Genomic DNA, 72,089 nt, shown 5'->3' on the forward strand with positions numbered 1-72,089 from the left:
TACACCTTATGCCTCCACAGTTGCTTGACCCAATGAGTTCATCCAGCATCCTGTTCTCCCTTATATTGCGTATGTGAGATAAAACAGATGATGTTTTGTTCACAGCTGAACAACCTTCTCAGTTACACATGTTACTTCTGCAATTGTAGAGAACTACTAACTCCCTTACATGACAATATCAGTGTAAAAACTAAGATGTATAGAAACAGGGCATCAATCAGTTGCATAACATTAAAACGATGACAGCTGAATTTATAGATACTAACAGACAGAGACAATTAATCATTCATGCTGAAGAGTGTGGTATCAGTTGCAGCTACTGTATATCAGTAAAACATATAGCTGAGCAAGTATCTTTTTCCCAGCATGCTATCAACTAAAATAATAATCCATTGTGCTCAGGTTTCTGGTGCGACGAATGTTGCACTCTTCTCATCCTTCAAGCACAAGCTCAGATTGGACTCAAAGAACCAGGAGCTTCCATCTTCTTCTCTGCCTCCCGAAACCTTCAGAAATTCAACCATTGGCATCTCTTTTTTTTCGTATAGAATAGGCAGGCTAAGGTAGATGCTGAACTAAGATTTAAAATGCATTAGGGCCTCAGATTGCACCAAGACCTGAATTACATGCACTGATTTTAGTCTCCAACTTGAAGAAGGCATGTCACTTTACTGCTCAAGCTGTAGGTCAGGAGTGGGAAGTTCTGTTCCAATACCTGTTTAATCTCCAATCCCACCTAGGCCAAAGCACTGCCCTGATTCATCCTGAACGTGCCTTCGGATTTAAGGTGTACAGCATGGATAGTGTTGTAGTTAGGGGTAATGCTATTACAGCGCCAGCAGCCCCAGTTCAAATCCAGCACTGTCTGTAAGGAGTTTCTTTGTCCTCCCCGTGACCTGTGTGGGTTTCCACCTGGAGTTCCAGTTTCATCCCACCCACCAAAACGTACAGTTTAAAGTTAATTAGGTGTAATTGGGTAGCACAGGTTTCATGGGCCAGAAAGGCCTTCTACTGTGTAGTATCATTAAAACTTAAAACTTAAGTGATGCAGAAGCAGGAAATCTGTATGGGAAAATACTTGATAAGCAGGGAATTATTACGGTCAGAGTAGCAATGATTTCATTAAGTGCTCTCCAAAACTGAATGCTCATATGAAAAGGGATTCCCAAGCTTGGAGTGAAACAGCAAAGCATGATGTGGAAGAAAGCAAAAAATGCCAAGATACATTGACTTAATATCAGCTAAATGCTGAACTAGTCAGAGCGGGTACCTAGTGGCTGTGCAGTGATTATTGAGGGCATATGTGATGCAGAACATCCCACACCGATCCAGCAATGGGAGCCGATAAAAATAAGCGGCCAACTCAAAAGTAAAATTCTAAAGAATAGTTGTAAACACAAAGCAATTCTTTCAAAATGGATTTTCATGCCCAAGGAGGAAGCAGCGATGATACCGAACAGCTACAAAGTCAGGAAACTAATGACAGGGCTTCATTTTGGCTTAGTTCAGTTGGACAGGAAGGTTCCAACTGCAGAAACCTGGGGAACATTGTGATAGCAGGAATGGAGCCAGGTTCATCGGAAGCAGATGAAGGTCTTCTTCCCCTTTTGGCTCTCGTGCAGTACTAGAAAGGCACTTACCTGTTCCGTTCCACCAATTGCTTCGGTCCTACCATCCTCTCTTTCTTTCAGGATGCTGATAGATCAGAGAAAGCAGCCTTAAATTTAATTCCCAAAAGTAGATGGGTCAAGGTTGTGGATGGAGTTGAGATTATAAAACTACCTGGAAAAGGAATTGACCCCATGCATCACTGTTTACAGTGGCAATGAGCTGGAAGGCAGCAGCTACATGAATTCCTGTCTTTATTTCCACTGTTCATCCATAGGAGTGCAGGTTTCCCAATTCTCAGTGGCAAACAACCAGGGATTGTGATAGTACAGACCTATCACCAATGTATATAGTTACAGTATCTAGAGCAGGGGTGTCAAACTCAAATTCACGGAGGGCCAAAATTAAATACTTGGATTAAGTCGACGGCCGAACTAAATATTTATTGAAAATTTTCAACAACATCTGCATGTTTTCTCTTCTTTCAACATATGTAATGTTAAACTTTAGGATATAACTTTAGGAGGATAATGTTACAGGTCAGGAGTAGGTAGCTCAAGTTCACCCTTTGCTTGACCTGAGGGAAACCTATTTGGTCCCTGTGGAGATGTAGTCAAGCATTCACAGGCTGTGTCCATTTTGGCCTGCATCAGGACTCAGCATTTCCTGCTCACTCCTCAGGCTCTAGGCCTCTATTCACCCTCGACCCACCATCCCTCTACCTGACCAGTCCTTCACCCAACCTCTACTCACCCCTCACTCCACTCGCTCTGCCTCTACCCACCCCATCCTATACACGCCCCTCTACTGCCTCTCCCCTCAACCTGTTCCTCCCTCTACCCGTCTCTCACCCTCTAATCACCCCTCCACTACTTGCCCTGCCCCTCCCCTTTTACCTCTTCCCTATCCACCCCTCCTTCTACTCATCCCTCCCTCTAACTGCTCCTCGCACCACCATAACTTCCCCTGCCCATTACTCCTCACCTACACCCTCTGCCCACCCCTGCTTACCCACCCACTCAGGCCCAGCGCACTGCCGATCAGCCTTTGCGGACAGCCACCATCTCTCTCTTCACGTGCAGGGCCGAACCAGCCGTCCCTGGGGTCTGCGCGGGTGCAAGCGCTGAAGGCCGTGGTGACCGGGAGAAGTGCGCTCGCACTGTGGAAGGGCTGTCCGGTGCCAGTCACGCGGGGCTCGCGCTGCCCGGGGGCCGTGCGCAGCCTGCCATACCCGTTGCGCCGACAGGAAATCACAGGCGCTCGCCCATCTGCCGCACCGCTCGACAGGTGGGAGATGTGACTGGTTGTGCGGGGAGCCTTCCAACCGGCTTGCCAGCTGATGACATCGACAGACTTCTCGTGTTACAATTTCTCATGTTACAATGGGGAAGGATGTGCAATGAAGGGGGAGGATGGTGGGGGTGACATTACCAAAAAACAGCATCGGCTCTCGCTGCAGGGCGGGCCACCTCTAATACATTTTTGAAATGATCTTGCGGGCCAAATATAATTATATCGCGGGCCAAATTTGACCCGCGGGCCAGAGTTTGACATGTGTGATCTAGAGTATGTAATGACTGTGCTTACAGCGATTGGCTGAGAGCTAAGCCACGCCTACTGTCTGGGCCTTAAAGGGTTGTGTCCCTAGCTAGGTCGGATCATTCCAGACTGGTCGGCCACCTGTGAAGAGCTCCTGTCTTTTGCTAATAAAAGCCTTGGTTTGGATCAGCAAGTCTTTGGTTCTTTCGACGAGCTCTACAGGGATAAAGCCACAAAGGAAATGCTACACAGGTGTGGGCTGAGAGGAGTGTTTTCTCCGAGTTCCATAAACTAACCAGCCTTTCCTCCCCCATCTGATTCATTCATCTTTCACACTCCTATGTTCCCAATTAAGGCAAGACCCTAAACCACCTATCGGTTTTCCTAAGATAGAAAGTGCTCTGCAATAGGTAGCACCAACCCTGGTTCTGAATCTCCCCAGCCACTCCTGCATATCGCCATGCACACTCACATTCATACTCACTGACCCTCAAAAGCTTCTGCACTCCTCCAGCTAGACCATGACTTCTTCACTCAGAGAGTGGTGAGAGTGTGGAACAAGCAGCCAGTGGAGGTGGTGTATGTGTGTTCAATTACAACATTTAAGAGAAATTTGGAAAGGTATATGGATGGGAGGGGTATGGAGGGCTATGGTATGGATGCAGATTGATGCAAGAAGGAAGAATAAATAGTTTAGCACACACTGGAATGGGCTGAAGGACCTCTTTCTGTGCTGCAGTGTTCTATGGTTCTAAGTCCAATTTTGGAGTCTTAAAGGCACAGTTTCAGTAAATGGCACTGACTGTGAACCAGATTCCCACTATACTTTCTCTGGGCTACTTATCCACACCTAGCTTTGGATACAGAATCAATCACTTTTGATATGAGGCGAAATAACTGATAAGTACCAGTTGTAGGGTTGTGCTTTATTCTCAGTTATTCAATTTCACTGCATACAGTACATGGTTCTGAGTTTGTGACCATTCTGGATGTTTTCTCGGTTAGTATTTAAACCTTTTTCCTTTTCTCTCCCTGAGGCATTGACTCACACTGAGGAGTTGGATTGTGAATGGCAGTAGCTCTGCACACACACACACACACACACACACACACACACACACACACACACACACACACACACACACACACACACACACACACACACACTATTCTTGAGATATGAGCATAGCCAACAAGAATGGTTTATGGTTATGGCGGAGATTTTAACTAGCAGAAGAGATAAGGACCATTCAGAGAGCCACCCCCTGCCCCCAGCACCTCTCAGCTTTTTTCTCTTCTGTCCTCCCACCACTGTTCCCTCTAAACTGAGCCTGTGTGCAAGCACACATATGTTTTGCAACTAGCACTCAAAGGAAATTTATGTACGCACAAAAGGAAAAACAAACCGAACAAAGTAGTTCAAAGTATAAAATAAAATCTTAACTAAATACACTACTTCATCGAATGCATCCATACTTGTATTATATTGTATTATATTGAAACATCTCAATCCAGTTTTATTAGCCATGAGAGATAGGCTGTGCCAAAATTATCTTGAAACAATTTCAAGTTTACATTTGCACAAGTATTCAGTGCGCACACTCTTTTGTCACAGGAAAAAAATTTGCGCAACATCAAATTTTTGCTCACACTACTAAAAATTAGAGGGAACATTGTATCCCACCCATATCGCCCTATGACCTCTTGCTTATTGGCCTCTACTCTTCCCCCTGCTACTTCTTCCCTCTTTCCCCTACCTTTTAAAGTCAGGCACCCATCTGGTTTCTGCCCATGCCTTGATGAAGTGCTCAGTCCCAAAATGTTGGTTACATACTGTACCTTTGCTTCTTATGGACACTGCATGACCTGCATTTTTGTGTATCACACTAAACTAAAACTTCTCTGCTACACATGATACTAATCGGTCCATTCCCTGCATATTCTTGTGTCTATCTCGAAGATTTTTAAATGCTACTGTTGTCCCTGCTTCCACCACTACTCATGGTAGCTCGTAAGAGGCATCTACCATCTACACATCTCCTTTAAACTTCCTCCACCTTATCTTAATGCATGTCCTATATTTTGTGACCTTTTTACCATGGGCAAAAGATTCTGGGGTGCCTACCCTATCGATACTTTTCAACTTCAATCAGGTTATCCAACTCTTCAGAGAAAACTACCCAAGTTTGTCCACCCTCTAACCCAGGCAACATCCAGGTAAATCTTTTCTGTAACCTTTCCAAAGCCTCCAATCTTTCCTGTAATGGGGAGAACAGGATGACAGACAATACTCTATTTCCAGAAGTAAAACATGAAAGTCTGCAGATGCTGTGATTGAAGTAAAAACACAATACTGGAGAAACTCAACAGGTCAAATAGTATCCTTTATAAAGCAAAGATAAAGATGCATAACCAAAGTTTTGGGCTTTTACTCCACTTGCAGTTTTCTATAGCTGCAAAATAAGTTTGTCACTCTTATGTTCATTGAAGACAAACTTTCCTTTCCACCCTTCCTACTTGCATGGCCACTTTCAAGGACCTATGGACCTTTACATCAATTTGTTCAAGAATTCTGCAATTAACTGTATACATCCCCTTAAATTTGTGCTCCCAAAGTGCAATACCTCACCCTTACATAGATTAAACTCCATCTGTCATTTCAAGTCAAGTCAAGTCAAGTAACCTTTAATGATCATTCATACCATGTTAACACAGTAAAGACAACATAGCATTTCTCCAGGACCAGGGAGCATATTTACATAAATATAAGTTAGAAGTTAAACACATTAAAATATTAAGATGTGTGCTGTAAATGTCCATGGTATCCTATCCACATATGTTTTGGGAATTCAGGAGTCTGATGACTGGGGGAGAAAATAATTGCCCGATCTGGACGTAGGGGTTTGAGTGCTACAGTAACCTTTTACCAGACGGCAGAAGGAAGAACAGTTTACTAACAGGTGTGTGGAGTCCTTCACAATGTTTATTGCCTTTTGCTTGGATCAAGTGTTATAAATGTCCTTCATGGTAGGAAGTGAGCCCCCAATTATCTTTTCAGCTGACGTCACTATCCTCTGCAGGGTCTTGCAGAAAGGGGTGATACAGCTTCCAAGCCAGGCAGTGAGACAGTTGCACATTCTGTAGAATGTAGTGAGGATGGAGGGTGGAAGATGAACATTCTTCAGCCTTTGTAGGAAGTAAAGATGCTGATAAGCTTTCTTGGCTAAGGAGTTGGTGTTATGGGACCAGGTGAGTTTCTCCGCCAAGTGTACACCAAGGAAATTGATACTCTTAAAGACCTCAATGGAGGAGCCGTCAATGGTCAGTGGATCCTGGTCCCCTGGGCCCTCCTGAAGTCAACAACAATCCTTTTCATTTTATTAACCTTCAGATACAGGTTGTTGGCTCTGCACCAGTCCATTAGTGACTGCACCTCATCCATGTACACTGCCTCTTCATTCTTACTGATCAGGCCCACCACTGTTGTGTCATCAGCGAACTTGATGACATGGTTCGAGCTGGGTTCAGCTGCACAGTCGTGGGTCAGCAGAATGAACAGCAGTGGATTCAGCACCCTGAACTCAGTGTGATGGTCTAGGAGATGATGTTACCGATCTAGGCTGCCTGAAGTTTCCCCGACAGGAAGTCGAGAATTCAATTGCAGAGGGAGGTGTTTAGACCCAGCAGGCTCAACATCCTTATCAAATACTGAGGTATGATGGTGTTGAATGCCACAATGAAATCGATAAACAGCATTCGAACACACAAGTCCTTGTTTTCCAGGTGGGTGTGGGCTAGATAGAGGGCAGTGGTAATGGCATCATCCATAGAGCAGTTGAATCTGTAGGCGAACTGAAGGGGGTCCAGTGACAAGGACAGCAGGAGCTTGATGTGCCCCATGATGAGCTTCTCAAAGCACTTCTCTCTCTAAATCTATAACTAATCTGGGAAGAGGATTCTATCAGTAACATTTCAACTACTTGGCTCTGAGACATGTGGAATTTGGAGGTAAGAGGCATTAGTCATGGATGGTTCGTTCATTTGTCCTGACATGGAGCCTATCAATTGGCGTTTCTTAAATGGAGAACTTTAAAAAAATGATTTTGTGGTAGGCCATGAAAATTCCCGACCAATTGCAGCTGCATCCTCACCAGGACCATTGGAAATGCTCTCCTTTTCCCTGCTCCTGTTCCTATGCCTGAATAGTTGCTGTCCAATCCCCCCCCTCCCCCCACCCTCATCCCTAGCCCGAATTATGGAGCAATACAGTGACAGTGCCCACAGCTCACTGGCTGTATTTAAAAGGATAAACAGAAGTTAAAACAGCTGGGCTGTGAGGACATTTCACCAACCACATAAATTTGGGCACCCATTATGGCTATTAATCAATGTAGAACATTAAGCAAACACAGCTTGGTCTGTGTGACTCAACACCATGCTCTGGTGATTTATTCATCAGACCATTAAATAATTAGGATACCGATTCAAACAAAATAACATTGAATATTTCCCGATTTAAAGCTTTAGATGTCAAATTATGGGACTCCGAAAGAAAACTGGAGAATGTTGGAAGTTCATTTTAATTCAGCTCCTTACTCCAGGCTCCAGAAAATGAGTAAAATCACAACATGCTGGAGAACCTCAGCAGGTCAAAAAGCCCAATACTTTTGCTATAAATAGGATACTGTTTGACCTGCTGAGTTTCCCCAGCATTGTGTGATTTTACTTCAATCATGGTAGATTTTTGTGTTTTCCTTCCAGAAGATGAGTGTTTCAGACCCCACCATGGCTGGTGCAGTCAGGAATGAAGCCAAACAGTGAACTGCTGTTCTCTGCACGTTTCACATTTCTTGAAGAGGCATGATGGACAGTGGAGAATATGCCAACTCACAGAGCATTCATATTCCCCACTAGATTTAAATATAGCGGCACTGCCATAACAGCAGCTCCAACAGCGCCGCCACTGGTGTGGACTTTTGCAGAGAGGGGAATGGAGATATAACACTCCTCCATGAGGTTAAACTGCCTAGTCTGGCTACTTTCAGCTCTGAACAGGCTTTAAACAGCCTGTTAAAGGAAACAAAGATGGTCTATTTTAAAATTCTGTGACCATGGGGTCTGGGCCCAAGATGGGCGACAAGGGATTGCAGACTCCAAAGAAGCAGAGGACGAGCGCAGGGCACCAGAAACTGCGAAGACCAAACCCCTGATTGAGAAGCAGAGGAGACGACCCATGGGACAGTGACCACAGCGGTGGACCAGCGAGGGGCTCTGAGGCTGAAGAACACAAGCAGCAGGCTGTTGGTGACGTGAGGCAAGGAAGACACATAGGCTGCGGACCACTGGTGTCTACAGTCAATGGACAAAGATGCTAGGTATTGGAACCAAGATACGAGAGGATGCAACAAGTCTCAGATCAAATTAGGAAATGAGGTAGCAAAATTTTGGATGAGTTGCAATTACAGAAGGGAAAGGTAGAAGGTAAGTAGTCCACCAGGAGATTTTGAGAATACTCAAGTAGAGGTTACAGGGCCATGGACTAAAGCAGGTTCTAGTCATGTTCAGGAGTTGCATGGATAAAACAGGTTAAAAATCTCAGTTTAGACTATTGCATTCAGTTCTGGACGCCCTCTTTCATGAAAACTGTGGAAGTTTAGAGAGGGTGCAGAGGAGATTTACCATCATGCTATCTGGATTGCAGAACACATCATATGAGGAAAGGTTGAGTGATACCTCACTGACAAAAGGCAAAGGAGGAAAAACCCAACACCCAACCCCAACCAACCAATTTTCCCCTGCAGCCGCTGCAACCGTGTCTGCCTGTCCCGCCACAAACGAGCCTGCAGCTGACGTGGACTTTTACCCTCTCCATAAATCTTCGTCCGCGAAGCCAAGCCAAAGAATGGAGCATGAGAGGCAATCAAATAGAGGGGCATAGATTGAGGGGATGACCAGCACTTGTTTCTCAGGGTGGCAATAGCAAATACCAGAAGACATCCATTTAAGGTGAGCAGAGGAAAGTTGAGGGAGATGTGAAAGGGAGGTTTTTACACATGTATTTCATGGTGGTGGCTGAGGCTGGTAGAATGAAAGGGTTGTCAGTGTGATGGAGCGAAAACATAGTGTGATCATGGAGTATGTTTATAGAATCGGCACTACCTTGTGGGCTGAAGGGCCTGTACTCAGTTGCTGATTTCTTTGTTCCATGTTCTATTGGGAAAGCAACATGATCCCAGTCTCCATTTTAACGACCCTTCAATTTTTTCTTTTTGTCCACTGAGGAGATTAATATTGCCCCTTAACATTTTGAACGTGATTTGTTTGAGAAAAATAATCAAATAGAACTTGATATACTGACTTAAACTTTACAATGTTACCCATAGAAATTTGAGCATGTTGACTAATCCTGAGGAATAAACTGCTATCTTTAAAAGCCCATTTACCAACCTGCATGAGCAATTCAAGCTCTTTTTCATGAATATATGTTAAGTGGAAGCCCCTTTCACCTGTCAAACTTCACTGGAGTTTTTCACATTCATAATCTAAATACACAGATGCCATTTAAATACAAAGTTACAATATCCAGATGGCTAGCAGACTTCCTTTCAGATTATTTTTAAACTTCAGGGGATTTTTACCTCTAAAATAGTGAGGAAATTTCACTGAAATAAACATTTTTTAGATTAACAAACAGACCATTGTCCAGTTCAGGAATGGACCATTTTTCCAATATATAATCCACTTCCTCTTAATGATGCAATGCTAGAATGTATAATTTTCAAATTGTAGATGATTGACAGAAAGCCGAGTCTGTTATATGCAAAAGCAGACAGGAACGACTAGGCTCAAGTTTACCATTTGGTTTAACCCTTTCCATGCCCAGAAGGGGCTACAACAGTGACTTCAGTGCAGACTGAAAGTTAACTGCAACAGTCAAGTCGATAGGACATTTAAACCTCTATCCCAACATAGGGAAACACTAAAAGGGATAAAATTCTGATTCCCCCAATGGAGCAGCTCCTTGAGGGTGCCTACACCCTCATGACAGATTGAGACACCAACTCTCCACATGCTTCCAAAGGCTAACAGGGATGGGCAATCAACACTAGCTTTTTAACAACCCACATCATATACTATAACAATAAAGGAAATAGCACTCTGGTTTTGAATCCCTCCAAATACCTGGCCCATTACTGGTTATCAAAGTTTCAAGAAGTTCAAATACTCAAAGTTCAGATTTATTGTCAGAGTACATACATGACATCACATAGAACCCTGAGATTCTTTTTTGTGTTGGTCAGGAAACATTTCTGCTTATCTGTAAAAAAGTACTCAAAAAAGGATGTGCATACAAAAGAGAGAAAATGTAAACAAAGAAACAAATGTAAACAAACTGACTGTGCAAGACAGAAAATAAATATTCATAATCAAGACAGAAAATAAATATTCATAATAAATAATATACAAAATAAAACTCTGTAAATGAGTCATAGATTGATTTTGTTTAGGAGCTTGATGGTGGAGGGAAACAGCTATTTCTGAACCTGGTGGTGCAAATCTTGTAGTAACTAGAATTATACATTCTAGTTATACCTTTGCTATAAATAGGATACTGTTTGACCTGCTGAGTTTCCCCTGATGGTAGCGGTGAGAACAGAGCATGTGTTGGTGGTGTTGATCCTTAATCATCGCTGCTACTCGCCAACGGCTGCATTCCATGTAGATTTTCTCATTGGTGAGAAGAGTTTTGCCTGTGATGTACTGGGTTGTGTCCATGATCTTTTACAGGCTTTCTCATTAGAGGTTCATTTCCAACTTCTCTACACAGCCACTTCGCAGATACTATCGTAGTATCTTCTGCTATATACTAATTTTTACCCCCTTGCTAACCAAAATGAGCTCCCAAGTATTGGTGCCCCTGTACCAGGCTGTGATGCAGCCGATCCACACATTTTCCACTATACATCTGTAAAAGTGCGCCAAGATTTTCGATCTCCTTCCAATCCTCTGTAAACTCCTGAGGATGTAGAGGTGCTGACATGTTTTCTTCACTATTACATTAATATGTTGGGTCCAGGAAAGGTCCTCTGAGATAATGACTCCCAGGCAATGTTCCCTCTAAGCTTTAGTAGTCAGTATGTGCAAAATCTTATGTTGTTCTTTTTTTTTGCCTGTGATAAAAGCATGCGTGCACTGAATACTTGTGCAAATGTGAACTGAAGTTGCTTCAAGATAATTTTGGCACAGCCTATCTCTCATGGCTAATAAAACTGTTTTGGCATGTTTTAATGTAATACGAGTGTGATTGCATCCTATGAATTAATGTATTTAGTTAAGATTCTATACATTATTTTAGGTGACTGGTCTTTTGTGCTCACATCCATTGCCTTTGTGCGTGTGCACATGCAATCAGCTTAGAGGGAACAGCATGCCCAGGAAGTTGAATTTGCCTACCCTCACTCCCTCTGATCTCCCAATGATCACAGGATCTTACACCTCTGAGATTCCCGTTTGAAAATCTTCAATCAGCTCCTTGGTTTTGCTGTTGTTAGTGTACCATTCAGCCAAATTTTCAATCTCCCTCCTTATTGTTGACTTATCACACCTTTCTCTATAATCCTCCCGTTGTATCATCAACAGATTTGTAGATAGCCACTCAGTCTTATGTATAAAGCACGTAGAGCAGGAGGTTAAGAACGCAGTCCTGTGGTTAGAAAGGAGGGATTTGGAGCTCGAGAGAAAGGAAGAGAAACCAGAAAAAAGCCTATAAATGACTGAATTATAAGGAGGGATTCAAACATATTGGGTCATTAAGACATGAGATATAATTGTACAAGTATTTAAGAGAGAAGAGCTAAATCTTAACACTGAATTAAATTTTAAAATCTACTTGCAAGGGAAATAGATTGAAAGCAGTGAGAATCAAATTCAGACTGATGTGAGGCTCTGCAGACACAAACTTGCAGTGGAGGCATAAAACTCAGATTTGGGGAATGGCAACCTTGGCCACAAATGGATCAGCTACATCCAATGACAATCTGTCTTGTGATCTTGCAATTATTTTACTGACACAATTCTTATCAGTGAGAAATGGCAGCTCTTAGCATTGTCTTTCTGAGATGTGCTAATTGATTTACTGGACTCTAACTTAGGAGTTTGCAGATAAAGCTATCTGGTATCAGTAGAGAACAGAGCTGGACCCCCATTCAGGAAATTTAGCTTCAAAGCATGTTGTAGAGCGCGTCGAAAGAACCAAAGACTTGTTGATCCAAACCAAGGCTTTTATTAACTAAAAGACTGGAGCATATCACATGTAGGTCGACCAGTCCAGAATGACATGGTCTGGCCAGGAGCAATCCTTTAAGATCTGCCAGTAGGTGTGGCTACGCTCTCAGCCAACCACAGTCATCCTGCACTACAATCTGTACATATACACATTGGTGATAAAATCTGTACTATCACATTCACCCCTTCTTTGAGAACTGACCCCAGGGTGGATGGAGGGCTGTAAAAAAAAGAAAAGAAAAAAAAAAGGGCCCGGTGGAGGTTAGGGGGCCTGACCATCTGGCGTGACTGCCGTGGTGCCGGGATTGGGGTCGCCAGAGTCGTGTTGCCGGCAGGCTGCGCCTGATCCGGCTTGGCCTAGATCCCTTACCGAGACTGTGTCCTCTCGCCCATCCGGGTACTCAACGTAGGCATAATGCGGGTTCGCATGGAGCAGAGTCACTCGGTCAACCAAGGGGTTGTTCTTTGAGTACCGGACGTGGTGTCATAGGAGGACCGGCCCGGGAACCGTGAGCCACGCCGGTATGGTTGTTCCCGATTTGGATTTCCTCAGGAAAGAGAACATCCTTTCATGGGGGGTGGTATTGGTCGCGGTGCATAGGAGGGAGCAGATGGAGTGTAGGGCACTAGTGAGCATGTCCTGCCAGCGAAAGGTGGGGAGACCTTTGGATCGAAGGGCAAGCGTAACTGCTTTCCAGATGGTGGCATTCTCTCTTTCGACTTGCCCATTACCGCATGGGTTATAGCTGGTGGTCCTGTTTGAACCAATACCATGCTCCAGAAGGTACTGCCTCAGCTCTGCACTCATAAACGAGGACCCCCTGTCATTGTGGATGTAGTTGGGGTACCCGAAGATGGCGAAGATGCTGTGCAGGGGCCCTATGACTGAGGAGGCAGTCATGTCCAAGCAAGGCACAGCAAACGGGAAGTGGGAGTACTCGTCGATGGCCGTAAGGAAGTAGGTATTACGGTTGGTCGACGGTAGGGGCCCCTTGAAGTCCACGCTGAGACTGTGATTGGCTGAGAGCATAGCCACACCTATTGGCAGGTCTTAAAGGATTGCACCTAGCCAGACCAGGTCATTCTACACTACAATCTGTACATATACACATTGGTGATAGAATCTGTACTATCACACATGTTTAGGAGGCAGTATCTTGACTGTGATTGTTTTCAAGGGGCCTTCACTTCACCAGCTGCACAGTTTCCCTGCTTCAGGCTGGGCTGTTCATCATGCAAGTAGGGATCTGCCAGGCAGTAATCCTCTGTAATAATACTCTGGGAACAGAGGAACAGATAGGAGTGAGCTCTGTGTTTGGACTTCCACTTATCCTGATCCTGAGCAGTCCCACTTACTTTATTTCAAGGAATCACAGTTCACCATTCCAAACGCAATATAGGAGGGTTTCTGAGTTGGGTATTTTGTGTGGTAGGCAATGTTGCCTCACTGGGTCCACCCTACACCAACCAAAATAAAACCCTACACCCATACAGCCTTCCTGGAAACAACACCCAATCCACAATAAGGTGCTAATGAGAGTATCCAAAAATTATGCAGTCCAGCCTAAATGTGGTGTGCATGAGTGCAACCAACGTAGTTGGTGCTTAGGTACCAGGAAGCCAAATTTATCCCCTGCCAATTGACCTAAAGCAAACTCTTCCCAAGATTTAGGAGATCAGTATCATCCTAAAGAGAGTTAACGCTACATTGGAAGAGCTACACTTGGATTAAAATTAAACTTAAATAGAGTGGGTAGTTCAGAGGCTTTTACTCAAATGTTTATAATCCCTAAGGCTTCATGTTCTCACCAAAATTCTTGGTCACAATTTTGGACAGCAACGTACAAAATAAATTTCTAGGCTGTAAGCCATTTGGATCAAAGGATACATTTTGGCAATGATTACAGAGGAGAGATGGTGAAATATCAGAGAAACAGGGCAGACCATTTTTAAGTAACTAGACACATTTGCCTGGAAATTGGATGAGAGAATATCCATTTGTACCTGTTTTTTGTCAAGGTGTTAATAGCAAATTTTGGGCATCTTTTGCAACATTTGCACATATTTAGTGGTGAAGTCCCACCCATCAGGGATTTATTTATTATATTTCAGGATGTGGCCATCTCTGGTGATTACACTTGAACAGAGGCATGCAAGGCCATTGCAGTGGATATCTAAGTACGAATCAAATTGGACCAAGCACCTGCTGCCAAAATTCACCATAATAGTGATGTCACTTCCTCCTTCTAATGTGTGCATGTAGTGCTGTTACCAGCATATTTTTTTAATGGTAGAGATTGGAATCTGCAGAGTGTTGTAAATTTGGCTCAGGCCATTGACCATAACTCCCTCCCCTCCATCCACTCCATCTATAACTCTTGCTGCCTTGGAAAAGCAGCCAATGTATCAAAAGACTCATCCAACCCCTGCCTTCGTTCTCTCACCTGTTGGAAAGAAGATTCATGAGTATGAGATCACACACTACCAGGTTCAAGGACAGTTTATTTTCTGCTGTAATCAGACTCCTGAATGCATCTCAATATTGTAAAATTATGTTGCCTTTGCTTTGCACAAACTGATCACCCTCCACACTTTTGGCCTGTGCCTAATTTTTTGCCCTATGTATGAGATGTCGACTGGTCTGCAGACAAAACAATCTCTATTCCTGAATCTTCATACACATGATGATAAAATTGGAACTAGAAATGTCCTAGACGAATGACTTGTACTGCTGACACATAGTTGAACAAGGAGCACACCATGCTGTAAGTAGAGTAAGATTTATGATTTTATATTTCATAAAACTATTACTGTTACAATTAGGACATTTATATTTATAAATACATGAGCCATCCATGGCTTGAGAGGCGTTGCAGGCCAAGAACATTCCAAATCCTGTTGCTGACCCCTCAGTCCCACCGTCCAAACTGACTTTTGCTCCCATCTGCCTGATCACAACTCACTGCCTCAGTGCTAATTTTTGCTCCCTCTGCCCAATCAGGACTGATTGTTCACACACTTCTGGTTTTACCTCCTTCAGAGCTCTGAGTGGAGCCCTTTGCTCACACATTCATCCAACCAGCCTCCATTTTCAGTGGACAGGCAGTGATAGTGTTGGTGGGTGAATACTTTAGAAGCAATGAGCTTAATTCTGTCATTTTGAAGGTTGTTTTGGAAAAGGATAAGGTTGGTTCACAAGTGAAGGTCCAAAGTTAGTGGAAAGCTGGTTTCAAGGGCTTGAGACAGGACCTGATGAAAGTAGATTGGCAGCAGGGAAAAATATAATTTGACAAGAAGGAGTCTTAAAAATGTCATCTTAAAGTGGAAGTTACGTTTAGGTGGGACTCTAAGAGGGGTTCAGCCATAATCCCATGACTAGTGATTCTGTACCATGACCCCCCCCCCCCCCTTTCCTCCTCAGGGTCAGCATAATTGATTGAGGATGAAAGACAAAGAACTGACTGGTTGAGGCAAATAGAATTCAGTGAGTCTCTTGAAGCAGATAAGGGTTACAGTGGAGTATTTACGACAGAATCAAAAGCCCAATGACAGATCTGTGGCAGAAAATGTGCTGACCAGCTGCGTCATTCAGCATGGTACGAGTGTGCCAATACTCCTGAGCATAAAGCCCTACAAAAGGTTATGGACACAACCCAGGACATTACAGGAAAAACCCTCCCCACCACCATTAGAGAGCAGCAGCAATCATCAAGGATTCACATCACCCAGCACATATTTTCTTCTCACTGTTGCCATCAGGAAAGAGGTACAGATGCCACAAGACTCGCACCACCAGGTTCAGGAACAGCTGCTACCCCTCCACCCTCAGACTCCTCAATATCAAACTCAATCAGAGACTCATTTAAGGACTCTTACTTTTGCACTTTATTGATTTTTAAAAATCTCTGTATTGCACAGTCAGTTTGTTTACATTTCTTTATTTGTTTACATGTGTACATATCTTTTTATAGTTCTTTTTGCATTAGCAATAAGTGGTAATTCTGCCATGCCTCCAGAACAAAGAATCTCAGGATTGTATGTGATGTCATATATCCACTCTAACAATAAATCTGAACAATGTTCCAGAGTTGCGTTTTTTTTTCAGTGGAGTAAGGGGTATTACAGTGGCATGAGAGAGGAACCAGCCAAAGTAGATTGGAAGAGGGCACTAGCAGGGAAGACAGGACAGCAGCAATTGATAGTTTGTGCAAGAAATGGAGTAAGTGCACAATAAATACATACCAGAAAAGGGTAAATTTTTGTCTGGAAATGAGTAAATAAGGGATGATTGCTTCTCATATTGGAGGCCTGTGCCTAGTGGTGCGCCTCAGGGATTGGTGCTGGGACCATTGTTATAACCATATAACCATATAACCACTTACAGCACAGAACAGGCCAGTTCGGCCCTACTAGTCCATGCCGTAACAAATCCCCACCCTCCTAGTCCCATTGACCAGCACCCGGTCCATACCCCTCCAGTCCTCTCCTATCCATGTAACTATCCAGTCTTTCCTTAAATGTAACCAATGATCCCACCTCAACCACGTCTGTCGGAAGCTCATTCCACATCCCTACCACTCTTTGCGTAAAGAAATTTCCCCTCATGTTCCCCTTATAATTTCCCCTCTTCAATCTTAAACCATGCCCTCTAGTTTGAATCTCCCCCACTCTTAATTGAAAAAGCCTATCCACGTTTACTCTGTCTGTCCCTTTTAAAATCTTAAACACCTCTATCAAGTCCCCTCTCAATCTTCTACGCTCCAGAGAAAAAAGCCCCAGTCTGCACAACCTTTCCCTGTAACTCAAACCTTGAAATCCTGTCAACATTCTCGTGAACCTTCTCTGCACTCTCTCTATTTTGTTTATATCTTTCCTATAATTTGGTGACCAAAACTGTACACAGTACTCCAAATTTGGCCTCACCAATGCTTTGTACAATTTCATCTCTTGAATTCAATACTCCGACTTATGAAGGCCAACATTCCAAATGCCTTCTTCACCACACCATCCACCTGAGTATCAGCCTTGAGGGTACTATTTACCACAACTCCTAAATCCCTTTGTTGCTCTGGACATCTCAATAGCCTACCATTTAATGCATATGACCTATTTAGATTTGCCTTTCCAAAATGTAACACCTCACACTTATCTGTATTAAATTCCATCAGCCATTTCTCAGCCCACACCTCCAGCCTTCCTAAATCACCTTTTAATCTACGGTAATCTTCCTCACTGTCCACAACACCACCAATCTTTGTATCATCCGCAAACTTGCTTATCCAATTCTCCACCCCTACTTCCCAGATCGTTAATATATATAACAAACAATAATGGACCCAGGACCGATCCCTGAGGAACTCCACTAGTCACCGGCCTCCAATTGGACAAACAATTTTCTACCACTACTCTCTGACACCTCCCATCCAACCATTGCTGAATCCATTTCATTACCTCCTCATTTATACCTAATGCCTCCACCTTTTTTCCTAACCTCCTGTTGTTTGTCATCTAGATGATAATGAGGTCAATTGGATCAGAAAGTATTCGATGACACTAAGATTGGAGGTGTTGTCGACAGTGAAAATGGTTTTCAAAGTTTACAGAGGTATCTGGACCAGCTGTAAAAATGGGTTGAAAATTTTCAAATGGAACTTAATGCAGACAAGTGTGAGGTGCTGCATTTTGGAAGGACAAAAGAAGAAAGGACATAAACGGTGAATAGTAGGGCACTGAGGAATCCAGTAGAGCAGGGGGAATCTCAGAATACAGATACATAATTCCCTGAAAGTGGCATCACAGGTAGATATGGTTGTAAAAAGCTGTTGGCCTATTGGCCTTCATAAATGAAAGTATTGAGAACAGGAATTTAGATGTTATGGTAAAGTTGTTTAAGACACTGGTGAGGCTAAATTTGGCGTATTCTGTGCAGTTTTGGTCACTTAACTACAGGAAAAATATCTATATGTTAGAAAGAGTGCAAAGAAGATTTACTAGGATGTTGTACGGACTTCAGGAACTAAATTACAGGGAAAGATTAAATAGGTTAGGACTTTATTCCCTGGAGCATAAAAGAATGAGGAGAGATTTGACAGAGGTATTTAAAATTATGAGGGGGATAGACAGAGTAAATATTGGTAGGCTTTTTCCCCTGAGGCTATGTTTGATACAAACAAGAGGTTAACAGTGAATGGGTTAAAGTTTAGGGATATCATAAGTGAGAACTTCTTCACACAGAGAGTGGTGGGAGTGTGGAATGAGCTGCCAGCTAAGATGGTGAATGCAGGCTTAATTTTGACATTTAAGAAGAATTTTGACAGGTATATGGATGGGAAAGGTATGGAAGGATATGGACTGGGTGGAGGTCAGTGGGACAAGGCAAAAAAAAATGGTTCGCACTGACTAGAAGGACTGTTTCTGTTTCTGTTTCTGTGCTATAATGTTCTGTGCTGTACTATGGAAAATATCACAACTGAGGCTAATGAGGGAGGTCAATGCTAACAAGAAAGCAATAGAGAGGACAAACAAGGAAGCAAAATAGTGGGAAGATAGAGGATTGGGAAGTTTTAAAAACTTACAAAAGGTAACTAAAAAACATAAGGAGGGAAAAGAAGTATGAAAGTAGGCTAGCAAGTAATTTCAAAGAGGATACAAAAAGCTTCAAGTATATAAAGAATAAAAGAGATGTGACAGTAGATATAGAAAATAACTCTGGAGAAATAATAATGGGAGACAAAGAGATGTCAGAGGAAATACATGAGTATTTTGCATCAGATTTCAATTTGGAAGACACGAGCATGTACCAGATATCGAAAGGTATCAGGGAAGGGAAGTGAGTGCAGTTACTGTTACAAGGGAGAAGGTGCTTAGAAAACTGAATGCTCTAAGGGTTGTTAAATCTCCTGGACCAGATGGATTGCACACTCTGTTCCTGGAAGAAGTAATGGTAGAGATTGTGGAGGCATCGTAAACAATCTTTCAGGAATCAATAGATTGTGGCATGGTCCCTGAGGACTGGAAAATCACAAATGTCACTCCACTATTCAAAAAGTGAGTGAGGTAGCAGGAAGGAAATTATAGGCCAGGTAGCCTGACATCAGTGGTAGGGAAGATGTTGGAACCAATTGTAAAGGGTGAGGTTATGGAGTACTTGGAGGGACATGACAGGATAGACCAAAGCCATCATGGATTCCTCAAGGGAACATTTTGCTAGACAAATTAATTGGAACTATTTGAAGTGACAGTAGGCTGGATAAAGGAGACACAGTGGATACTGTGAATTTGGATTTTCAGATGGTATTTGACAAGGTGCCGCACATGAGGCTACTTAACAAGATAAGAGCCCATGGTATAATAGGAAATAAACTAGCCTGGGTAGAGCATTGGCTGATTAGCAGGAAGCAGAGAATTAGAATACAGAGATCATATTCTGATTGGTTGCCATTTGCTAGTGGTGTTCAGCAGGAGTTTGTGTTGGGGCCACTTCTTTTTATGTTGTATATTAATGATCTGGATTATAGAATGAATGGCTTTGTGGCCAAGTTTGCAGATGATAGAAAGGTAGGTAGAGGAGCAGGTAATGTAAAGGAAACACAAAGATTGCTGAAGGACACACAGATTAGGAGAATGGCCAGAGAATTGGAAAATTAAATATTATGTCGAATGTGTACTATCATGCTCTTTGGTAGAAAAAAAAATGGGCAGACTATTTTTTTAAATGGGGAGAAAATTGAAAATATCCAGATACAAAGGGACCTGGGAGTCTTCATGCAGTATAGCCTGAAGGTAAAATTACATGTTGAGATATATGCAATCATGGTATTCAATTCAAGAGGAATAGAACATAAGAGCAGAGATGTGATGTTGAGGGTTTATAAGACACTGGTGAAACCTCACAGTGTATTGTGAGCAGTTTCAGGCTCCTCAGTGAAGAAAAGATATTTTGACATTGGAGAGATTTCAAAGTAGGTTCATTAAGATGATTCTGGGAATGAAAGGGCTATCATATGAGAAGTGTTTGACAGCTCTTGGCCTGTATTCATTGAAATTTAGGAGAATGAAGGGGGATCTCATTGAAACATTTCGAATGTTGTAAGGCATGGACAGACTAGATGTAGAAAGGTTATATCCCTTTGTGGGACAGTCTAGGACAAGAAGGCACAACTTCAAAATTGACTGGTGTCCACTTAGGACAGAGATGTGTAGGAATTTCTTCAGCCAGAGATTGGTAAATCTGTGGAATTTGTTGCCATAGGCGATTATGGAGGCCAGGCCATTAGTGTTCTTAAGACAGAGATTGATAGGTTCTTGATTAACCATGCCATCAAAGATTATGGGGAGAAGCCTGGGCAGTGGGGCTTAATAGCCTATTCCTGCTCCTATGTGTTATAGTCTTTTAAATCCTACCATGGCAGCTGAAGAATTAAAATTCAGATAATTACATTAAAAGAACATGGAATTAAATGCTAGCCCCAGTAACAATAACCACCAATACTTGATGGTAATAAATGCCTATCTGGTTTCCTTTGTCCTTCAGGAAAGGAAATGACCTGATTCTCACCTGGTCTGGCCAATACAAACTCTAGATTCACCAATGGCTTTGTCTCTTAGATGCCTCCTCAGCTCAGGAACAACTTGGATGGAGATGATAAACTTTCATATTATTATTTTGCTCATAATGAAAGTTACTTTCAAATATTCCAGTTCAATGCCTCAGTTTTTTTATTGTAAATAATTGAGGAAGATTTGAGATCTTCATGGCCAAAATGCCCTGGAACTTTTTCCCAAGGAGCCAAAAATAAATGAAAAACCATTTTCACATGCAAGATTGACAATTAGATGAAATTCTTCCCATCAAGTAGAAGATATTTGGAATAGATTCTTAATGGTTCATTGTGATGATCAGTTAAGAGGAAAATATTATTTTGCATTTTGAAATTCTTGCTGTGATGTGACTATTTCACATATGTGGAGTAAATCAGACAATTTTCTCCTTTCCTAATGACCTACTAAAAAACATAGAAACATAGAAACATAGAAGATAGGAGCAGGAGTAGGTCATTCGACCCTTCGAGCCTGCTCCGCCATTCAATGAGATCATGGCTGAACTTAAAGTTCAGTACCCCGTCCCCGCCTTCTCTCCGTAACCTTTAATACCCTTATTCTGAAGAAATATATCTAATTCCCTCTTAAATATATTTAATGAACCTGCCTCTGTGGCAATGAATTCCACAGATTCACCACCCTCTGGGTCAAGAAATTCCTCCTCATCTCGGTCCTAAATGGTTTGCCTATTATCCTCAAACCATGGCCCCGGGTTCTGGATTTTCCCATCATTGGAAACATCCCATCTCCATCCATTCTGTCCAGTCCTGCCAGAATTTTATATGTCTCTATGAGAACCCCTCTCAATCTTCTAAACTCCAGCGAGTACAATCCCAATTTGCGCAATCTTTCCTCATATGTCATTCCTGCCATTCCAGGTATCAGCCTGGTGAATCGCCTCTGCACTCCCTCCATTGCAAGAACATCCTTCCTTAGAGGGACGTAAATATTAAGGAAATCAAGACCTAAGCAATTAGTACAGAGAAATGGTGCTGAGTATGAAATGGTGCTGAGTATGAGATCTCATTAAATAGTGAAAAGGCCACCAGGAACTGAATAGCTAACTCTAATTTTTATTTCTTATGTTCTTCTAGAAAGAAATAGTGATGGGGGGATGTGAGTGAGAGAGAGGGTAGAAAAGAAATTATTATATAGCCTCTGCTAAAATATGGATTTAAAATATACCAAATAAATCAGTATTGTTCAAAGATCTGTTCATCCATGATTTAGAGGTTACTGCTCAGATATAGGTGGTCAATGGTCAGTGTGAATTCAGTAGGCAAAATAATTTATAGACGTCACTTTCCAACTTCTAGTATTTCCCAATTTCAAAACGTCATCTTCAAAGAGACGTGAGGATGATATTCCAAATTACTCCTTATTAATCCAATACACCAAACTTTGTAGATGCAGCTTAAAGTAGCTTTAATTTGTTGCTAAAATGGATAAACATTTTGCATAACTTCGCATTGAGATTTTCATAATGATGAGTAAACAAAGCAAACTGTATAACAATATTCAACTTTAAACAGATATAAGAAGAAATAGAGGTAATTAAAGATAAAATAAGACTACTTAAGATTAATTCAAAGAAAAATATCTTGAGCTTACGTCCCTTTCGTAATTCTTCAAAGAATGAGATGCAAGCTCTTGGTCTGCTTGGATATTATGACATATGACATCATAGTCACTATGGTAACACTACAAACAATACTTTTCCTTAAGGGATAGGCACACAATCAGCTACGAATGAAAACACAAGGTTTTAACCTTTACAGAATCTATTTCCTTATTGGATGTCCTGATAACCAGTGGCCATGTGTTACATTAATGAAATATGGAAATATTAAGTTGATATGACACAGAAGGAAGCCATTCAATCCTTCCATCTTGTGCCATTTCATTATCAATTGAACTGTTCAGTCTTAGCACCTGCTCTTTCTCTACAACCTTTCTTATGATTTTCTTGCCAGTCGCTTTCCAATTCTCTTTGAAAGCCCTGATTGATTCTGCTTCCACCTTTCTTTTAGGCAATGAGATCCAATCATGACTACACTCTGCACATATAACTTTTCTATCACAGCCTGTTTATTTTTGTCCGTCTCTTTACCTCTGTGACCTTGCTTCTTGAGCAGTCTCATCATGAGAACAGCTTCTCTCTATTTACCCCAGCAAAACCAGTCCTGATCTTACATACCTCTATCAACTCTCACCTCAAAGCTCTCCTTCTTGATTGACTGAAATACTGCAACTGATTAAGATCTGAGTTAGGAATCTTCTGTGAATTATTGGATTGATTTGAAAAAGTAAGGCCCGTTTGTTGAGCTGGGTGGAGAAGAGAAGTGCTGGAGGAAAAATATCTGCATCAGCACATCACAAAACACCATTATATAGCACCTGTGACAAGCGAAACTCCCCGTTTGGCAGGTTCAGGGAAGGTCATATGATAAACAGTGTGAGAGAGAGAGAAGTGAGACATTGTAATTTTCTAAGGGTTAGCAATTCCATTCTGCTCCACAGCCTTGGCTGATTTTGAAGCCACCACTGGCAATCCCTTCAAAAGCTAAGGCCAAGCCTCTGGTATATGAAATATGAAATAACTAAACCTCAAAAGCACAATGCACTCCAGCACATGCCCATGAAAATGTGGTCAAGCTTCCTAGGCTTTCACTTCTCCGCAACCTCTTGCCAATCTGGGTGGACACATTGACTTCCATTTGAAAACCTGATTAAAGGAACAATCAGGTGCTAAAGGGTGTTCTCTGAAGATCACATGTTTTTCAGATGAAGTCCAGGAAGCAGCATCTGAAAAATTATTCCCATAAAGCACTACCTTATTATTACTGAATTCAAATGAGTTCTACGTTGACCACTTTCCTATTCTCTAGTACAGAGTCTAGAAATATAATATATGAGATCTTAGAGATATAGAGCAATACAGCATAGAACAGGCCCTTCGGCCCAACTCATTCATTCCAATCAAGTTGGGCTTTGACAATCTCCTCCCCATGAATCAAAGGTACTTATGGAGTCTGCACTTTGCTTTTCTTTGTTCAACATAACTTACCAAAACTTTCTTCCATTTACATTTCCACCAGATGGATCAGCTGGAACAACAAGCCAACACGACCCTCTACCATCTAACTTCACTGCACCTTGTGCCATTCTACACCCAATCACAGACATCCCGTATGATCTCTTCACTCCTTCCCCTCCTCTGCGACTTAGAACATATTTCATTTCTAGTGTTTCCTAGCTCCGATGAAAGGTGATCGACATGAAATGTAAACTCTTTTTTTTTCTTGACAGATGCTCCTGACCTTTTGAATATTTCCAGCAATTAAAAAAAAAATTTAATCATTCAGTAAGTGTTTCTTCTCTCAAGATTTTATTTCAAATAATGAAAATTAAAAGAATTATTGATTGCTTAGCTCAGATAATTTATTAGCAAATATTATACATCTTCAAAATGCAATTGAGACTTACTCCACCCAATTGCACTTATAACACTCTGCATCAGTATTTGAAAGGAAGATTTTACCTTTTATGGAGCACCTGCCATGATCACAATATGTAGCAATTACTATAGCTGAAGTTCAGAAAATAATTCATTAGCTATGAAGTGGTTGTGAGTTTTTGAAAGGCGATATATAAATACAACTCCTTTTTAAGTCAGTGAAATCATTTTGAAGTGCTACAATTCATTAAGGTACATCAGATGGATGAGATTGCAGGCCAAAGCAGGGAAATACTGTAGATCATTGTTGAACTGGCCTATCTTTGGCAATCCCTCCATACAGATAATTGACTTGAATATAGGCAAAGAGGATGAGATGTAAAATGATACAAGCTAAATAATGAAGGTCGGAGGAACCAATGCAGTGTAAGGTAGTGGCAGAAAGGGTGCATCTGTTATACAGTGTGGATAATTATGAATTATTTTGTTATTATTGAATGAAATTAAAGGAAAATATATGTAACCATTAGAATTCTTGGTAAAATAAAGGAATAATAGTACTTGTAGTCAAACAAGTAGCTTAAGAATCATCTGTTCTAACAGAACAATTCTAACCTAATTCAAAATGCATTGGTGTTCTTGGCTCAAGGTTGGTATGATATAGTTGATGATAAAAGAATGACATATTCAGATTCTGTGATGGATTATGTTATATTTTATATTGTATATAGATATATTTTAAAGGAGATAAATTGTGGGATTTTTTAGTTTAGGTCACAAACTTCAAAATAGATCTCATTAAAATGCAAGAGCTAGGCTCAAGCCAGAAGTCCAGGTTCCGAGTGCCTTTGCAAAACTTTCAAGAATGCCTATAGAGACTTCACAAGCAGGTGTTAATTGGACATGCTGTGAAGTAATGGATTGTTGTTTTGGAAAGCAATAGATGAACGGACTCAGAATGTTCCCGGACTTGTTCGAAATCTTGTATGGGCGCTCTGGTGTGTCTGTGTACCTTGGAAAGCTGGCAATGGGTGCAGGTTCTGGCCCAGTCCGCAATCTGCTTCTGAAGTCTGTGCCAGATGAAACGTTCTGCCACCATATGGACCGCAGACCAGATGGAAGGGTGGGAAAGGTCATTGATATGGTGGAAGACATGCCTGCACCATTGTTGGGGAACTACTGGATGCAGCGTGCCCATGGAGACATCGCACAGGATGGTGCCCTCACCATGAGGAGTCAGGAGGTCCTGGAACCGCAGGCCCATGATGGCAGTCCTGAAGGCCCGCGTCTCCTCGTCGAACATCTGGTCCTGAGCAAGCTGGTCAAAGTTGAGGCTGGGTGTCAGCACACAAAGGCCGGTCATGAGAGTGCGTCAGAGACCACATTGTCTTTCCCTGCTTGTGCTGAATGTCAGTGGTGAACTCTGACACGAAGGAGAGGTGATGCTGTTGGCTGCTGACCAGGGATCTCTTGCCATAGTGAGCGCCTGAGTGAGGGGTTTGTGGTCAGTAAAAATGGTGAAAGGCCTCCCCTCCAAGAAATAGCGGAAATGACGCACCGCCAGGTACATGCCCAGCAACTCACGATCGAAAGTGCTATACTTGCGGTCTGGCAGGTGAAGAAGTCGGTTAAAGAATGCCAGTGGTTTCCACTGTCTGTTCACCTGCTGCTCCAGGACGGCGCCGATGGCTGTGGCAGAGGCATCGACGGAGAGCACCATATGCAGGTTGGTGCGTGGGTGGACAAACAGGGTAGCCTTTGCGAGGGCATCTTTCATGGTTTCGAATGCCTTGCTGGTCTCCTGAGTCCAGACGAGTGTCTTGTCTTTGGGCATGATGAGGGCGAAGAGTGGCTGCATGACGCGCACAGTGCCTGGAATAAAGTGGTTATAGAAATTGACCATACCCATGAACTCCTGTAGCCCCTAGAGGTTGTCCGGGTGTGGGAACTCCCTGACTGCAGCTACCTTCATAGCGGCAGGTGTAGCTCCTTTGGCAGTGATGGTATGATGGTACGGCACAGGAACTGCATGGACTCTTTCCTGAACTGGCATTTGGCCAGATTGATCGTTAGGCCAAAATTGGCTAGTCGGGAGAAGAGGGTGCGCAGGTAAGACTTGTGTGGTGCCCAATCTCTGCTGGCGACAAGGATGTCATCCAGGTAAATGAATACGAAATTCAAATCCCTGCCCACTGTGTCCATGAGGCTCTGGAAGGTCTGGGCAGTGTTCTTGAGTGAGAACAGCATGCGTAGGAACTTGAACAATCCGAAGGGGGTGATGATGACCGTTTTGATATGTCCTCTGGGTGCACCAGGATTTGGTGATACCAATGCACCAGGTTGATCTTGGAGAATACCTTCATGCCATGCAGGTTGGCCGGAAAGTCCTGGATGTGAGAGATTGGGTAATGGTCAGATTATAAGCCATCGATAATCTCCGCAGGGGCACCAGCCGATGAGAGTTTGGGACCGGGTGGAGTGGTGAGGCCCAAGGACTGTCGAAGTGTCGAATAATCCTCAGCTCCTACAGATGCAAGAACTTCTTTCGCTATCTGGAGCTTATCCAGTGGGAGCCGGCATGCCTTGGCATGGACCAGCGGGCCTTGGGTGGGGATGTAATGAAACACCCCATGGTGTGGTGAGGTGGCAGAGAACTGCAGCTTGAGGAGGGACGGGAACTCGTCCAGGATACGCTGAAACTCATCCTTGGGCATGCTGTCCATGGCCATCTGCGGCTGCTCTGTGCAGGAGGCATTGAGACGAACGAATTGGAAGGTACGGGCATCTACCAGTTGCCTACCTCGAATGTCAACCAGGAGTCCATGGGCAAGGAGGAAGTTGACACCCAGGATGGCGGTTGGGAGGGACGAAATGGTGAACCTCTATGAGTACTTCCACTGGGCGATCTGGAAGTGGACGGTCTTGTCTCCTCCATACGTTTGGATCTCCGTCGAATTGGCTGCATGGAGGGGAGGCCCTCGAGGCCGGTTCCAGGACTCGATGTCTGTGCCCGGGATGACGCTAATCTGGGCCTCGGTGTTGACGAGGAAGTGTCAGCTGCTGACTGAATCCCGCAGGTAAAGAAGGCTGTGTTCTTGGCCTGCCACTGCAGCCATTAACAGCGGCCAGCCTGCTAATTTCCCTGGAACGAGTAGGGCTGATGACACTTCCGTACCTTGGCTTCCCAGCACTGGTGGAAGAAGCAAAGGCCTGAAGTCGATGGCTTGCTTCTGGCTATGCACTTTGAGGCCGGGTGTTCCACCGCAGTGCTATAGGAAGGCATGGCGTGGTCATGCCCTGGGTTTGTAACCTGCTGAACTGCTGATCCCTCCAGGAATCATTTGAGACATAGCTCCTGAGCCTTTTGAGCGACCTTCCTAGGGTCGACGAAACTCTCCTGGGACAGTAATGGCTGGATGTCTTCAAGCAGATGGTCGAGGAAGATGCGCTCAAAGAATGGGGAGTTGGTGTGATCGCACCTGAGTGCGAGCATCTCGTCCATCAACTCGATTGGAGTTCTGACCCCAAGGCGTTGAGGTGCAGCATCCGAGCAGCACGCTGGCACTTGGAGAAGCTGAGGGAGCTGGTAAGTACCTACTTGATGGTCCCGTACTTATCTTCCACGGGTGGATGCTGAACGAGGTGCAGCACTCGTTTGGCGGTGGCCTGGTCCAGGGCGGCGACCACTTGGTAAAACTTGGTCGAATCCGATGAAATCTGGCAGAGCCTCTGCATGGCTGAACCAGGTCTCCGGCTCCTGAACCCAGAAGCCAGGAAGCTTGATGGCTATAGCATTGATCGAAAGGTTGTTCATGTCGGGTTCAAAGATGTTTGAAATTGTTGGGGTCACCAATTGTAGCGACGGCTACACTGCTAACTGAAGGATCGCACAACCAGACAGGTTGAGTTTAGTGAGCAAAACTGATTTATTGCAGGCTGCCTGGCTGAGAACCGCGCTGGGGGGGCCCAGACATCACCGGTACATCACGTGGGTTGCCAAGCACAGGCTTCTGAGCCCAGTGCCAAGGTTGGAAGGAAACACCCGAGAGCGCCATTTTGGCTGGCTGCCCCACCGCGTGCGTGACAAGCGGGGCCGGTTCACTTGCCTAATGGCATACCGCCACAGTAAAAAATAATTAATGTTTTGGTGGTGGGAAGGGGGAGGGGAGGAGAGGAGGGAGGAAGGGCCAGGAGGAGGAGCACAGGCTAACAGGTAAGAGATCACGTGAAAGGAGGGTAGAAGAAAAAAAACTGAGTGATGAAGGTAACTTTTGGATAGGAGAAGAAGGGGATGGGGAGTTGGAAGAAAGGAGGAAGAGGGAAAGGGAACAAGGGGTGTGGCTTAATGGAAGTTAGAGGTCAGGATTCCTGTGTTCTGCATTCAGGCGAAATTCTTGCTCAATGCATTACAATGGTCATTAAGGATGGTGGAGTTCTGGAACTCACTGTCTGAAAGTATGGCAGAGGTAGAAACACTCATATTTAAACAGTATCTGAATATGTACTTGAGGAGTCTGAACTGCAGGATCATGAAGCGACTGCTACAAATAGACAAAATGAGAAGAGGAGTAAGCCATCCACGCAATGGAGACTGCTCCACCATTTAATACTATCATGGCTGATCCTCTGTCTTAATATCATATATCCCTTGATATGTTTTGGCTGGAAGCTGAGCTTTGGCTGGGATCTCTTTTCCAATCAGCATGGATATGATGTGATGTTACGTACATTTTCTAAGGTTCACAAGTATTATGAAATCATTGCTTGAAAGTGTGAAAAAGTGTATCCTCGAAGTCTAGCTGTGAACAGTTCTAGATTTAAGATTCCTTCATTTTCACAATGTAATGGGAGGGTTACGTGACTTCTTCACCAAGCAAGAGTTCGGAACTGATCTTACCTGCCAATCAAGGGTTAGATCTGCCCACCTCTGAGCCTGATGTGTGATTGGCCCTTGCAGCTGATGTGCGATATCTTCCACTTGTTAGATCTGGTGAGGTGAGGTGAGCTCCAGGCCGTGAGTCACAGGTAGCTCTGGAGGGCTGACGGTGATGAGCCTGTCCTGGACCCTGAGCAGCAGCAATATTGGAGACCAGGTCCATGTGTGGGAATTCATTTAGTGACATGGTATACCATGCCTGTGGGTGGTGGACACTGTAAGTTTAACCCTTGTCATTAATGATGAGTCGCACAACAGAGAAGGGGTGGAAAATCTCGTGAAATGGTGCAAGAGTAATAACCTGAGTCTCAATGTGGACAAGGCAAAGGAGATGATCATAAACTTCAGGAGTGACCACCATCCACTACACATCAACAACTCTGCAATAGAGAGAGTGGAGAGCACCAAGTTCCTTGGAGTTCACTTAAACAGTGGCCCATTGTGGACACTCAACATCTTCTCACTTGTCAGGAAGGTGCAACAGTGACTGTACTTCCTGAGAAGACTGAAGCGGGCAAGGCCACTTCAATAGGAGATCTATTTAGAGCAGTGTTTCTCAACCTTTTTTTTTACCTTTGTGGAACCCTTGAAATAGTTTTCATGTCTCAGGGAACTCCTGCATAAAATTTTTTATCGTGGTTTACGTGGTAAACATTATATATTTTTTTTTGGATAACTTGTTTAAGGAAAAAATGACTCCTTTTTTTGTCAAATTTATTGGCAATGCAAAAAAAAATCATTCTGCTCATTTATGAGACCTCACACCGAGATTTTCATTCACAAAAAATATCTGTAAACACACACACAAAAAATAAACATAAATAACCAATATCACATACGTGAACAAACGCAGATAACTATTACAATAACTTATCGTTTATTGACAATGTTGAAAAGGCATAAGAGAAATCAAGGTACAATGTCCTTTTAACAAATATATGGGCCAAGGAAATGTTATTTTTGAAGCCGATTTAGATAGTGAAATTTGCTCCTCTAATGTGAAACCTGTTCTTGTCTTTTGCTACACAAATACTTAATTTGAGTTTGAACTTTAGATAAACACACACGGGTTTCATTTTCAACTGAAAGGAGACGATTTCTCTCTTCGCTTTTGATACTTGTTAAATAAGAAAAGGCTTGCTCACACATGTAAGAGGTTGAAAACTGCAGCAATATATTTATTACTTTCCTATGAATGGTAGGATACTCTTCTTTCACAGAAATTCAGAACTTGTCCAGAGATAGCTCAGTAAATCTCATCTTGAGTGTACAATCAGACTGCAGCTCACAAAGTTCTTCCTCTTCTTTTAAAGCCAACCATTGATGGGGCAACCATCAGTATAGATGCCAACACAATACTTCCAGGAGAGGCCTCTTGTTTCCAGATACGAGGACAAAATATTGAATATATCTATTCCTTTGCTTGTCTCAGGTCGTTCTTTGCAACAGAAGTTGTTTTCTTGAATTTCAACCTCATTGACAAATCTTACAAAAGTTACAACATGACATTTATTGGTAAGATCTGTTGATTCATCAACTTGGATGGAAAAACTGCCATTTTTCAGTTTATCACACAAAACCTCTTCAGCATCATGTGACATGACATCAATACGTCGACTTATTGTACTATCTGAAAGTGGAACATTTTCAATTTCTTGTACTGCATTTTGTCCCACCATTTTACCCCCTCTAATCTTGCATACTGGCATTATTAGGTTCTCACCAACTGTGTAACTTTTCCTTTTCTGTGCAGTAATTTCTGCGACCAAATAACTTACTTCTTGAGCTTTTTCACTAACACTGACTTTATTCACAAAAGCTGTTCTCTGTTTCTTCTGAGATTCCAATAGCCTTTTAAAATAATCACCACTTTTATTTTTCAAATAACTGATTTGTTGTGAAATGTCTTTTCAGCTTTGCTGGAGCCATTGCTGCATTTGAAAGTTGTTTGCCACAGACAAGACACAGTGGAATAGGACAGCTTGGGTCACCAGTCTATGTAAAGCCCATTGATAAATAACTTTCATCGTAAAGACGGTTGTCAGGAGATTGCAATTCCTCATCACTGGCCGCATCAGGATTGTCTGGATGTTTCCTCTTCAAAAATCGGCACATTGGGCTGTCAGATATTTCTGTAAAATAAAGAAAAAAATAAATAAGTAACTTGATAAACAAAACTTAAACAAATAATCTGAAGCAAATAAAGGTAAACAGAGTGAGTCACTCAATGATACACGAATCCGCCACGTACAGGTCCTGACCACTAACCAGTGAAAGCAGTTTCAAACTGGCACCATATAGACATCGCTAAATACATTCTCTATAATTATTATAATTTTAAATAATATAAGCCTTTATTATAATAACCAAGGATTTTCCAACAATATGCCATCCGTGTATAGTAAAATTACGAATATAAAATTAAACAAAAATAATTCAAAAATGCATTAGCCTATTTATCACTTTTTCTCACAGGACACCTAGTGACCTCTTGCAGAACCCTAGGGTTCCTGGGAACACCGGTTGAGAAACGCTGAGCTAGAGCATCCTAGCCAGCTGCATCACAGCGTGGTGTATAGTTGCTGCAGAGAAATGTATCGGAGATCAATCCACAGGTCCATAAGAATGACAGAGAGGATCCCAACCCACCTACCCCCCCCCCACCCCCCGACATGATCTACTGGGATCATTGTCGGAAGAGGGCATGCAAAATCACTGATGACCTGCATCTTTCATCTGCTCTTCAGGGAAGAGATACAGGAGTATTAGAGCCAGCACCACCAGACTGATGAACAGCTTCTTTCAACGGGCAGTGTGAATGGTGAACGACTAAAGGATCTGCTCACACTAACCATCTAAGGCTCTCATATCCCTGAAACAATATTGATTGATTGATTGATTGATTGATTGATTGATTGATTGATTGGTTGATTGATTGATTGATTGATTGATTGATTTGTATAAATGAGTTTTGGAGGGCCACCTCCAGTGTTTCTGTCAGCTCCAACACCCTAAGTGGATCAAGTACCTTTTGTTCTAGGAGTCTTTGTCTTATGTACCCAGAGCGGATTCTGGCTACATGCGTATCCCGGATGATGTTCTCAGTATCCTGGGTGGCCGTCTGCACAGGTTCCGGAGGGCCCGCAGGTACTCAGCGCTTGACTCAACATGTCACTGCTTTCTGGTGGCCAGGAGGTGCCTGGAGTAAATGTCATTTACTTTCTTGCAACACTGGGCCTTCAGAGTTTCCATGGCCACTGGGTATGAGCTGGCTTTGCTGAACATTGGGAATATTTGGGGTCCGACTCATGAGAAGAGTAATCTCAGTCGGTTAGCATCCATAGTGATAACGTCCATGGCCACCGCCAGGAAGTCTTCAAAACAGCATAGCCAGAGATCAAACATGTTTGGGCATCAGGCGATCGAGGGTTGATGTTGAGCTTCTCAGGTTTCTGATACTGTTCCATGTTTTTTTGAAAAATTATAGTTATTGAAATTGATGCACTATCAATAATCACAAAAGACTGAAGTTGTGAAACCATCAGGCTTTTATTAACTGGAACAGCCATCAACCTCATTGACTGATCAAGGTAGAGTGGAATAGGAAGCATGGGTATGGGTAGGATCAGTCTTGGGAGGCGTGTCCAGCAGGCAGCAGCCAATCATAGAATAAAAGTGGTTTACCACAATATGTGAGTGTGTGCCCTATGCATAAATAAAGAAAACTGTTAAAAAAACGTGCCCAGGCTTATTTATCTTTGAACCCATCGAACCTATTCTGAACACAACATGTATATAATTTGTAAATTTTTGCTTGCAGTAAAGGCATGTAAAGAGGTGCCACTAGCTTGGCACCCCCACCAAAAAGAGAAAGAGAAGCAAAAGAGAGTCTCTTCAGAGATATCGAGTGTCTGTAGATCCTGTCACCTCTCCAGCTACATGGTCAACCCAAGATCCTAGTTCTGAACTTCTGATACATTCAGGAAGCTGCTAACATTCATAGAATATAGAACATTGCAGCACAGTACTGACCATTCACCCACAATGTTGCACCAACCAATACAAATTGATGCAAAAAACAAAACTTTCCCTACCTCATAACCCTTTTTTTTCAATCATGTGTCTGCCTTTTCAATGTCCATATTGTACCAGCCTTCACCACCACCCATGGCAATACATTCCAGGCCCCCACCACTCTCTGTGTAAATAACTTACCCCTGAAGACTCCCCTAAACTTTCCTCCCCTCACTTTGTACAGATATAACCATATAACAATTCCAGTACAGAAACAGTCCATCTCTGCCCCTCTAGTCTGCACCAATTTAATTGAACTCTAGTCCCACCTACCCATTCCCTATCCATAACCCTCCAATCCCCTCACATCCATGCACTTATCCTCTGGTGTTTGCTACACCCGCCCTGGGAAAAATGTGTTGGCTGTCCACTTGCCTCTCATAATCTTGTGAACCTCTATTGAGTCACCACTTATCTTTCTTCTTCGCTCCAAAGAGAAAAGTTCTCGCTCTGCTAACCTTGCCTCATAAGACAAGTTCTCCAAACCAGGCAACATCCTAGTAAATCTCCTCTGCATCGTCTCCATAGCTTCCACATCCTTCCTGTAATGAAGCCACTAGAACTGAACACAATATTCCAAGTGTGGTTGAACCAAATTTTTATACATCTGCAACATTACCTCTTATGCCCTGACTCAATCCCCCGATTAATGATATCCCTCAGCGTATCGTATGCCTTTTTAACTATCCTATCAACCTGTGCGGTAACCTTGCGACATCTATCAAATTGGACCCCAAGGCCCCTCTGTTCTTCCATACTGTTAAGAATCCTGCCATTGACAATGTACTTTGCCTTCAAGTTTGACCTTCCAAAATGTATCACACGAGGCCCTTCAAAAGCTCTTCTCACCATCGGCACCATCAGGAATTTCAAATCTGATGCCTAGTTCTCTCAATCCAGTCTCCAGCAGCCTGAAGCCTGGTGTGAATCCTACAGCTGCTGAGCCCCTTGCTAGTCCACTCTGTAATCACCTTCCCTGCCTCAACAAATGGTACCTTATTTGTATTTGACCATACAGTTGAAATTCCCAGACCTAATGTCAAACTGGAGCCATAAAACTCTCTTCAAATCTCTCCACTTCTCCCAGATTCTTTCCAATACACTATCACCTTTTTCCCCTTCTCCATCTTCTTTTCCCCTTCTCCCCATTTACTTTCATCTCAATAAAGGGTCCTAACCGTTTCTGCTCGTGGATGTTGTGAAACACAAAAGCCTGCAGATGCTGTGATTGTAGTTAAAACACAGAAATGCTGGAGGAACTCAGCCAATCTCTCAGCATCCTTAGGAGTTAAAGATACAGTATAGTACCGATGTTTTGAAGAAGGGCTCAGGTCTGAAACTTCAGTAAAATATCTTTACCTCCTATGGACACTGAAAGACAGGTTGAGTTCCTCCAGCATTTTATTGTTTGCCCAAGGATGACCATTATTGTTTTCAATAGATTCAAAACCAAGCCCAAGAACCCGAAGCAGTGAAAGAGGCTATGTCCCATAAACATTGGACTGAATTATTTGTTTCTGTGTTGTAAATTAATCCAATCTTATAATGTAAGTAGTAGATACAATTAAAATTCCATCATTTGGATTTGTAAGAGAATCAAAATGGAGAAGGAAGGAATATTTATAATTTTCTAAAGTTAATGCATGTATCATAATTTTGAGGTTAATATCCTTTCTAAGTGTTTTATGTTTGATTTTTCCTCACAGGGCCTTGCGCGAGATCTTGCATTGTGCTCCCAGATGTAAATTAAGAGAGATAAAATTAATGTTCAAGGAAAACAAGAGGCACTTAAAGTGAGTAATTATAGAGTTTGCAAGATAGTTTGCGATTTATGTTTTATGGGACTTATGTTTTCCAAATGGCATAGTAGCGGAAAGGAACAGGCAAATACGGATTGCATCTTGTGCAATAAGTTATGGCTGTTACTAATCAAGCAGTTAAGATGCCTTTATGGAAGAGTAATCGTAATATGATAGCATTTTCTACAGAGGTTGCAAGTGATTGAGTTCCATTTTAAATCAGGAGCTAAAGCAAAATCAAGCAAATTACAGAGGCATAAAGCAGCCATTCTCAATGGGGACCCAACAGCCACACACCCTCCCCCCTCCCTCACAGTGGGGGCTACAGCACATATAAGTAAAATCCTTGTTTTCTTTTCACCTCACATAACATAAATATTTTGGGGTTTTTTTCTGTTGTTGGTAGGAGAGAAGTACAGAAGAAACCAAAAATTGACTGCTTCACAGGGAATGGGGCCCATAAATATTGAGAAGAGTCTGGGGTTGGGGGGGGCATAGCCGAAAAATGGTTGAGAATAGCATAGAAACATAGAAACATAGAAGATAGGAGCAGGAGTAGGTCATTCGACCCTTCGAGCCTGCTCCGCCATTCAACGAGATCATGGCTGATCTTAAAGTTCAGTACCCCGTTCCCGCCTTCTCTCCATAACCTTTAATACCCTTATACTGAAGAAATAGATCTAATTCCCTCTTAAATATATTTAATGAACCTGCCTCTACTGCCCGCTGTGGCAATGAATTCCACAGATTCACCACCCTCTGGGTAAAGAAATTCCTCCTCATCTCGGTCCTAAATGGTTTGCCTATTATCCTCAAACCATGGCCCCGGGTTCTGGATTTTCCCATCATTGGAAACATCCCATCTGCATCCACTCTGTCCAGTCCTGCCAGAATTTTATATGTCTCTATGAGATCCCCTCTCAATCTTCTAAACTCCAGCGAGTACAATCCCAATTTGTGCAATCTTTCCTCATAAGTCATTCCTGCCATTCCAGGTATCAGCCTGGTGAATCGCCTCTGCACTCCCTCCATTGCAAGAACATCCTTCCTTAGATAAGGTGACCAAAACTGCACACAATACTCCAGGTGGGGTCTCACCAAGGCCCTGTACAGCTGCAGTAAGGTATCCTTGTTCCTATACTCAAACCCTGTTGATATGAAAGCCAACATACCATTTGCCTTTTTAACCGCCTGCTGTACCTGCATGCTCGCCTTCAGAGACTGATGTACAAGTACACTGGAAAAGCTGGTTGCTACTGAGTCACCAACATTAATGTGCTTTTGTTTCACATCCCGGACAATGGGGGGTGGGGGGTGGTGGTAGCAGTGTCAAGAAAATATTTGGCAGTGCTTTTGGGGGGGTATTTTGTCTATTCTTTTCTTTTCTACCTACTATATTTATGCATGATAAATGTCAATTAAATTTGATTTAAATTTAGGATTATGGATTTGGTGAAGTCAGGAATTGACAGATAATTTATTATTAAAGGTCCTTTTGTGGAATAGTTTACAAGATAATAATGGATAGTAATTTAAAATTTATTAGTTTTAATGTGAATGGGCTTCATCACCCTATAAAAAGAAAGCAAGTTTTAGCATACCTTAAAAAAATTAAAAGTAGATATAGCTTTTATACAGAAGAACACCAGAAACTAAACAGGGATTGGGTAGGTACAGTTGTAGCTTCACATTTTAATAACAAGACTAAAGGGGTTGCTATTCTGATACATAAAAATTTACCTGTTTCGATTTAAAAAGTCATTCTAGACCCATTTGGTAGGTTTGTCTTTATTAATTGTCAAATTTTCTCAGAAAAATGGACAATGATGAATATTTCCGCCCCTAACATTGATGATCATAAGTTTTTACAAGAGACTTTTCTTCGATCGGGTGAGGCAAATGATAATATTTTGGTATGGGGGGGATTTTAACTTTTGTTCAGACCCCTTGCTGCACATGTCAACAGTGGGAAACTGAAAAGTGGCAAAGGTAACACTATTATTAATGAAGGGTTTTAATCTGATAGATGTCTAGAGAAAGAAATATCCTAGGGAGAGAGATTATTCATTTTACTCTAATCACCATGACTCATATTCTAGGATAGATGTGTTCTTAATATCAGCTAAATGGCACGGCAGAGTGCAGCAAATCCAATATACACCCAGGCTTATTTCAGATCACTCCCCATTATATATGGTGTTAAATTTGGAGGATAAAAGGGCAATAGCTTATCGATGAAGATTTAACAACATGCTATTGAAACGAGAAGAATTTTGTCAATTTATTAGAGATCAAATAAAACAGATTTTACTATTTAATGGATAATAAATTAGAATATTGGTTCCATAATTTTAGTATAATTTGACCAATTAAAAATTAAATATGAATTATTAAATCATACCATTTTTAGATATTTCCAGTTGAAGGTTTTCTACAAGATAATCTATCTATTCTATTTTCATTACCTCCTAAAAATGAGATTGAAAATGTAGTTACCAATCCATACTTGAAACATTTTATGTTGATTATGTACTTGTTAATTTTAGAAGAAACTAATAAGAAAGCTTTATTTAAATTGATGGGAAATTGATTTTGATCAGATTATTGCTGGTAAAAAGTTGAGCCATAGTTTTGATAGTATGCAAGGCATTATTAATGTTTGATATACAATGGTTCAGTATAATTTCTTGCACCAGTTATATTTAACCCCTCAAAATCTTAATAAATTAAAATGTGAACTGTCTAACAGATGTTTCCAGTGTAAGCAAGATGTTGGTACTTTTATACACTCAACATGGTTCTGCCCCAAATTAAATTTATTTTGGACTAATTTAATGGATTTTCTGCAACAAATGATAGGGATCCCACTTCCGCGAGATCCTATGTTAATTCTACTTGGTGATTTTGCAAGGATTGACCCAAGAGTTCGCCTAGAGCGGTTTCATTGGGATTTTTTGAAAATTGCATTAGTAGCAGCTAAAAATTGTACTGGAACTACATGGGTTAGAAGCAAATTTAACTATGGATCGATGGAATACTGAAATGAGAAGCTGCATACCTCTGGAGAAAGTTACTTACAATCTAAGAAATAAATATAGTTACTTTTTGAAAATTTGTTTTCCTTTATATGCAAAAGATGGGGGTGATTACTTTATGAATTATTTAATGAATTACTTTATGAATTTGTTTTAGAGATAGTTTGTCAATTCCTGACCTCACCTTCACCTTGTAGTATTATATATTATTTTTAGTACTGTTAAGAATTAATAATTAGTTTTTCATATATATTTAACAGGTTATTTTTACTAGAATTGGTAGTTTTATGATAGAATATATTTGTTCCATAATTTTAGTAATGTGAGTAACATTTAGTATTTTATGGGCCTGTGAATTTTATTTATATAAGAATAATAATCTTTTTTAAATGCTGTTGATGTATTATGTACATTTCTTAATCTTTCTTTTCTTGGGGGGGAGGTTTCTATTTTCCGTGGGAGGGGAAAAGATATGTATCAATTTTTTTTCTTTTGTATTGTGTACAATGGAATATGTGCTTTGATAAATAAAAAAAATAATTAGAGAGGATCTATAAGAGACAAAGATATATTGCCAACATTTTGGACCTGAGCCTTTTTGAAGAAATAAGCAGAATAAACCAGCAAATCTCAAGTGGTCTCAGAATTAAAACAATGGGGGAGGAATCCAGACCAACAAAAGATATTAATTGGATATGGTAAGGGACCAGGTAAGAAATTCGCATGTTTCTGCAAATGGAGAAACAGAAATGGGGAAAGGTAATGGGAGAAGAAGGGGGTGGGGGGGGGGGGGGATGAGGTTTAGCAAAAGCCAAGGAAATCGATATCAATGCCATCCAGTTGCAGAGTGCCCAGTCGGAAGATGAGTTGTTCCTCCAATTTACTGGTGGTCTCAGTATGGAAGTGCATGAGATCATGGACTACAATAGGAGCAGCTTATGCAGTAGAGGACCCTTGCAGATTCACTTGGAAGGACTGTTTGGGGCCGTGAATGGTGGTGAGGTAGGAGGAGTAGGTGCAAGTGGAGCACCTCCTGTGGTTACAGGGGAGGTCCCAAGGAGATGATCGGTGGGGAGGGAGGTGTAGACAAGGGAGTCTTGAGGGAGCAGTCCCTGTGGGAGGCAGAGAGAGGAGGAGAGGGGAATATGTGCCTAGTGGTGAGATCGCATGGTAGGTGGCGGAAATAGTGCATCCTGTGCTCCTGTAGTAGTTTTCTCTGCATTGGAGAGACTGGAGGCAGACTGGGACATCGCTTTGTTGAGCACCTTGGCTCTGTCCGCCGCAATAGCATGGATCTCCCAGTGGCCACCCAGTTCAAATCTCTATCCCATTCCCTTACTGACATGTCTGCCAGTCTGAGGCCACTCATAAATTGGAGGAACAACACCTCATTTTCCAACTGGGAAGATCTTCTACTGCTACACCACTATGAAAAACACATACCAAGCCATATCACGACCTCATTTCGGCAAGTCTGATCACCTGGCTGTACTCCTGGCCTACAAGCAGAGACTGAGAACTACAGCACCAATGATAAAGATGGTGAAGGTATGATTGAGGGAGGCAGAGGTCTGCAGGACTGCTTCAAATCTGTAGACTGGAACATATTCCAGAACTTATCAATAGACTTGAATGAATATGCACAGGTGTTACCAACTTCATGAAGATCTTCATGAAGGAGTGTGTGCTCACATGCAAATACCGGGTGATTCCCAACCAGAAGCACTGGATGAATCAGAGAACCTACAACCTGCTGATGATGAGAACAAGGGCACTTAAGGCTGGGGTTCTAGATCTTTACTTGGACTTAAGTACGACTTGTAGAAGGCTGTCTCTAAAGCAAAGTGGCAATTCCAGAGGATGCTAGAGACAGAGTCATATACATGCCAGAGATGGCAGGATGAGCAGGCCATTATAGCCTACAAAGCAAGGGTGAACACTATAGCTGGCTCCAATGAGCTGAACACCTTCTATGTCTGCTTTGAGAAGTAGAACCAAGCAGTGCCCACTCTAATCCATGATAAAGCTAAGGACCCTGCGATACCTGTCTCAGAACATCAATCAAGAGGGTGAACCCTTGCAAGGCATCAGGTCCTGGTGGTGTACCTGGCAGGGTAATGAAAATCTGTGCCAACCAACTAGCCAAAATATTCACAGAGATTTTCAACCTCTTATTGCAGCAATCAGAGGTTCCCATCAGCTTCAAAAGGGCATCAATCATCTGGGTACTGTAAGGTAAAACATCATGAGATGGGAATGTGTAAGGAGTTACCCTGGGCAGGGCTGTAACAAGATGTGAATGCATCCTTGTACTTACAAGATAAGAGAGACATTGATGGATTGAGAGGCAGGAAGCTAGCAGGGAAAGGATAGCAACAGTTTTAGTCATTGGACAAGTAATGATATGATGATGTTCTAAGCATGTATCCAAGGGTATAAAAAATCACCATTTTGCTGATAACGGCAGAATGCATTCTCCGACTAACTTTGTTAGTCGCAAGTGTTACAATCCGGTAATAAAGAACAAAGAACCCTGATTTCGACTCAGTCTGGTGTTTGTCTCACTCATTCATGAACAAAGCAGACCTAACAGTACCCAAGAGAGTAGTGTGAGCTGCCTCAGTGATTACTGCCCAGTAGCACTAACTTCTACTGTGATGAAATGATTTGAGAGGATGGTCATGGCCAGAATGAACATGTACCTAAGTAAAGATCTGGACCCACTGCAATTTGCCTATTGTCACAATCGCTTCGTGCCAGATACACTATTTCTGGGTCTCCAATCAGCTCTGGATCACTCCAAAAACAGCAATTCATACATATGGCTGCTCTTCATCGACTACAGTTCAGACTTCACTACCATTATTCCCTCTGTGCTGGTCATGAAGCTACAAACCCTAGGCCTCTATACCCCACTCTGCAACTGGATCCTTGACTTTCTCATCTGAAGACCATAGTCAGTACAAATTGGAAACAACGTCTCCTCCTCACATGTGCACCCCAAGGATATGTGCTTAGCCCACTGCTCTACTTTTTATACACCCACTACTGTGTGGTGAGGCACAATTCCAATGCCATCTACAAGTTTGCCGATCATCTTGTTGAATGATGTAACAACAGCAACCTTACGCTCAATGTCAGCAAAACCAGGGAGATGATTATAGACTTCAGGAGGAAGTCAAGGGAACATGACCCAGTCTTCATCAAGGCCTCAGTAATGGAGAAGATCAAGAACTTCAAGTTCCTGGGTGTCCTGGATCCTCCACGTTGATGCAATCACAAAGGAGGCTCGCCAGCAGCTATATTCGATATGTCACTGAAGACTATCGTAAACTTCTACTAGTGTACTGTGGAGAGCATTCTGGCTTGTTGCATCACTGCCTGGTATGGAGGTGCAACTCTCAGGACAAGAATAAACTCCAGAGGGTTGTTAACATAGCTGCAACATCACAGGCACCAGTCATTCTATCGAGGACATCTACATGAGGCAGTGTCTTAAAAAGGCAGCCTCTATCCTCATTGACCCCCACCACCCAACCCATGCCCTCTTCACTCTGCTACCATTGAGGAGCCTAAAGACAAACACTCAGCAGCACAAGGACAGCTTCTTCCCCTCTGCCATCAGATTCCTGAATAATCAATGGACCAAAGACACTGCCTTACTTTTCGTGCACTTCTATGGTTATAATTTTTTTATTGTAAGGTTGTAAGACGGTTATAATATGTATGTTTGTATTTATTGATGCTGCCACAAAACACAGAATTTAATACTTTTTCTTGACAATAAATCCTTATTCTGATTCTGATTCTGGGCACTCTCCAATCAGGTGGCATTAATATCGACTTCTCTGGCTTTGGTTAAAACACCTCTCCCCTCCTTCCCCCATTGCCTTCCCTCAACTCTGTCTCTCCATTTGCACAATCATAACAAATTCTTACCTCATCCCTTATCATATCCAATTAACACCTTTTGTTGGTCTGGATTCCTCCCCCAGCTGGCACTGTCTGAACTCTGAGACTTTCTGAGACTTCCTGCTTCAGGGTCATTCTGCTTATTCCTTGAAGAAGGCCTCAGACCCGAAACGTCAGCAGTATATCTTTGTCTCTCATGGACGATGAAATGACTGTCTGAGTTCCTCCAGCATTTCAGTACGTTTTTACTTCAATCACAGCGTCTGCAGACTTTCGTGTTTCACAAAGTTGTGAGTGTAACCTCAACCTTCTCTTTGAGCAAAGGCAGAGTAATGTGAATGGCAACTTCTGTCAGACTTTAAGTGCCTTGGGAGCCAGGGTTCGTCAAATGTTGTAATGGCCAGTGTTCTGCATTGATTTGAAGTATCAGGGTACCCTACAGTGTAAATCCTAATATCTTTAGTTTCCACCTCTCCTTTGTGGAATGTGATAAACAAAGCAGATGAATATGTCAGATGTGTCATTGCTCAGCTCATCTAAACATGAAGAGAGGAGTAGCACAGTTTTAGTATCAGAGTGATGGCAGCTACTAATCAGACACTGGAAGGAGGAGAGTTGAGTGATACTGTCAGCATATTGAACACATGCTTGTTGCTTGCAATGTGCATGATAAAAATTGAATGAGCAGCATCTAGGCATCTGAGATGTGCTGATAAAAACAGATTCAAATCTTTTTCCTCTGACAATCTGCTTTCAAATCCCCACAAGCATTGGGGACAGATACAAAGTGAAGGGTGGAGAGGCCTCAAATGGTAAAAGTGAGGTCGGTAGATTGTCAAAGCTAGAAAAGGTAGCCACAGTCAGTGAGGATTGGTAAGAACATCTCCACCACAATCTCTATCAGTACCAAAGCATCACAGGGCTGTGTTCTTAGCCCCCTGCTCTACTCACTTTACACCTATGAGTGGCTCAGTACAACAATAACACCATCTTCAAATTTCCCAACGATGGGTTCCATAAAGTAAAGGTGATGAGTCAGCATTGAAAACTTAGCTGAATGGTGCACCAACAATAACCTTGCACTCAATGTGACAAAAGCTAAGAAGCTGATGGTTGACTTCAGGAAGGAGAGGGATGGAGAGGGTGAGCAAATTTAAGTTCTTGGGAGTCACTATCTAGGAGGATCTTTCCTGGACCCAACACATCAATAGCATCGTGAAGAAAGCACGTCAGTGCCTCTACTTCCTCGGGAGTTTGTGGAGGTTTGGTATAACACCAGAAACCCTGGCAAATTTCAACAGATGTGTGGTGAAATGTGTGCTGACCAGTTACATCACAGTCTGGTATGGGGACACCAATACCACTGAGTTTAAAGATCTACCAAAGGTAGTGGACACAGCCCAGGACATCACAGGCAAAACCCTCTGGTGTATGAATAAAAGCTCTCATGACTGGAGGGAGAACAAACTCTTTTATTAGCTTATAACTGAGGGTAGGGCCTCACAGTAATCTTCAGAAGGGTTCTGGGTTTAGACGGGAAACCAGGGTTATAAGTGAGCAGATGGGGATGGAGCTGGGAGGCGGGGCCAGCCATCAGCATAACACACCACCGGTGAATCCCAGTTCACTACACCCTTCCCACTATCGAGAACATCTACAGGAAACACTGCCGTCGGAGAGCAGCAGCAATCAACAAGGACCCACACCTCCCAGCACACACTCCGTTCTCGCTGCTGCCGTCAGGAAAGAGGCATACGTGCCACAAGACTCACATCCTCAGGTTCAGAAACAGCTGCTACCCCTCCACCACCAGACTCCTCAACAACAAACTCAATCAGGGACTCATTTAAGGACTCTTATTTGTGCAGTTTTTCATTTTTTAAATTCTCTCTGTATTGCACAGTTTGTTTACATTCATATCTGTTTATAGTTTGTTATTTGTTTACATGTGTATGCTCCGTACAGATAATTTTTTTTGATTTACTAATAAGTGGTAATTCTGCCTCGCCCACAGAAGAAAGTATCTCAGGGTTGTATGTGATGTCATGTAAGTACTCAGACAATAAATCTGAAATCTGAATCTGAAAAGGTAAAACTGTTAATTTTCAGAAGAAGACATAGTGGACACACAAGTGGAGAGGACAGGCAAATGACACGGCCTGCCCAGTCCTCGTGTGATGTGGCGAACCTGCTCAACTGACTAATCTCAAAGATGTTTTGTCAGGAGGGCTTCATGATGATCTCTCTGCACGTCTGGTGCTGGCAACCTCCAAACAGGCACAACGTGACCAGCCTGTTAAGACATGGGAGCTAAGATGCCTGGAGGTGAGAGAGAGGAGGGAGTTCAGGGAGCTAGAAACTGCTGGAGATGAACTTGTGAGGAATTCCTGATGTTCCACACAAAAGGCAGCATTTCTCTCCTGAGGGATGATATCCACAGCCTTGAGTGAAGTTTAGTTTGAAAACAATCCTCTAATGGGCTTTGGGACAATTTCAAATGTTAAATTTTCTCAATGAATGCAAATTGATGATGCAGTAACAATGGGAAGGGGTGGGAAATCCTACTGATTTCTAGACAAAAATATACAAACATCCATTGAAGTCTAAAACCTGCCAGCTCCCTTCCCTTCTCCCCAGCTCTCCACTTTCCATAAGGGGCCACTCCTTCCCTGACTCCCTCGTCCATTCATCCCTTCCCACAAATCACCCCCTTGGCACCTTCTCCTGTGACTGCACTTGCACCCACAACACCTCCCTCACCACCATTCGAGGTCCCAACTAGTCCTTCCAAGTGAAGCAACACTTCACTTGTGAATCTGCAGGAGTCATCTACTGCATCCGGTGGCCTTCCCTTTGGAGACACTGGACGCAGACAGGGAGAAATACTTTCCTGAGCACCTTCGCTCTCTCCACATCGATGACGGGTATGTTCCAGTGGCCAACTGTTTCAATTCTGCGCCCAACCCCCATACCAACATGTCTGTCCATTACTGTCAAATCAAGGCCACCCATAAATTGGAGGAGCCACACCTAATATTCCGTCTGGGAACTCTCTAACTAGATTGCATTAACATCGACCTCTCTGGTATCTGCCAGGACACTCCCCATTCTACCTCATTTCCCTATCTCTCTGTCTCCTTTCCTCCAGCTCTCCACCCCCTTCCCTCTCTATTCACGGGGATATCCCCCCCTCCCCCTGTTTTCTGTTGTGCCCTCCATCCCTTATCCACCTATTACCTCTGCCCCTCCCCTCCCCACCATTTTCTTCAGGCACCGCCTACATTTTGCTCATACCTTGATGAAGGACTCAAGCCCAAAACATTGGTTGTGTGTTTTTATCTTTGCTACATAAAGTAGACTGTTTGACCTGCTGAGTTTTTCCAGCGTTGTGTTTTTACATCAGTCACTGTGGCTGCAGACTCGTGTTTTAAAACATTTACTGTCTATCTTGTTCATGAAAACTACCTCTTTGGGAAAGATGCCATAAAGAAGTTAAGGCATCAGAAATGCACCATAACATGAATCACAAGGAAAGGGTGAAAGCATGGAAAAAGAATTGGGAATTTGTTTTCTCAAAAATGATCACAATTTAATCACGTACTCTTTAAATATTGTACATGGCTAACAGGGTGAAATGCAAACCCGTCTTTACAGCAGGAAGAAGCTTTGGCCGCTCTACCAAAGACAGTATTTAAAAACAAGCATAACACAGTAAAATTCAGAGATGACTGAATTTACACAACATGACCTATCCTGTGCCAACTTTTTAATTGCTGAAAAATAGGCCAAACTTAACTAATTTCACAGTGTTAACTCGCCTTTATGGCATAGAGAGCTGTCTGAAACCAGCTTCATGGGAATAATACACAGGTTGATGTTCATGAGTCCTGGCAGATTTTCCTTTCCCTCTGTCATTAAATATCATAACAAACACTGGTTTCTCCATATTTAATGTGTTCTGCTGGATTGATAACCATCTCCTGAGCTGCAACTGCAGGACTGTGGTCACTGAGTCACCAGTCTGCTTCAAGAAGTAAAACATTAATTTCCCAGATAGAACACAAGACAGAAGCTGATTGTCTGCCTATTTCAAAGAAACTTTATAAAAGTTTAATTTATGTCTTTCGATAAAACTCAGAACCTCTGACACTGTACTTTTGAACAGCGAGGAATTTATGTAAAACTATAAAAAGAAATTGGATTCGACCTGTGGGAAAAAGCAGGGGCCAGAAATTTGACAGCACCGCGTCTTTCATTCTGCACAGTCAGATATTCGGTATTTGGCATCTCAGTTAATGGAACCATTAACTTCTGGGAATATGCAACCCTTACAACAGTTGAACATGAGGAAAAGACATCTAGGCCCATTGCCAGAGGTATTCACACAAATAAGTAAATGATACAATAAATTAACGAAGTCCCCTTTGCAAATATGTTCCTCCCAACATACAGTCAGTACACATGACCCCTACGTGTAAACCAACTGCTTGTCTTTGAATGGCTTTGACCCAAAACATCAACAGTTCCTTTTTGCTCTACAGAGGCTGCTTCATCCTCTGAGTTTCCATCACAATTTTTTTTGCTCCATTTTCTTCACTCCATTTTCAGACCTGAAGACCACTGCTGGCAATGAAATGAAATGGCATACAACTAATCTCCATCAATTAGCTGCATGGCCCCACAAGAGCATCAATATGTCTCATATGAATACGGTCCAGAATTAGCATTAAAAGAGACCCTTTCAACTTACAAGTCTGTGCTGGTCAAAGAAAGGATCATGTTGCAGATCACAGCAACTACACACCCAAATATATTTTAGATTTGAAGAGGTTTTTTTGCCTCTATCCTTGTTACAGAGAGTGACTTCCTGATCTTAACCACTATTGGTGCTAAAAAGATTTTACATCATCCCCTTGTTGTTTCTTTATCTACCAAGTGAAATGAGTCCCTCTTAAGGATCACGCATTATGGTGTATAATGTATCCTATAATTGCACTGGAGAACAAACAGGAGACAGTTATAAAGGCGATGTCAGGAATGGAACGTTTTGTTGGGGAAAGGTCAAAGAGGCTAAGGTTGTTCTGTGGAATAGGCTGCCAAGGAAATATTACAGTAATAAGATTCTGAGATAAAATACACAGTGAATTCCAATAAAGGAAAAACAAGGGGACATAAATTGAATGCAATTGGTGGAAGGATTAGAATGAAGGTGAGAAGAGATTTGTTTTGCCTAGATAAGGTCCCACATAAACGACTGGCTTCCAAAATCAAGGCTCATGGGATTGGGGGAAAAGTATTGATGTGGATTGAGAACTGGCTGGCAGATAGAAGACAGAGAGTTGGGATAAATGGCTCGTTTTCTGAGTGGCAGGCGGTGACCAGTGGGGTACCACAGGGATCTGTACTGGGACCCCAGCTGTTCACAATTTACATTAATGATCTGGATGAGGGGATTGGATGTAATATCTCCAAATTTGCAGATGACACTAAGCTAGGAGGGGTTGTGTGCACGGAAGAGGGGGTCAGGAAGCTCCAGTGTGATTTGGATAAATTGCACTACAATGTGGATAAATGTGAGGTTATCCACTTTGGTAATACAAACCAGAGGGCAGATTACTATTTGAATGGCAATAGATTAAGAGATGGGGAAGTGCAGAGAGACATAGGGGTACTTGTACATCAGTCTCTGAAGGCGAGCATGCAGGTACAGCAGGCGGTTAAAAAGGCAAATGGTATGTTGGCTTTCATATCAACAGGGTTTGAGTATAGGAACAAGGATACCTTACTGCAGCTATACAGGGCCTTGGTGAGACCCCACCTGGAGTATTGTGTGCAGTTTTGGTCACCTTATCTAAGGAAGGATGTTCTTGCAATGGAGGGAGTCTGAGGCGATTCACCAGGCTGACACCTGGAATGGCAGGAAGGACTTATGAGGAAAGATTGCGCAAATTGGGATTGTACTCGCTGGAGTTTAGAAGATTGAGAGGGGCTCTCATAGAGACATATAAAATTCTGGCAGGACTGGACAGAGTGGATGCAGATGGGATGTTTCCAATGATGGGAAAATCCAGAACCCGGGGCCATGGTTTGAGGATAATAGGCAAACCATTTAGGACTGAGATGAGGAGGAAGTTCTTTACCCAGAGGTTGGTGAATCTGTGGAATTCATTGCCACAGAGGGCAGTAGAGGCAGGTTCATTAAATATATTTAAGAGGGAATTAGATCTATTATTTCAGTATAAGGGTATTAAAGGTTATGGAGAGAAGGCGGGGACGGGGTACTGAACTTTAAGATCAGCCATGATCTCGTTGAATGGCGGAGCAGGTTCGAAGGGTCGAATGACCTACTCCTGCTTCTATCTTCCATGTTTTCTATGTTTCTATAGTGGCAAAAGTCGGGAAGTCACGGCCTATAATGGACATAAAGGCAGAAAACCTTCATCACATACAACATAGGCTGTGTGCTTGAAGCACTGTGACATTCAGAGTTACAGACATAGTGAGACGGCTCTTTATTGAACATCACGGACTTTTGAAATAAAAAAAATTATTTAATTGCCATAAATTTTCATTGATTCTCTGAGTGGTAGGAGTCCAATGGTTAGCATGAGAACTCTGGAGCAAGGGAGATTGAGCAAAAAACCAACCTCTTTCCTGCTTTCCTACTGTCCGGTAAACCTAACACGGTGGTACATCAGGTGGGAAACAACTACAATCAAATAGTCTGTTTAACGTTCATGTTTAAGCTGACATTTAAAAGAATGATAGGTGAAAAAACTCTACCGTCTGGAATTGGAAATGAAGTGTGTAGATGCTGCGATCAAGTGCAATACTCTTGACCCCAGGGTATCTGACGAAGGGCCCAGGCCCAAAATACTGGTTACCCAATTACTTCCTATGTATGCTGTGTGATCTGCTGAGTTTGTTCAGCACTTTTGTGTATTCCACAGGTGGAAAGTTGAAGTGAAAACTGATATTTCAACACTGTTTCATAAGTATGGTTTTCAACAGTTAAGGTTGTCAGCTTAATTATTTTAAACAGTTGTGTAGGATTGTTATGGTAATAAAAAGATTGTGATCTTTGGAATGAAGCTCTTGCTAAGAAAACTCCTGCAAGCTCACACCAAGACACAAGAGAAACTTGTCCGTGAACTACTCTTTGCAGATGATGCCGCTTTAGTTGCCCATTCAGAGCCAGCTCTTCAGCGCTTGACGTCCTGCTTTGCGGAAACTGCCAAAATGTTTGGCCTGGAAGTCAGCCTGAAGAAAACTGAGGTCCTCCATCAGCCAGCTCCCCACCATGACTACCAGCCCCCCCACATCTCCATCGGGCACACAAAACTCAAAACGGTCAACCAGTTTACCTATCTCGGCTGCACCATTTCATCAGATGCAAGGATCGACAATGAGATAGACAACAGACTCGCCAAGGCAAATAGCGCCTTTGGAAGACTACACAAAAGAGTCTGGAAAAACAACCAACTGAAAAACCTCACAAAGATAAGCGTATACAGAGCCGTTGTCATACCCACACTCCTGTTCGGCTCCGAATCATGGGTCCTCTACCGGCACCACCTACGGCTCCTAGAACGCTTCCACCAGCGTTGTCTCCGCTCCATCCTCAACATCCATTGGAGCGCTCACACCCCTAACGTCGAGGTACTCGAGATGGCAGAGGTCGACAGCATCGAGTCCACGCTGCTGAAGATCCAGCTGCGCTGGATGGGTCACGTCTCCAGAATGGAGGACCATCGCCTTCCCAAGATCGTATTATATGGCGAGCTCTCCACTGGCCACCGTGACAGAGGTGCACCAAAGAAAAGGTACAAGGACTGCCTAAAGAAATCTCTTGGTGCCTGCCAAATTGACCACCGCCAGTGGGCTGATAACGCCTCAAACCGTGCATCTTGGCGCCTCACAGTTTGGCGGGCAGCAGCCTCCTTTGAAGAAGACCGCAGAGCCCACCTCACTGACAAAAGGCAAAGGAGGAAAAACCCAACACCCAACCCCAACCAACCAATTTTCCCTTGCAACCGCTGCAATCGTGTCTGCCTGTCCCGCATCGGACTGGTCAGCCACAAACGAGCCTGCAGCTGACGTGGACTTTTTACCCCCTCCATAAATCTTCGTCCGCGAAGCCAAGCCAAAGAGAAAAAAAAAAATACTCAAGCTTTTGAGCTCTTGCGTGGGTTCTGAAGATTGACTTTGTATTTTGTTATTAGTGACAAACCTTGTTAAAATATACTTTAAAATAAGTCCTCTTGAGAGATCTATTCATTATTATTTATTCCCTTCCCTAAGTTCATCCCTTCTCCATCTCCTACATCTTGATACTAATTTGCTTTCTCTCCTTCGTGACTTGAAACATCAACTCTATTTCTCTTTCCTAAGATACTGCTTGATATGCCGAGTGGTTCCCGTTTCCAGCAGCATCTCCAACCTCATCACCACTGGTCACCTCTCTCCCACAGCCTCTAACCTCATTCTTTCCCATCCCCACACTTCCCAAGGTACATAAACCCAATTACTCAGGTAGACCCATTGTTTCCACCTGTTCTTGCCCCACCAAACTAGTATTGTCTTACCTCAACTCCATCTTTTCTCTCCTAGTCTGATCCCTCCCCACCTACTACATCCGCAATACCTCATGCACCCTCCATCTCTTCAATGACTTCCAATTCACTAAGGACATCCAATCCATTTCCACATTCCTCCCCCACACAAAAGGTCTGAAAGACCTATATTTCTCTCTTGACAAGAGATCTAACCAGTCATCCTCCACCACCAACCTCCTCCTGGCAGAACATGTTCTCACCCTTCATAACTTCTTTCAATCATTCCCCCTGAAGTACCAGTTGATGAAGTAGACAAAGACGATGTGGTCAAACAATAATCATGGCTTTTATTAGCAGAAACTCATGGTACAATAATGAAAGACAATGGGTGCATACACAATTATACTCAAGGGGAGTGTCCTTAACAGTAGAGATAATGCACAGCCAATGTTAGTACAGCAAGGCTCACCAGAGGGGAGACAGGCAGCTTGACTGACATTCACCATACCCCCTTTCTTCAAATCAAAGTATAGCCACGTTTACCCACATGGGCCCCAGATACACATGCCTGTTTGTGAGCTTTGTGGAGCAATCCTTGCTACAAGCACTCAGAGGCAAGGACCCTCAACTCTTCCTCTACTATATTGACAACTACATCGGGGCTGCCTCATGCACCCATGTTGTACTCGTCAACTTCATTCACTTCACTGCCAACTTCCACCCTGATTTCAAATTCACCAAGTCCATCTCTGAGAACACACTCCCCTTTCTTGATATATCTCTCTCCATCTCAGGAGATAAGCTTTTCACAGACATATTAAACAATTCTTCACACCCAGTCCCTTGCAAGGATTCTATTCCCTTCAGCTATTTCTCCATCTCCGCCACATCTGTTTCCAAGATTAGGTCTTCCAGTCCAGATCTTCTGAAATGTCTGCCTTCATCCACAAACACAACTTCCCCTCCACCACCATCAACTCAGCCCTTATCCACATCTCTGCCATTTCCCACTCATCCACCTTGGCTCCCTTTAGCCCCCGAGTTAGTAAACACAAGATTCCCCTTATCTTTACCTCCCACCAACCAGCCTCCACAATTTCCTCTGTAATTTCTGCCACCTACAATGTGGTTCACTACTAGACACATCTTCCCCTCTTCTTCCATCTCTGCCTCCAGTATAAGGACTGCTCCCTCTCTGATTCCCTTGTCCACTCATCCCTCCCCTCCAATCACCCCTGTGTAGCCAGCGTTTCTCCAGTGTTGTGTTTTTACCTCAACTGCAGTGTCTGCAGATTTACATGTTTTACTTTTGCTGCTTTTATTTTGAGTATCTGCTGACTGTTGGACTTTTATTCTGTATTTTTCAGCTTTGCGTTGGAATTTGATATCATTTGAATGGATCGATGGTTCAAGCTTTTGGATGCAAGTCCAGTATCTTGACCACAATGCCAGCATTCCCTGCATAGATTTCTAGCAGTCCAGAATTTCTCACTCACATTTACACTAGTTTCCATTTCCTCAGATTGTGCAGTTCCTTTAGCCAATTTCTCATCTTAGTTGAGGTCCTATTACCCATCAAATCCCATATTGGTCTTCATCCCTATTCTTTGTTTCATACATCAGATCCATGCCCCAAGGTAATCTCCATTACTATATACTTTTCACTTTTGCTAATCCCTTATGTGGAGCCTTGTCAAATTACTTCATGTCATTTACCTTGCAACAGAGCATAAAGGTGATCATATCATAAGACACCTGATTAGTAATGATTCAGATATTTGACTACTCTGTTCTAATGATAAATTCAAATCTCCTCACAATTGAACTTCGCCGCCACTTCGATTTATTCTTTTCTTCAGTTTTTAAATAATACAATATTTTATCCCAAAGACATAATCCGTGAAGCTCGGGTGCTTTAAAATATGATGTCCAATGAACGTGTATTTTTTTCAATATTTTAATGAACATTTAATTTCCTTTGTCATATTATTTTCTTCATTGCCCACTGAAAAATATAAAAAATAATAATGTACAGATATTCAGTGACTCAGCCCAAAATATCATCGTTAATTCATTTTTGGAAAAGGGGGAAATGAGGTACATTTCAAAGAGAATTGGCACAAATTACTTTGGAACAATAATGGCACGATTCTTAAAAGAAAAATTGCAGAAGTGGAAAATATGCAAATATCAGTCAAAAAAGAAGCAGCGATCACAAGAAGGTTAGGTTGCTTTCATATAACCAATTTTTTCTTTCAAATCTCCCAAAGAGTATCAAGGAGCAGCAATGATGAAAATAAAATTAAAGGGAATAAATAAAGTAAATTAAAAGAGATATTAAAAATGTCATGAACTGACTGGGCTTTTTTCCCTTGAGAAAGGAAAGCTCCAGGGTGACCTCATAAAGATCTTTAAAATTATGAAAGGTTTTATTTGAATGAACGCAGAGAGAATGTTTCCATTGCAATACACAAGAGAGCTGGAGAAATTCAACAAGTCAACAGAAGGTAAAAGGCAGTCAACATTTCAGGCTTGAGCCCTTCGTCTGGAAAGTGGATAAACCTGTTTGGGTGAGAGGTAGGAATTTTTTTTTAGACATACAGCACGGTAACAGGCCCTTTTGGTACATGAGCCTGTGCCAGCCAATTATACCCAATTGACCTACATTTTTGGAGGATGGGAGGAAGACAGAGCCCCCAGATAAAAATCATGCCGAGATGGGGAGAACATGCAAACTCCTTACAGACAGTGCCGGATTCAAACCCATGTTGCTGGCAATGTAACAGCGATGCACTAACCGCTACACTAACCGTGCTGTGGGAAGACCATAACTCAATGTCATCAATACAATATAAACTCCAAGAAATAAAAGAGGCCTTCAGAAGAAACTTCTTACCCAAAGGAAAAGGTTGAAGTAAATACTTTTTCTTTCCACTCACATACCACTTTCAGTAAGCCAGCGATGGTCTGTGATTAGAAATAAATTGCTTAAAGTTGTATGTGAGTTGGAAGGGAAAGTTGAGAATCACTGCTCTAGACTCAGTTGTTATGAAAATATTTTGCTTGAGAAAAATTGGAGTTAGGAAACCGTGCACATAATGAGTCAATTAGGGATGATTAAAACGGTGGTTTTCAACCTTTTTCTTTCCACTCACATTCTATCTTAAGCAACCCCTTACTAATCACAGAGCACCCATGGCACAGGGAATATTTAAAGTGGGATGTGGGTGGAAAGAAAAAGGTTGACAACCACTGCTAGAATCTTTTTTTTTGGTTAATTCAGCCTCATGTTTGGCACATAATGAGCTGAAGGGCTTGTCCATGCACTGTACTGTTCTATGCTCTATAAAGTTCAACAAGAAACTAGACAAGAACATGCAGGAAAAACAAGTGAGAAATATTAAGTAAAATTAAAAATTCTGCTCATACCTTGATGAAGGGCTCAGGCCCAAAATGCTGGATATGCCATATAAAGTACAGATACACCCCAACTTTCGACCATAATGGGGACCAAAGAATCAGTTGTACCTCGAAATGGACTTAAGTCAGAATTTTGCACGCATGTGTGGAGTACCGAGCCTTAAAGCAAACTTTTTAATCAAATGTTGTATTTGACAAACTATAACAGGGATACAGGGCATGTAAGAGTCAAAATTTCCCTTGTTAGTCAGCGCCCCGGGGTCCATAAGCTGGGTGCAGCCATCTCGATTCCTGTGCACATGCACGAATCTTCGGTTGGCGTATGCACGAGAATCAGGTGCCCTGATGATATTGAATTTGAGCCCTAAACTCTTGCGCATGCACCAACTGAACTCCAACACGCAAACCCACCACACATGCACGAACACAGGAATCAAGATGGCTGTGGATCCTGGAGCGACAACTAACAACGTAAGTATGCATATTTTGGCTCTTACATGCCCTGTATCCCTGTTATAGTTTGTCAAATACAGCATGAACAGAGTAAATTTTATATATTTTTTTCTTATTTTTTTAAATTTGCTAGTATCTGCAGATGGACGTAAGGTGCATAGGTCGTAAGTCGTGGAGTACCTGTATGTTGCTTGACCTTCTGAGTTTCTCCAGCATTGTGTTTTCACAGAAATATTAACTGGTTTCTCTTTTTGACCTACTGAGTGTTTCCAGTATGCTCTGTTCTTAATTCTAATATCTACACTTGTTTCCATTTAGAGGGTTACACTGATATCTTTAAATGGAAGAAGGAATAAATGAATTTAATGGCTGTATGTGTGTTGTTTACCACAAGTAATCATCTCTAAAGAAGGAATAAGTAATTTTTAAAAAGTATCAAAGTATTTTACATAAACATCAAAAGAAATAAAATTGTTTAAATATGAAGAAATACTCAAGAGGAATGAATTCATGTAGACAAATAGAAAATATCAGAGATGTTAAATGAGCACTCTGCGACAGTCTGAGGGAGCAGAACTGAGCGCTGAGGATTAGAAAAGAACATAATGGTGCCTCAAAGGTAATATTTCAATATTAGTCAGATTAAAAAAGGTAAAACTGAAACCAGGAGGACACATCCTGGGAATATGAGGAAGGGAATGGTAAGCATTCCAAATATTATATGTCAGGGTCGTTCAAGATGTACCACGCACCAAAGGATGAAAGGGTAATCAAATAATTCCTTTCAATAAGGGGACCAAGTTGAACCAGGCTGTTTCCACAAAGCCTGCCTTGTGTTTCTGCTTGCCTGTGGTAAAGAGAAAATACATCAGTCAACCTTGAATTATTTGTTTGTTATTTTTCATTTATAACAAACTAAAATATCTGAGTTTAGTTTGGAAAGCTGGTAATCCACAAGATTTACTTTGTTGCTGCTATAATACAACTGAAACAAGCATGGGTATATATCTGGCTTTCCCTATGATATCAATTACATTACAGAGAGAGATGAGTTTATGACAGGGCACTTCAAATGCAACAACATCCTAGAACGTATGTTCACTCCTGCCAATTCCCAGTCGCTCAAACCAATGGCTATTTATCTTGAACTAATTCGCCAAATCTATTATTCTCCTCCACAGGCTGTCTCTGGGCAATATTGCACTTAATTATGTAACATCTGGTTTTGAAATAATTAATGAAGGTGCTGAAAGAGATTTGGAGACCGTAATAGACACGGAGCAGAATATGGAAAACTGCAATTCATGAGGTTGTTGTTATACTCACAAGTCTGCAGATGTAAAAAGAAGTTGGTACCAAATGTCATATTTACATTGATTAGTTCAAACCATTCTATAGAATAAGGGCATCACTGTCAAGATGTACCAGGCCACTTCAAATAATAGATGTGGATTGGATTGGACTCAAGTTTATGAAAAACTAAATAAGAAGAGTTCCTTTCCTCAACAGTTATTAGTGAAGCTGATTTTCACAAAGACATTCCAATAGCCTGATAGCTGCTACAACAAAAATAACCCAAACTAATAATGGGATTGGGGAATTTGAATGTCCAGCTTCTGAAACATTAATGGAGGCCCTGAGATAAATTTACATCATGATTCTAGAAACCAGAAACAAATTTGATGACAAATTTGATCATTTGAAACATTAAATGATATTCTTCTCAGATGCTGCATGAGATGCTAACTATTTGCCATTTCCCATTAAAAAAACATTTTTACCTCCGGATTACTGGCCTCATAAAAAACCATCCCAGGAGGGTATTTATCTTATTTTACAATGGAAGCAAGTCTCATCCAACAGGCAATGTTATTTTCATTCGCTAGAGTGAATAAATGTGATGGAATTAGGAATTTTCTCTTGTATTGCACTAATTTTGATCTACCCCCGACAACCTCTACACCTGAGGAAAGTTCATATCAGGGATCAAACCAAAGGTTATTCCAGTCTGCATGGTTTTCTATTTGTTTCCTAAAATGAGAATGGCCATCCATAAGTACAAGTTGATCCTTATTCACCCTGATGTTCTGTTTCATCCCATGTTATCAGTTAAAGCAGTGGTTTTCAAACCTGTCCCCCTAAACTCTCATTCCACTTTAAGCAATTCCTATGCCATAAGTTTTCTGTGATTAGTAAGGGATTGCTTAAGGTGGTATGTGAGTGGGAAGGGAAGGTTGAGAATCACTGTTCTAGACCCAATTGTTACTGAAATATTTTGCTTGAGAAAAATTGTCATTGGTACATTTCCTTTGGAGTTATGAAACCGTGCACATACGAGTCAATTAGGTATGATTAAAGTAGTGGTTTCCAAACTTTTTCTTTCCACTCACAAACTACCTTAAGCAATCCCTTACTAATCACAGAGCCCCTGTGGCATAGGGATTTCTTAAAGTGGAATGTGAGCTTAGGGGGAAAACCATTGAGTCATGCAACAAGTTATTTAATTCAAAAAGGATATTTATGTTTGATAAGCTCAGAATTTCTATTCTTTAATTTGCTTCCTTTAAAAAAGAAATGGCATGGGCATTGACGGGAGAAGCAGCTCTTTCAAAGAGCAAGCATGTTGGGCTGAATAGCCTTCTGCGTTGTAGGATGTATACAAACAATGTCTACACACCTACAGTTCTAGACAGTCTTAATTTCTATTGGATATGATGTGCCCTGAAGACTTTGATGAGTAATGGTTAAATATGGGTCCCAAGTCGGTTCTTTACGATAAGATCTGCATTCTTTTGACAATCAGCCAACTTGAAATGCAGAAAGCCAAGAGGATTTGTTTGTGAAAGTCTCGCAACTTAGCAGAGCAGGAATGAGGAAAACATTCACTCTTGATGATGTTGATAACAACATGGGAGGAAAGGTCTGCCAACTGATAATCGCGTGCTGAAATGGAATTTAATTAAATAAATAGTCTTACATTTTCAAGAAAAAAAATACTTTAGCAGTGCCTCAGAAAACTCTCTGGGAAAAATTAGTATTAGTTTGCAGATAAGCCAGTGGATTTGAGAGATAAGTCATGTTCTTGGATCTCCAGGGGCCTTTTGTTGATAGCTTTATAATATACTTAAATGGCAAGATCATTTTAAAAGCTTTGAAGCCTGAAGATTCCCAGCTAGTATTCGGATAATCTGTGTGTGCCTGCTATTCACCAATTTGAACAAACAGAAATGTAATGGCATTACTCGCAGATGACCATGGCAGGTGACATAGTTTTAAAGCATTAGGTCAGAGTCACGTAAAGAGGCATAATAGCACTGTATGCTTGAAACGTTTATAAGATGAAAAGAAGAAACGCCTTCAACTCATTCCATTCAACATCAGTGGTGAATGCTTCAATGCCTTCATGTGAAAATCACTTGTTCTGCCTCAAGTTGAGAGCATAATTTTAGACAAACCTGACAAATTGTAAAATTTGTGTAATCAATTTCACACCCAAGAACCACAAATATAGAAAAGTCACCAAATGCAAAGAAATAAATTTCAGCCATTATGTGAATATATAAACATACATGTTATCAAACCCACAAGCCTTCACTATTTCACAGTGAGCATTTCACCACTGGCCTATGGCTCACACCTGGACAGTAACTCCCGCCACCCTGGGTCAGATTTGCCCTTCGACCATGATTTATCAATCAGTTGGTGGGTAGGAGAGTGAGAGAACATTGGAAGTCACTGACCAATTTTAAATTCTTTTTCACACAGTTTAAAATTAACACTCATAGAGGAATGAGAAGAAATATCGCTATCATGTATCTCCTTCAGCACTCTCGTCATGCCATGTCTCCTCCCATTCTCCACGCGCACGAGCACACACACACACACACACACACACACACACACACACACACACACACACACACACACACACACACACACACACACACACACACACACACACACACACACACACACCCATGAATCCTGTTTACTTCTATGTTTGAGGTTCATTTAGAATTATCGGATTGCTGTGGGAATGTTTTAAATTATTTTATTATCTAATATATATTTGTGCATATATGTCTGTTTGTTTGTCTGTTTTCTATGCCATCAATATGGAGGACTCTAGAAATGTCCAAGGAGGTTCAGTAGGAGTAACATTTGATGCTCAATGTCATGACCACATTGAATTTAACCTTTAAGGTCATATAAAGTACAAAAGAGATTTTTTTTTAACCAGCTTACAATTGACTTTTTTACTGTTTATTATAATTGTGATAACATTTGATGCTGAATGTCATGACCACATTGAATTTAACCTTTAGGTTCATATGAAGTTCAAAAGTGTTTTTTAACCAGCTTGCATTGATTTGCATTACTATTTATTATAATTGTGATAACATTTGATGCTGAATGTTATGACCACATTGAATTTAACCTTTAGGGTCATATGAAGTTCAAAAGTTCAAAAAAAATTGAACTTGCACCAGGGACACCTCAATTAGTTCTAGTGCTGTGCATCAATGTACATTCAGAAACCAAACCCAGTTCAATATGGGCCCAAAAAAAGCGAAGCAGCATTGGCAGAAGCTCTTCACAAGCCCGTAGAGTTAGACCATGGAGAAACCAAGAGACAGCAGAGGAGCATCAGTCTCACCTCACTTTTGATGCTTCCAGACAGGCAAGGGGCAAGGCAGCGGGAAACAGAACAGCAACACCAGGCCCACCTCAGTGCTCAGGCCTCCATAAAAACAAGGTGCAGGCAGCAGGAAACTGAGGAACAACACCAGGCCTGCCTCAGTGCTGATGCCACCAGGCAATCCTTGAGCAGACAACAAGAGTCTGCTGAGGAAGAACAAGCAAGACTGCAAGCAATGCGAACAATGTAGTCAACAAATGAGTGTTTAATTTCCCAGGCAATGCCAGGTATCCAGCTAGTCACTAATAAAGCTTGAATGATTTAAGCAATAAAAGTATGTAGCTTCATACTTCTCTTAAATAATTGTTGCAATGTAAAGCTTTCCAGCAGATATTTTCCCAATGTGACCAATACAGTCAGGCCCAGAGCATGAGATTTCTTCCCTGCAGCTTGTGCCAATATCAATGCTCTTTCCTATATTTCTGTCACAGTTTGGATTCAGAGAGGGTTTATCTAATTGTGATGTAACTATTCTCATGATGTAACAGGTCACTTTCTAAGTCCAGTTTCTGCCTGGTCTGTGCCTCCTTGCTGGGTTAAGAGATATTCCTTGATTACTTTCAGAAGAAAATCAGGTTCAAAGCTACGTCTGATTGCCAGGAAACCAGCTGGTCTTGATGTACTAATAATTTTTAATTGATTTCACCAAAAGCTCTTTATGATGCGCATCTGGGTATTGAATGGGTGACCTGGCGGCAGCGTTCTGAAGGGGAGGCTTTGTTGCTGTCAAATGTATGTGATAGAGAACCTGGTGAACTCTGGCTGTTGGCATAGAACATGGAGCATAGAACAGTGACACCCTTCAGCCTACTATCTCTGTGCTGACCACTATGCCAAGTTAAATTAATCCCATACCTGGCCATTTGTGTGCCACTCTAAATGCCTCTTTAGCATTGCTGTTATATCTGGTACCATCACCTCCCCTGGCAGCACGTTTCAGGCACCTACCTCTCTGTGTAAAATAAACGTCTCATAAATCCCCTTTAAATATTTCCCCTCTCTCAGCATAAACCTATCCTCATGAGTATCTGGGAAAAAGACTCTGACCATGTACCCTCATAATTTTATAAACCTCTAACAGTTCAATCCTCAGCCTCCAATGCTCCAAAAAATCCCAAAGTTTTTCTAACCCCGCCTTACAGTTAATACTCTCTAATCCTGCTGAACCTTTTCTTCACTCTTTGTAAAGCCTCCACATCCTTTCTGTAACTGGGCAACCAGAAATGTACACAGCACTATGAATGTAGCCCAATGGAAAATTTTACAGCTACAACATGACTTCCCAACTTTTATACTCACAGCTCCAAACAACAAAGCCAAGTACACCTTCTTTACTGTGGATTTGCAGCCCAAACTCTCTCTGTAGATCAGTGATCCTAAAGCTCCTGCCATTTATGGTCTTTTTTAAAATTTTAAATGTCAAATCTAAACATCTTCTTTTTCTTTGGCTTGGCTTGGCGGACGAAGATTTATGGGGGAGTAATGTCCACGTCAGCTGCAGGCTCGTTTGTGGCTGTCAAGTCCGATGCGGGCCAGAGCCCCCAGGGAAACCCACACAGACACGGGGAGAACATACACATTCTTTACAGGCAGTGCAGGATTCAAGCTCCGGTCCTGATCATTGACACTGTAACAGCATTGAACTAACCGCTACACCAACCATACCACCCCAACATTCTTACATTTTTCTTGTATTTAAACTCACAAAGTGCAACACTCACACTTGTAAAGATAAAACTCCTCCTGCTTCTCTGCCCATTTTTCATACTGATCAAATGGATAATGATAATGAATTCATTTTCATGCACATTTTACAATGTACACTGCAGTTGAACAAGTACTTCATAACAAAAACTACATGAACTGAAAAGATGCAATAATTACTAAAGATAGATAATAAATATTCACAGTTATCCCAGTAATGACATGCCAAATTTCCTCAGATTTCTTAGAAAGTTGAGGCATTAGTCTGCAATGTGCCCTCTAATTTTTAGTTGTAAGTGTGCACAAAAATCTTACGTTGTGCAAATTTTTTCCTGTGATGAAAGTATGTTTGTACTGAATGCTTGTGCAAATGTAAACTTGAAACTGTTTCAAGATAATTTTGGCACCGCTTATCTCTCATGGCTAATAAAACTGGATTGGCATGTTTTAATATAATACAAGTACGAATGCATTCAATAAATATAATTATTAATTACATTATTTTAGGTAACAAATCTTTTGTGCACACATTCATTTCCTTTGTGCGCTGGTTGTAAAACGTGTGTGTGTGCACGCACACACATGCACAGCTTAGAGGGTACAGTGTTGGTGTGCCTTCTCATGGTTGCCTCAATGTGCTGGCTCTAGGAGAGGTCTTCTGAAATATGGACTCCCAGCAACTTCAAGGTTCTCACCTTTGTCCCATCAATGCAGACAGATGCTGGTCCCTCAGCCTCCCCTTCTGAAAATTAACAAAAAGCTCCATGGTTTTGGTACATTGAGAGCAAGATTGTTGTTCTGGCACCATCCAACCAGATTTTTGATCTCCATTCTGTATTCTGATTCACTATTTCCATGTGTTCGGCCATCAACGGTGATACCATCCACGAATTTGTATTTTCTATCCTTTGTGTCCATCGCAACTTTCTCCACTATCCATAAATCCATCAATGTTCATGTTTAATCCTACTCACCATGGATATTTCATGGTCCCTTTAACCTTCTTAATTCCCTATTTTGGTTCGGTTCTGCTTCTTATATATTCCCACAAAGGGCACCTGATTGATCTCATTTTCCTAAATCTTACGTGTTTCCTTTTAACTTTCGACTAGACGTGTAACATTTCTCATCATCCAATGTCCCCAGACCAAGCCACCTTTGCCTTTCTTCCTCATAGAACATGTTGATCCTAAATTCTGACTAGCAAGCTGCCCTTTAAACAAATTCCACATGTCAGATGTGGACTTGCCCAATTGCAGCCCTTCCCTCCCCAGCTCCTGCCTTATAATATTGTAATTAGCCTTCCCCCTATTTCGCACTCTCCCTCAAAGTCATCTTATTTTTATCCATAGCCATCCAAAAATTTACCATTTTAAAACTCATGAATTCTGAGAGTCACTCAGCCAAGACAAGATCCATGAGAATTCAGCTCCTACGTTAGTTATTGTTCTTTGCTGGAATTCATTTGAGTGGGGTAAAACCAGCCAAGTTTGTCACAGTACCATTATCCAGAACGTTTCTAAAACATACTAGAATTGATACAATTGCAATGCTAAACAGAATACATTTTTACTAAAAACTACCCAAGATCGAAAGATGATAGAGCAAAAAAAGATGAATGTGACATTAATGCTGCAATGCCCTTACACAATTGAATTCTTATTTCTAAGTTTAACTTCAACTTGCGTAATTCTCTCTAATTTTCATTCTGAACGTTGTTCATGCCAGCAATCACTCAAAGAGACTCATCCCCATCTCTACAGATGATTACTCCTGTTCAGAGTTTCCTTGTTAAGCGACCCTTTTCACAAGTACAGTTCTCTGTAACCCTGGATGAACTCAGAACATAAAACAGTACAGCACAGAAACAGGCCTATTAACCCACATTAGCTACCCCACCATAATGCCAATATAAACTAATCCCATCTTCATGCACATGTTCCATGTCCTGCCATCCCTTGCCCATTGACGTTACTGCCTAGAAGACTCTTAAAAAGCCACTATTGTATCTGCTTCCACCCGCTCTCCTGAGAGCATGATTCAGGCTCCTACAACTCCCTGCATAAAAAACTTGCCTCTCAAATCTTTTTTAAACTTTTCCCCTCTTACCTTCAATCTATGCCCTTTGATTTTCAACATAACCCAGCTTAGCAATCAGACACAGGAATCGGTTCCCATGTGCATAATGGTTCATTTAGTTCACAGCTCCTTGCAAGTTGACAAAGTTTGCCCAATGCCTTCTTAGTTAATTTAACAAAAATCACACTCATGTCATTTTGATTGATGCAATTCACCTTCTTCCCACCTTATAACTTCATCATCATAATCTGCCTCACCTTCCACCCCACCCATTCTCCATATTTAATGTATCATCCTTTCCAATTTCCACCAGGATTCCACACCAGATAATCTTACCTGTCTCCCCTTTATCAGCATTCAAAAAGAACAGTTCTCTTCACAACCCCCAGGATCTGAAGATGCTCAACTCCCTAATCTGTCCTTCCTCCACCACTAACCATTCCGTTTATCTGTCCTTCCTTCTCCACCAACCATTCCCTTAATCTGTCCTTTCTCCTCCACTAACCATTCCCTTTATCTGTGCTTTCTCCTCCACTAACCATTCCTTTTATCCTGTCACTTCCACATGCAACTATAGGAGATGCAATTGATTGTCCTTTCAGCAGACAATCAATTGCTGGAGGAACTTAGCAGGTCTACATTTTGGATGTGAACACTTCATCAAGATGTAACAGACCTTCCCTTGACTTTGGGACTCAAGCAATACTTTCAGGTAAAACAACATTTCATTTGAACTTTATTCTCTCTCTTGTGCTCACATTGTGGTCTCCTCTATGGTTTGTGGACACCTTTGGTCTATTCACAGAGGCAATTATCTGCCAACACGTTCATATCATTTGTGGCTCCCTGGATATTTCCATTGGGACCCAGTGTAACCTTGAGGAAGAGCATTTTGTTTTGATCTGGGCAGGTTGCAGACTTGGGACACAATATTGAATTCAGCAATTACCTCACTGTTAACATCAGAAATGGCCAGTTCTGCTCTGTAATATTAACTGAATTTACCTTTTGCACTGATGTTGCCTCATCTGTTGGGCTTTTCTTAGAGCAGTTCAAAGCCTTTATATCTCCCTTTATTTTCAGAATGTTTTATCATTAATGTATAAACTAGATGACTTCAACAGACTGTCACCATCTCAACCCTGCTCATACTCTATATATTTCCTTTGCCCTATCTATCCCTTCCCCACCTCTTGTGCAATTTAAAAATAACTATTTTCTCTTTTTTCTAGTTCAACCTGTTTTCTATCTCACAGATGCTGCCAGATCTGAAGAATGTTTCCAACATCATCTGGGGTTTTTTTAATCTCAGATTTCCAGTATTTACAATTCTTTTGATTTTCATTGACTTTCATCAAAAGATAAAGATAAAGATAATCCACAAAGACTTTCACAGAGCCAGGCTGGCTGTGGCTGCAGCAACTCTGAGTGAGGCCTCAGGAGGCCAGCGCAGGCTTATATCCCGGAGGGTGATTGACTCTTGACCGGGTGGGGCTTGATCCTTTCAGACCGACTGATTGACAGCGGGCCTGGTGTTGTCCTGTCCTCGTACACTCCTGCAGGTACAGATGTTGCCCCTTGCAGTAGGCCGGTGGTGTACCACCTCAATTACTGTAAGAGTCACTCCTTTCAGCTGACAGGGGCAGTCCTTGGAGCTTACTGGAGCAGTCCTTGCAGCTTGGAGGAATAGTCCTTGCTGTTTTCAGGAACAGTCTTGTTGGTTACTGAAACGCTCCTTGCTGGTTCAGGGACACTCCTTGCTGATTACGGGGACACTCCTTGCTGGTACAGGGACACTCCTTGCTGGTTCAGGGACACTCCTTGCTGGTTCAGGGACACTCCTTGCTGGTTCAGGGACACTCCTTGCTGGATCAGGGACACTCCTTGCTGGTTCAGGGACACTCCTTGCTGGTTCAGGGACACTCCTTGCTGGATCAGGGACACTCCTTGTTGTTTATAGGTGAACTCTTCGTTATTTTCAGGAACAGTCCTTGCAGTTTACACAAGCCACCCCTGCTGTTTATAGTGGCAGACTTTCCTGGGTTCTGAAGCAGATTACAGCAACAGAGATGTTTGCTGCTTGTCCTATTTGAAAGGAAGCAGTTCTTGCTGTTTTCAGGAGCTGATTGAGCCTGGTGATAAGGCAGATCTAACTGCCTGGAATAGATCTTTCTTTCAAGAGGAATGGTCTTTGCTGCTAATAGCCAGACCATAGAAGAGGAGGTTATGTTGCTTACTGCAGGAGGAACAGCCTCTTCTGCTGACTCTGTTACCAAGAGGAACAGCCCTTGCTAGCCATAGGAGCTCTCTATATAGTTTTCTCTTCTGCTGTGGTCTATCTAGGGTTTAACGCAGTTCTAATGTAATCTCACTACACTTATTGGCAGAAGATCAGCTATTAAATAAAGTAAGGCACCCAGTCTAATTTTTGATGAACGCAGCATGGTGGTTAGCACCACACTATTACAGACCCAGTGACCTGGGGTTAAATCCGGCTTTGTCTGTAAGAAATTTGTATGTTCTTCCTGTGACCACATGGGTTTCCTCCCACCTTTCAAAACCATACAGGGTTTGTAGGTTAATTGGTGTATTTGGCTTATGGACCAGAAGGGCCTGTTACTGTGCTCTCTAATTGACCGCTCCTGCTATCATTGCATATTCATGAGCATGCACTCTGTTCTCCTGCACTATTAAATATCTTCCTATCTATTGCTTATTTCCCTCCCCAGCTTTCTTCTTCTCAGGAGTAAGTTCCAGTCGCCACATTTTTGCAGTCTCAAGTGCTTTTCTTCACTGTCCTCAAACAGATATTTTTTTTAATGATCTGCAAACTCCTGTACATTGGGGAGACTGGCCACAGAATGGGAGAATCACTTCCTGCAACACCTTTGCTCCACCCAGCAGCATCTCCCAGATGGCATCAACATCGACTCTCCATTTTAAGGAAGCATCCCCCTCCCCCTCTCCTCTGCTTTCCCATATCTCTCTGGTCCAATTCCTCCTGTTTTCCTTCATCTATCCTGCCCCACCCTCTCTACCTGCTGTCACCCGTACCTTCATTTCTTCAGTTCCCCCTTCCTTCCTTCCCTCCCTCCCTCCATCTTCCTCAGCCTCTTCCTCCTCTCACCTCCTAGCTTTGTCCATTTTTTCCCATTTCTTTCCCCTCCAACCTGCATACACCTGTCACCTGCCAGCTCATGCTCCTCTGCCTCCCCCAGCCTTTTATCCAGGCTTCGGCCCTGTTACTTGCCGAACCTGATGAAAGGTTTCAGCACAAAACTTTGACTATCTATTGCCTTCCATGGATGCTGCCTGACTTCCTCCAGTAATTTGTGAGTTGCTTATAGATTAATAGGCATTGGTTAATATCAACGATACTTTTGTCTATTTTTTCCATCAGGTAACAATATCACTATGTGGCTTAATTTGCACAATCCTAATATACAAATCCAAAATGAAATTCACCTTGGGTCTCATGTTTTTGTATTGGGCTTATGTCATTGTTTAAGTTTATTTGTGACATTATACCTAGTAAATTGAGAAGGGTTATTCTACGAGCATTCTGACTTCCACACAGCTGTGTGGAGAGCACAATTTACAGAGTAGAGTTACAATGAAATGGAAGATCAATTAATTTGAAGCATTGTTGTGAGGTTAATTCAGGAGTCTGATGACTGCAGGGAGCAAACTGTTTTTAAGCCTGTTAGTTCATGCTTTCACATTTTTTAACTTTTTCCCTGATGGGAAGAGGAAGAAGAGAGTGGGTCTGGGGTGCAAAGGATCTCACAAAATTCTGTAGACACCGTGGATGAAGTTAAAACACAAAATGCTGGAGAAGCTCAGCAGGTCAAACAGTGTCCTTTATGTAGCAAAGGTGAAGATACAGAATCGACGTTTGGGGCTAGAGCACTTCATCAAAGAATGAGAAAATGCCAGCAAGCGTCTGAACAAATGAGTAGGATAGGGGAAGGGGATGGAAAAGGCAGGAGATGATAGGTGGAGAAAGGAGGGAGAGGACAACAGCAGTGAAGGGAAGGATGGCTGTGGAAAAGAGGGGAAGGGAAAGTAAAGGCAACTAAATTTAATGGAGCAACTTGTCCGAGATGCCTGTGTGTGAGGGCTGTGGTCAAGGGTGACTCGACAGAGATGGTTGGAGGAGAATTATCCCTCCCTTACCAGGATCATGGAGTTGGTCCGCTCCCTAGAAGCTGCAGCTCACCACGTAGAGGTCTTCGATGCTTGACTCCCCCATCCTCCGGCCTGGCCGATGACAGCAGTCGCTGAGGAGCCCCATGTGGAAGAGACGATCGCTGCCGCCAACCCAGTACACCACTGTAAGTACTGTGGGTCCCGGTGTGGGTTGGCCAGGTGCTCCCAAAAGAACTGCCCTGCACGGAACTCGCACTGGTCCTGATGAGGCAAGAAAGAGCTCTTCACTAAAGCATGCCTCTCCAAACCCACTGGGAGTGCTGCGGCCCTCCGCAACCAACTGGGAGCTCCTTCCAACTCTCTGGACACTCCCACGTGCAAATATCAGGCAGCCCCATTACTTCGCCCGCCACTTCTGCCCGCACCGACGATGTCACTTCCGACCCAGTCGTCCAACCATGCCGCCGCCACATGCTCACTATGGGCGTCGCCATCTTTCATCGTCCAACTTTTGCCCACACCGGTAACATTACTTCTGGACGGGTCGCCCGAATATGCCGACGCCATGTGCGTCTCCTGGGCGCCGCCATCATCGGCCAACCCCCGTCCACCCCAACTCACATGACTCGCCGACCAGATGACTAGGTCACCACACGCGCATGCAAGACCACGCACTAAAGACAACCACTAACTGCTATTCACCACAACCGTCGGGGAGCAGCAACTTGGACCCTGAGGCAGTCCTAGTGTCCACTACGCTAATGGAGGACATTCCCCACGGACTTGGCCACTCAATGATGGACATCGCTGTGAAGGGAAGGTAATAAAATGCCTGTTTGATAGTGGTGGTACTGAGAGCTTCGTGCACGGGAACGTGGTCCAAATGCTGAAACTCAAAGAATATCCAGCAAAATTCACTATCGCCTTCAGAGCTCAGGACCACACCATCACAGCACTAGGGTGCTGCTGGTGAACGACAGTTGGGGGGAGGGGGGAGGGGGGAGCATACCAAGGGTTCAGGCTGCTGGTCATGCCCAAGCTCTTTGCCCGGTTATCCTGGGACTTCACTTCCAGTGTCACCTCCATGGCCTCACCCTTACCTCCAGTGGCCCACTCAACATCCACAGCACAAAATCCAGCACCTGCCTCCAGTCCATCTGCGGGGTCTCCACCCGACAGGTGCCCCCTCCATCCCTCTTCATCTACCTGATGCTGGACTGTAAGCTTATAGCAGCCAAGAGCAGGCGCTACTGTGCGGCTGACAGGACCTTTATCAAGGCCGAGGTGAGACAGTAAATTTGAAGAATGGGTTGGAACAGTATTTGTCTGCACAGTTGGGTTAGAGAGGCAGTGTACAAGGGGACGGAGTGCACATCCTTGAGATGTGCTGGTGCTGAGTGTGATTTTGTTACCTATCTTCACTGATTGTTGCCTGTTATACAGGAACTCAAGAATCCAATTACAGAGGGAGACATTAAGGCCTCAATCCCAAAGGTTAGGAATGAGTTTCTGGGGACTATGGAATTAAAGGTGGAGATGTAGTCTATAAGCAAAAGTGTCCTCAAATTCTTGGGCCAAGTGGAGAACGAGGAAGATGGTGCCTGCGTGCGTCTCTTTGGACAGTAGGGAAATTGAAGTGGGTCAAGGCTAGCTGGGAGGCTGGAGTTCAAAGCACCTCATGGTGGTGGATGTCAGAGCCACCAGTCGGTAGACATTACAGCACATTACTGTACTTTTTCTTCATTATTGGTATGATGGTGGCCACCTTGAAGCAAGTGGGGACTGTGACCTGATACAGATAGTGATTAAAGATATCTGTGAATATGTCTGCCAGTTGATCTGCGCAGGGTCTCCAGACATGTCCCCAAGACTCCATCTGGGCCGGTCACTTTCTGTGAGTTCACCCGCCAGAGGCTATCGTAACTTTACCAGCGTGACCACGGGTGCAACAATGCTTGGAGTTGTTGAATGCCACTTCCTGTTGACTCCCTGCTTGTAGCGAGCATGGAACATATTTAACACTTCAGGGAGTGATGGACTATTACTGCTCAACTTCACTTTGTGTTCTTCAATAGCACACCAGCTCTGCCTAGTTGCTGTGCACGATGTGGAGTCTGAAACCATTAGAAGATGTGATCATGACATTTCTGTCATCATTTACTTGACAGGAGAAGGAAGTAAAAGAACTAGGAGATTGTGTTGGAAGCAAAAACACAAAGCTGGAGAAACTCAGCAGTGTACAACATGTAGCATAGATAAAGATACATAACTGGCGTTTCAAGCTTTCATCAAGGTATGAAAAAAATGTCGTCAGGCTCCTGAACAAAATGGTGGGAAGGTGGAGGGATGGGGGGAGAAGGGGGGAGGAGCATGGACCCAAAGTTGGTTATGTACCTAACCTTGGTTATGTATCCTTATCTTTGCTACATGCAGTATTCTGTTAGACCAGCTAGGTTTCTCCAGCATTGTGTCTTTACTTCACTCATGATGTCTGAAGAATTTTGTGTTTTACTTTAGATTATTCTTGAATTTGGCATGAGGGTGACATGGAGTAAGGGTTGAGGCCGCATTGTGTGAGGTAAATGGGAACTTCCGGAGTTCAGTTTCACCAGTTTCCTTAAAATGCATCGTCCATCCAAATCGCAATTCCTAAAGCACTGCAGTAACAAGACCAAGGCTATCAAGCTTTTTCCTGTGTTTATACAAAAAAATAGTCAATGGAGTTCGAAATAAGGAGAAAGATTACCAAATTCACATCACTATCCTCCACCTACAAATTGCTCACTGACAAGTTGCATCCCAGAACAAAACTTGAAGCAAAACCCCTTCAGACCAAGGGGGTGTCAGAGAAGAGAGGGAGTGCAGTATTTCTGGGCCTGACTGTATTGCATGCACTCCTAGGTGTTGTTCATTGAAGCTATATTTTAACCTCAAAATATTGCTGAAATATCTTTGTAAAATTAATCAGAGAAACTAACTGCCGGAGAAAGGTTAAGGGAGTTTTTGAGATCATTTGTATTAAAGTTAGCTTAAATATTATTAATAGCATTTTCCTGCGCTTGTTTTTCAATTCTTTAATTTTAAATTATATTTGTAATTTTAGTCACTTATTTATTTTAATGGTTTTGAATAGTTTTATTGTCACATGTAGGTAATAAAACAAAACATCATTTTGAGTGTCTTGCAAGCAAATCAACTCATACGTAGGCAGAATAACGGTTAAAAAAAAAACAAATAACTAAAACAGCAGTGTTGGGAGTAGTTACATTAAGTCAAATAGCACAGGGCATAGAGAAAAGTAAGTTTCAAACAGTATGAGACATCATCTTTTGCCAGTGTGAAATCTATTTAAGTAATCTGATAATAGCAGGATAAAACTTGTCCTTGAATCTGGAGATTTGTGTTTACAAACACAAGTATCTTCTGCCCATCAGAGGAAGGAGACAAGAAGACGGCCGCAGAGGTGTGGGTCCTTCCACGTTAGCAGCTTTTCCAAGACTGTGGGAAGTATAGACAAAGTCAGTGGAGGAGAGTTTGGCTGGTGTGGTGGCCTGAGATGCCCTTCTTTTAAGTGTTCTTGAATCCCAAAAACATCTCAAACATTCAACTTCAGAGACAACTTTGGCAGCCTCCAATCTGGGATGGAGCCTGACTAACTATTCAAGCACCTCTGTGAATGCAGCCTGCTCTTCTGCTGAGATAGGCCCTGCACTACACTGCCCTGTCCCAGGATCCCAGCAGTGGACTGAAACCAGGGCCCCCACTGGCAGAAGCAGTGTAGTCCAAGCACAGGTAGCAGGTAGAAGATTTTACCCCCACCCCCCCAACCCCCATGACACAAAAAAACCTGACCAAAGAGATAACTTCAATGCAAAGTCTCAAGGGGCATGGAGATGGAGAGCAGGTGCACAGAATTTGGGAAAAATAAAGAAAATTAACCAGATGACTGCCTGCATGTTTGATATCCTGGCGGACTGAAGTGAAGGACTGGTGATGCACAGAGAGCCACCAAGGAGCGCCATCTTCTGGATTATTAAATACATAGCAATCTGAAGTTAAAGGCTGATGTCAGTAGTGTTTTCCTTGATTTTTTTTCTTGCAACTAGCTAGAGCAACATTTATAAAATTGTGTTCAATGGCTTTTAGAAAGAGGGAGTTTATCACAATCGTCCAATTATATCAAGGATCAAGATTCCATTATTGTCACATGTGCAAAGCAAGTTTTCCTTTCTCTGCCCTGATAGGCCACATGAAAAGGTGCCATTGGGTCCAGTGCCCCTGTCAAGATGAGAAAGGGAAGCAAAAGAAAGCACCTTCAAAGACATTGATGTCTGTGGTGCTGAGGTTAAAGTTAGAAGTAAAGGCAAGGAGAAGTGAAAATCCTCCTCTTATCCTGCCAAAGAAAAGAGCATGTTCAATATCAACTCTACATGTCTGAGAAGAAATATACCTCATTGGGAGAAGGGGGTCTTATCCAGGCGTATCTTGCAGCAGCTTCCTCCAGTTATTCTGAGAGCGCCTAGTTCTACCAAGTAATCTTGTTGGTATGATGTCCAAGTTTCTCTGTGTGGCAGCACTTTTCAGTGTTTCCTGATTTTAGGATTGAGATATCCACATCTCATAAGTTAAGTTAGCCTTCAACTGAATTGCCCAGTCTCAGCCCAGGCAGGGTAGCGGAGTCTAGTTCTAAGCTTTTGCAGGAAGTTTTGCAGAGCCAGGCCACCATGACCTCAACTCCAAAACACACTAGCATCACCTGGGGGGTGCGAGGGGTGCGGACGGCA

Source organism: Narcine bancroftii, chromosome 1, assembly GCF_036971445.1.
Source record: "Narcine bancroftii isolate sNarBan1 chromosome 1, sNarBan1.hap1, whole genome shotgun sequence".
Lineage (NCBI taxonomy): Eukaryota > Metazoa > Chordata > Chondrichthyes > Torpediniformes > Narcinidae > Narcine > Narcine bancroftii.